At 47.1% G+C, this 58667-nt stretch overlaps 3 protein-coding genes across 7 annotated transcripts; all 3 read left to right on the forward strand.

Annotated features, from left to right (window-relative positions):
- The first annotated feature begins 9504 nt into the window (after positions 1-9504).
- Positions 9505-21744, forward strand: LOC114012623 (OX-2 membrane glycoprotein-like). Of its 3 annotated transcripts, none has more exons than XM_055801670.1 (5): positions 9506-9880; positions 10866-11015; positions 12635-12970; positions 17991-18302; positions 18845-21744. In XM_055801670.1, the coding sequence occupies exons 1-5, from the start codon at positions 9871-9873 to the stop codon at positions 19174-19176; spliced, it is 1140 nt and encodes a 379-aa protein (XP_055657645.1). In that variant the 5' UTR covers positions 9506-9870; the 3' UTR covers positions 19177-21744. The 3 variants fall into 3 exon arrangements, with proteins under 3 accessions (XP_027644818.2, XP_055657645.1, XP_027644820.2); XM_027789019.2 differs by having other exon boundaries at positions 9507-11015; positions 18845-18990; positions 19911-21744; XM_027789017.2 differs by having other exon boundaries at positions 9505-11015.
- Positions 21745-23095: 1351 nt separating this feature from the next.
- On the forward strand, positions 23096-28319 carry LOC114012622 (uncharacterized). 2 transcript variants are annotated; one of them, XM_027789014.2, is made up of 6 exons: positions 23096-24108; positions 24946-25284; positions 25575-25859; positions 26601-26703; positions 26921-27041; positions 27654-28319. In XM_027789014.2, exons 1-6 carry the CDS (start codon positions 23955-23957, stop codon positions 27918-27920), a joined length of 1269 nt encoding a protein of 422 aa, XP_027644815.2. In that variant the 5' UTR covers positions 23096-23954; the 3' UTR covers positions 27921-28319. The 2 variants fall into 2 exon arrangements, with proteins under 2 accessions (XP_027644815.2, XP_027644817.2); XM_027789016.2 differs by lacking the exon at positions 25575-25859.
- Positions 28320-36537: 8218 nt separating this feature from the next.
- On the forward strand, positions 36538-55868 carry LOC101924738 (OX-2 membrane glycoprotein). 2 transcript variants are annotated; one of them, XM_027789002.2, is made up of 6 exons: positions 36538-36747; positions 39960-40041; positions 40815-41141; positions 41816-42082; positions 43946-44059; positions 53283-55868. In XM_027789002.2, exons 2-5 carry the CDS (start codon positions 39960-39962, stop codon positions 44053-44055), a joined length of 786 nt encoding a protein of 261 aa, XP_027644803.1. In that variant the 5' UTR covers positions 36538-36747; the 3' UTR covers positions 44056-44059; positions 53283-55868. The 2 variants fall into 2 exon arrangements, with proteins under 2 accessions (XP_027644803.1, XP_027644802.1); XM_027789001.2 differs by lacking the exon at positions 36538-36747 and adding an exon at positions 38319-38463.
- Positions 55869-58667: the final 2799 nt, after the last annotated feature.

Here is a 58667-nt window from a genome sequence, read left to right on the forward strand (position 1 = left end):
GGGTGGGTGCTCCCCTGCTGCAGTTCGGGTGCTTGCAAGCCTGCGGGCCTGGCAGTGACGTGTGAAGGCCAAGTTCACCGTCACAGGAGGCGATGGCCGAGGCACGTGTGGTTTAGGAGGCTGGAGGGGACAACCGTCCCCTCACATTGCCTTCTTCAGGAACCAAAATAACCAAAGAGGCCCCAAATAAACCAGTGCAGTGGGGCAGCAAGAGGGCAGGTACCCACCACTGGGTGCAAGGAGGTTTCCCATGGCTGGTGGGCAAAATGCCTTCTGCAGCTGCTGCCCACCGGCTGTCCCACAGCAATGCCGGGTGATGGTGGAGGGGTCCCCCATGCCCGGACCCATGCCATGCCACACCACCCCGGGGTGCTCGAGCAGCCTCTTTACTTACTTTCCTTGTCGGAGTATCTTTTTCTTCTGAAGGGGATGCACACTTTCCACCTAGGGCACGGGAACAAGGGTGGGCGGGTTAGGTCTGGCACTGGTTAGTCCTCACTCCCCACCGCCATCCCCAAGCACCCGTGGTCACGCAGGGAGACCCCTCCACCAGCTTTTTGGATAAGTCACTTGATGCAGCTTCTCCGCCCTCTCAGCCCTTCTCCTGCCCTCCCCGGGAGGCACCGAGCCTGGAGCTGGGAGCTGCAGGAGCAGGGGCTGCCCCAGGGGAGGAGAGGCACAAATCACAGGTCCACGGACGGAGGGACAGCAGGGACAAGCCAGCAGCTGATGGCACGTATTAGGGCATTGAGCTGTTCCTGCCAAGTACAGCCTCTGCCCCTCCTGGGGAGCCTGGCAGCAACGCTTGTGGGCTTTTCTTGTCCCTATTAAATACCTCCAGGTGGGTGAGGGAGCAGGGAATACTGGGATGAGATAGGAGAGATTATTCCATCAATTTACCCTCCAGAGTGTCTCAGTGAAAATCAAAAGGAAGAGAAACAGGGCGGCTGTGTAACACGCACCCCAGACCCGCGGGTGGGTGCAAGGCTAACGGGCCCGCCAGGTCCTGACACGTCGGGTCTGCAGCCGTGGAAATAATCTTTGCAGTTTCAAGCAGGAACCTACACTTCCAGGTTTAAGAACTGAAATTTTCTGGTAAATTTAAGATCCTTTAAATTACATCTGAGTTGCTGTTTCCAAGCTTTTTGGTAAGAAGAGCCAGGCTCACTGGAGCGTGCGCTATTGCTTGTAATTTCAATTTTTTTGCCTGTAAAACACCTGTAGATGTAATTCACAAACATTTCACAATGTGGTACTGATATTTATATGTTAGATTTACATCTATAATAAAAACACCAAGGAACTGTAAAGCTACCAACTCGTATGAAGTTAGGAAGTGAGCCCAACTTGCCGGTGGAGGTGCGTTATGAATCGGTCTCTAATTGCATATTTGCATATGTTTTTCTTTCCCAGGACTGGAGGTAAATAGGTAATGCCACCGTTCTTTGTTGCTCTTGATACTTTCCTTTCTAAACGCGTGCTCCTAGGTCTTATTTCTTTTATTTGCTACCTAAGTTCGGCTATTGGTGTGAAATAATTTCTTTCTGCACATGCCCTGGTGTTCTTATCAGAGTGGCAGAAAGTCTGCAAATATTAGTCAACTGCCCGAACCCTGTTCATTTATCAGATTTAGAGATTTTAGATTGCTTTTATCACAGCTGAGTATAAGGACAATGCTAATCCAACCTCAGTCCAGGTGGCCTACCTGCTTTTCTGTGAATTGCATATAATATTTTGCCTATATTGACTCCTCTAGCTTAGCTGGAGATGCCAGTGTGAATATTTCTCACAATTTGATCCTAGAAGTCCTATGAGATACATTTAAAATAAAATATGTATGTATCTGATGTATATTTATAGCGCACGTAATTCACATTAGGAGTGTATGTACCTGTCAGGCATCATGATATAAGTATTTCTGGAATTTAATCACCTATTTATTTCACTTTTTCTTGTTTATAGTCAGCTGGCTTCTGATTTTTCAGTCCCTCGCTCAGAGGGAAAAGCCGTTGGGCTTGGATAGCTCTTCCCCTAGACTGTCAGAAGAGAAACAGCACGCGTTCCTGTGAGCGGCTGCACAGCCCTTAGGTAAATTCTTCCTGCTTAGTCAATAATGTGTAATCTTGTGGGAAAATATGTTGTGCGGTCTGAGAATTGAAAGCAGTTCTCAGCGTCTGCATCCGTAGGACCGACGCGCTGGCTCCTTCCAGGCAGGTACACAGCAGCTGGGGGGAGCCCGGCTTGTCTGTGGCTGGGGACGTCTGGCGGGGGGTGGGGGGGGTGGGGGTGGGGGTGTTGGACCTTGTTGGGGTTTTTTTGGAGGCAATTATAAGTACAGCTTTAGCAGCGCAAATGCCGGGAAATGGTTCTGACTAGCGGTCTCGAAAGAGGAGAAATGTGACTCAACTATTAAAATAAAAACAAGGTCAGAACTGATTTGCTTTGCTTCTCTGCTTTCGCTTTGCTGCTGGCAGAGCAGCCGTGCGGGATGCTGGGCAGGCTCCAGAGATGTCGTGCCTGGGAAGAGGTCAAGCCAAATGCAGAAGAGCCACTCCGAAGTAAGCTCTCCAAACAGAAGGGCTGAGTGGCAGACTTGGGGATGTAGAGGAAGGAGAAAAGAGGGTCAAGAAGTTAAATACAGAGGAGACGCCAGGATCTATGGATGAGTGGTGGGGTCTGACACGGTTCAGCTCCTGGTTGCGACATTTTCTCCCAGCAGCTGCAGCATGAAGCCACCTGCTGTTAAGAGCCTGGCTCTGTGTTAGATCTGCTTTACACACCTGCATCTAAGGCTGCCTCCAGTCCGATTTTACTTCAGACCCATCCGCCGAAGGGCCAAGACACAAGGCGGTGGGTGCCCTTTCTGCCCCCCAGGGGGGCTTCCTGGGCAGAGGTAGTGGGATGCTGCTGGTCAGGTCACACACATCCACCGAGCCACCTTTTCAAGGGGGCTGCCAGCCTTGCCTGCTGTCAGAATTACAGCACTCCCCTGACCCGCTGTGGGACACGACAGCACTTCAGGTGGCAGGACTTCAGTGGGGAGCAGCTGCAGCTGTTGCCTCTGTCTCACTTGGTCTCCCTCAACAAGAGGTTACTGCTCCAGAAACAGCTGGACCTCCCAAAACAGCCAGTTCTGACCTGGGTCCTGAAACCCACCACCTCTGACACAAAACTGCCAAACCCTCAAAAAAAATAAATAAATACAATTTTAAAAATCCATCCGACAAAGCAAAAAAGTGACATCCTTGCTCTGCTGCTGGCTGCTTGGCAAAGCAAGCCCAATGCCCCATCGCTTCGGTGTGCTGGAATTTCTGCTACACCTGTACTCGCCCCTGGGACCCCACCAGCCCTGGCTGACCCTCACCTGCACACAGCCCGATTCCCCTCAAGCTGATGAGCTTTGCCTGCCAGTCTCACCGGCGTGAGAATTCGGGGTTACTTCCTCCACCTGGCTGCCAGTTTTCCCTACCCTTGTAGCCACTGCCCCATCTGCAGGTGCCCATCTACTCTGATTTTTTTTTTCCCCAGACGTAGTTCAAGCTACCCAGGACAGATGCTGACAGCTGGACAGCGTGACCGCGTGAGCCTCGTTCCTTAGGAATTTGGGTTTAGAACAATACAAGCGGTGAATGCAGAACAAAATGCTTTGGGGAGGATTTTTGGAGGTGGGTAGTGCCTGGTCTCTAAACCCCAGGGGTGCTTTGGGGAACCGTAGCACGCTTGCAATGGATTTGATCCTGCCGCAGTACTAAGCACCTTCAGGAAGGCAGGATCGGGTTGGTGTGGATGGGCTGACTGCTGTGAGATATGTATAAACTTCTATGGCATAACCTGAGCTTTTCCTTCAGCCTGTCTGTCAGGCTGCCCTGTGCCGTGGGGCAGAGGACCCCTTCCCAGCCAGCCCTCCGTCTCTGTCTCTCACTCTGCTGAGCAGCAGCAGCTGGGGCTGGACCTCCACAGTGCCATAGCTTTGCAAGGATGCTGAATCACTGCACAGGAATGACAGTTTTTCTGGGAAAAGGAGCCCAAACCATGTCATTTCCCCATCCCTCTGAACTTTTGCAAGGTCTATGGTTTTTCAGAAAGACCCAGCTTTATCAGCAATTGGGTGGCTGTGGCTAAGGCACGAGATACTACACAAAACTCACGGCGAGCTGGCATTGCTGATCAACAGGAGCTGGAGCGAGGTGGGTTGCAGTTGCTCTCTGCCCTGCAAGGGCAGCTAGTCAAGGCTCTCCCCGTGTTACCTCTCCTGGCAATGGTTTGTTTGATTTTTTAAAACCAAGGAAAACAGGAGTGTGGAGCTGCACAAGCACGGACTGCGACATGGCACCGTGTTGCTGCCGTCTTTTATGGCAGTGGACCCTCCCCTCTGATGGGGGATACAGGCTTCGGGTCCCCACAACAGCTAGCAGGGAAAATCTGCTTTATGAAAACCTTGCTTGCAGGTTCCTGCTCCTCAAAAGCAGTCGGGAATGTTTTTAAAAGCAGAAGTCCCCTCTATGAGTGTGACACAGGCACTGGAAGCAGTGAGGGCTTGGTGAGCTTGGAGCCAAGAGCCTGGGGCTGAGAGCTGCTGGCACGTGAGCTCGCGGTGGCTCCTGGCTGCCGCAGGTGAGCACCCACCAGTTCCACATGGATTTTGTTGGCCTTGGCTCACACTGCTTCAGGCTCCGGGGACTTTTGCCCTTTCCCTAAAGCGGCCATGCCTTTGAGATTCGGCCACAGACCTGCAGGCAGGTGAGGGATGCACTCTGCAGAAACAAGCAGAACATTTAATTTTGGTGACCAACGCCTCATCTGAGCTCCTTAAGGCCAAGTAAGCCGTCAGGGTACAGTACTCAGAGGCTGCACGACTTTTTTCTTTCATCTACCAAGAAGACAACAGGAAAGAGAGGGAATTCCCCTCCCAAGTAAATCATCTGTCCACGCAGTGGTTTTTTGGTTGTTTTTCCTAGGAGAGGTGTTACTGAAAAGCCCTGATGCCTCTCCCTTGGAAGTACAAAGGCACAGATGGAGAGCCAGGGCAGTATTTAGCAGAAGCAAGGCTGTGATGCCAATACCCGGCAAAGCAACGGCGAGAGGGGCTGGGTGCCTGGGTGGGAGAGCCATCCACCACCCGCTGCTGCTCTCGACCTGCGTTGCCTTTCCAGGGGTCTTTTTCTTTGCCAGACCAGGCAAAACCCCACTGCGTACCCAAACAGGGCAAGGCTGGAGGGTGAGAGAGCGACCAGCAGCTGCAGCACCATGGTGGGGTCCCCCAGCCCCAGACGCCCCCGCAGCGGTGCCAGCTGTGGTGCCAGCTCTCACCTGCTTCTGTCTGGGGATTTGCTGCTCCCCTGTCCCGCTCTCGTAACATCTGGGCACGCGGAGTTAGGTGTCCTCCTTGAAAATCCCGCGTTGCTGTAAGACAGCACAAGTTGCTGCTTTCCCAGAGCAAACCTTCTGTTCGCGTTAGTGAAAGAAGTCATTGCTTAAGCCAGCCAGTTTTGTTGGGGGGGGTTATTCATTACTACAACTTAAAATTTTCCAGCTACGTGACTTTATTTCTTTGCATTGTAATGTGCTGCTTCAAGAGTCCAAGCTCTCCTGCACGTCCTGCTCGGATAGGATAAACTCAGAAATATCCAAGTGCTTTACTATATCTGGGTGACAAGGAAATTTCTAATCTAATTCCAGGTAAAAGTGAAATTTCTAATATAATTTCTATGTGTGACATTAAGGAGTACTGTATGGAACAACGGTGAATCCTGCTGGAAACCCTGCCCCAGGGGAGGGCAGCGATGGCAGCCTGTTGGCCGCAGCAGAGGGGCAGCCTGGCCAGTGCTGGGGGTCCCTGCACTGAGCATCTCCGGCACAGACGGCGCCGAGGGCAAGCTGCTTGTCCTCGGTGGCTCCTGCCGAGCATCCTCTGTCTTCACAGCTCCTTAGGAGACAAGCTATTCCTAAGCACTGTTCCATGTGGCTATAGTAGACTTATAAATCCCCTATAGAGCACTTTAATATACTGTATAATTTAATCTATTTCTATATAGCATATGTAAAAGCTTGCCTTTATGAAACACAGTGAAAACCAGTAAGAGGTAGCAAGGTGAATCTCTAAGTGTAGTTTTCCTGCCTGGAAACTCAGAGCCCGTGACAAGTCCTCGCTGCTCCTTGTGTTCCTCACCTGTAACACCCTCCCTCCCTGCAGCAGGATCTCACTGCTGGAAGCCTACAGATGAAGTCACCTCCCTAAAAAGTATCCTGAGGCAATACTCTTTGATCCACTAAGAACTATATTGTTCATATTCATTTGCTTGCTAAATTACCTTTGTTTAATCAAGAGGCTCCTCATGGTGCTTTACATGGTGTCTTAAGGCTGATGAATTGCAGGTATCATTTGTTCCTGTTTCTAATGAAATCACTCTCTCAGCCTGCTGGTTTAGTAATTAAATATATAATGTTATTGAACCTACCTTATTTTTGGGATGCTGTTTCCCATCCTTCCACTGGACCTCTGCACCGCTGGGTAGCCAATTTTGGCGTGGTTTTCCTTCTGGCTGAATCGTTGTCTGCACCGGCTGTGTTACAGAATGCAGCTCAGGGACCAAAGAGGCTCGTTATCTCTCGCACACTGTAAGCGTATGCAGCACCCAGATATTGTGCACCTCAAAAAAAACCCCAACCCCAAAGCCTGCCCCTTAGACAAGCACTGACAAGTGGGGGTGGGAGAGGAAGAGGGGAGGAATGGATGAGTAACGTGGCTTCCTGAGGCGCCAGGGCTGGCAAGGATGTGCGGGTGCTGGTGGCCTCCACAAAGTGGCTAGTGGGCTGCAGCGTGGACTGCCTCTAAGATCCCTTGATGGAAATATCAACTCAGGGTGTTAGCAGCAAGAGGAAACCACACGCCTGGCTATCATGCTCTTCTGAGAAATGGTGTGACATACTCAGAGGTAAAACTCAAACGTTTCAAACCATGACAAAGCCTTTCCTACTGAAGCTTTCCATGCAATCTGGTTTTGCTTCCTTCTCTCCTTTTTTGCCTTTTTTGTTTATCCCTTTTTCTTCTTTGTGAGCTACAAGGAAGAAGAAAAATAGAAGAACCAGAAATGCAATTTGCAGGGCTGATAGTTCAGGGAGTAAGTATGTTTTGATTCACACATTGTCATTACAGTACATTGCTGGAAAAGAAGGAAAAAAATAAAAGTCTCTATAAGATTTCAGGTGTCTGCAGCAATTTCAGCAAAACACAGAGGTAAGAAGCGCCGGGTGGGTAACCAGACAGTTTCACAACGTGCTGCCTCCCGCTCCCATATGCTCTGGCAGACAGATGTACACCTCGCAAGTGGTGGGTCCCAGCTAAGCAGCCCCACTCCAACACTTCTCTTTGGCACTCTGCTAGGCAATCCTGCACCAGATTTCAGTGCCAGCAGTTGTAGTTTGCAGTCCTTTACTGCAGCCTGCGGCAGTGGAGGGAAGGAGCCCCCTTTGGGAACAGATCAAGCATCTCCAAGTCAAACGCGACCAAGGATAAACAGCTGCAGACACGTGCAAACTGCACTTGTGCCATCTGATCTAAAACTTGTGCACAAACGGGATGCTTTGCCTGTAGCCCTGCCCAAATGAGCATCACCTGGTCCTGCAGCATCCCTTGGCTGCTGGTTGCTGCTCCTGCCACAGCCCACCCCGATGCAGCCACACAGGCTGAAGCGTACATCATCGGTGCAGCTACTGTCTTTATGCCAGTGTACTGCAGCTCTCCAAATCCAGCCAAAATGTATAGGGCTTTGCCATACACAGAAATATTGATGAACATGCCATGAAGTGTCAGGCCTGTTCGATTGTATTTCATAATCTGCTTCCCAGCAGTGGTACCCACTACTAGTACTGATAGACCTCTGAAAGCCACTACAGTTCTGCAGTGGATGAAACCATCTCCTTCTGTTTCATGTTCTCTTTGCAGGAGATGCCTTGAGAGGTGGCACTGACTGCTGCTGACAAGGTAGGCAGCTACCCAGCTGGCAGCCTAGGTCTGGATGGTTGAAACCCCAATGTTTTAGTCTGATGGTTGACAAAACAATGTTTTAGACATTTAGACATCTAAAACCATGTTTTAGACATAGACTCAGACAATTGCGCCTGAGTGGCTCCCACCAACAACCTTTTTCAGAAGTTCAGCTATGTGATTTATCAGTATCATTAGTTACTTGGGCTGTGTTGAAACGTTGCTATTTAGTGACTGTGCAATTAATGCTTGCATTGCTGGGAAACAGAGAGACTATTCTAGTGCAGCAGAAAAGACAGGAAGAATGTGACTCACCAGATTTTTCAAGCAGAACTGTCTTCTGCCAGATTTATACCCAGGTTTTCACTGGCTTTGGAAAGCGCCTGAAGCTCAGGCATGGTGTGCAGTTCTCAGAAATGAAGCTGCTGTGCAAGTGAAGCAGGAGAGCGTGGGATCGGACTGGCAAGCAAGGAGGAATCCTTGTAATCCTAAAAAAACCCAGAACACTGTGCAAAGATGAACAGATCAGGAACTGCCTGAATAGATGCATTTCAAGACGCACTCGCAAAACTGAAATAAGGAGCGAGGTTCATGAGCAGACCTCCCTTCCTGCCTGCCTTGTGTTGAAAGTAATGAATCACCTGCTGATGCTGGCTGGTCCCTGGAGGAAGGGGGGGTCAGAAAGAGATGCTGCAGCAGTTGGATGTGTATGCAGACACCCCCACACGAAGGCTGGGCTGGAGGTGCCTGCATGCCTGGGAGCCCTGTGGCATCAGGAGCCATCAGGGGAGAGGCTCCTGGAAGGAGCAGCCAGCATCCGTGGCTTGTAGCACCAGGTAGGGGATGCTGTAAAGAAAGTCACCACATTTCCCCACCTGCAATAGCCATCTCTATCCTCTGCCTGGGTGCTGCTGAGAGAGGAGGTTTGCTCTTTATTGGAAGGTGTTTGCAGTAACAGCACCCAGGTTTTCAGGTTTGTTTTGGGGTTTTTTTGTGGTTGGTGTTTTTTGGGGTTTTTTTTTTTTTGAAGATTAGAGTGATTCTGGCAGAAAACAAAATGGTTAAAACTGACAAGAAGAACTCCTATGAGCAGAAAAAGACATCAGCTGGGCTTGCTGTTCCTTTTTAAGTCAAGTGCAGTTCCTTTTGTGGTCACTAAGTGGTGAAGTTCAGCTACGAGGACTTCAACTGCGTCAGTAAGCTTAGGGAAAGTTCTGCTCATCTTTTGTTTCAAAATTGTGGCAGAGCTAAGGTGAGGGCACCAGCAAAGCCTGGAATGAATCTTTGCATAGGCCACTCGTGCCCTGCTAGGAGGCTTTGGTGCAAAAAGATGTAGTTTCAAGAAATCTTCAACACTTTTTTTCAGTTTGGGAAGTTCTGGGAGGCTGATAACAAGAAATTAAATATCTGCTTATGAATCTCCATTTCGAGGCTGGTAGTTTTCCCTCTGACTTGGTCCAGAGCCTGTCAGAGCTATTTACATTGCTTAATAGCTGTCAAATGGTCTAGCAAACCCCACAAGAATGGGTTTTCACTGATTTCTCATTTTGATGGGGCCAGAATGCCCTTCCAGAAACCTTGTAGGAAAATGCAACCATGAAAATAACTCAAAGAAAGGAAAATGAGATGTGCTACCTCAAAGGAAAAAGAGAGCAGTATGAAGCAATTGCCATTTGCAGAGTGATGGGAACAAATTATTGAACCTACTCAAAAGCACATTGGAAATGTTTCTTTAGAGGAATAATGATACTTGAGATGTATCTATTTTCAGATAATTAATTACAGCTCGGGAAGAGAGAAGGCACTGTGTATGTGAAGCACGTCTGAGAAATTCTGTTGGCGCACTGTGCCTTGGGCCCGTCGGCTTGCCTCAGCGTATTTGCATGATTCAAGGTTAATCTGCACAGCAATTCAACTCAAAGCAAAAACATTTTTCAATGCCATCATAGTCATGGGGAGTCGTAAGAACTTTCAGAACTGTCAGCCACCTAATCAGAAAGCAGAAACACGAAAGGCAAGTTCACCAGTACAAGTTTGATTAGCAAATGAGGTCTGGCTGGCTGGGGCTCCTGCTGCGCGGTGCGTGACCGACCCATGGGCTGGGGGTTTGCTTGGTTTCGACTGTGCGATCCTAGCCAGCAGAAAGAAACACAGGTGTACTAGTGACAGAGCAAAAAAGGCACCAAAACAATGACTCAAACCAGCTGTGAGAGCTATTTTGATGTGGTGGCAGGTGAGAGTGGAGAAGAAGGGGTGCAGCTGTGGGGTGGCAGTGCTGGCTTTCCAAGGGACAGGGCTGGGGAAGGAGCATGGACACGTGGAGATGGGGGAACCTCACCGGAGGAGAGGGGAGACCAAGGCTGTGTTTTATCCCTGTGGCAACATATGACCCAAGCCCTGGGTTGGGCGCTTGGCTTGCTCTGGTCTCTGTACCTGGAAATGGAGTTGCATTACAGCGGCAGCAGCACCTCCTGGGTCTGCACGGATTTGCACGTGGGGTGCAGACCCCTAACTGGGCCCTCTGGGTTACATTCTGGGGACATTTGTACTACTCATTGCAGCATGACTATTGACCGGAGTTCCTTTCCCTGAGCCCAGGGTGGCCTCTCCTTCTGTCCCCTGCAGATGCCAGGTGCTCAGCCAGCTTAGAAATCTGGGCTTGTATTTAGGCACTTGCAAAAGCTTAACCTTATGGGAAAGGCACCCGTGAAAAACCCAGCCTTGTAACCCGTTACCCCTGTCCGTGCAGCAGCCCGGCTGGGAAACCTTCGGTTTCTGGCTCTGACATTTGTTGTCATGTCTCCTGAAATTTCTATTATTCAGCTGGGTGCTGGAGGGGCAGGAGGTTTTTATGAGGTGCCTCTTACCGTACGTGCAGGCAGGGGGAATGTCCCTAGAGCAGGAGCGAAGCGTATAAAAAAGGGGAAGCCGCGCTCAATGGATCAGTCGCTCGCTTGTCTCACTGTGCGCACAGCTAAGATGACGGTCGCTTGTCTGCTCCTCTTCAGCATCTGGACCAGTGCATCAGGTAAGTCCCTTGTTTGTCTGTAACAGCCTTAGGGACCTGGGTGGCCCTGCCAGCTGCTGGGCGCTGCTGGGTGCTGCTGGGCGCTGCTGGGTGCTGCGCTCCCCACCTCACCCCCCCCCAGGGCAAGCCCAGCAGTGACAGGGGACTTGTGGCACCGCACTTGATAGTGAGGGGCTTCAGGCGTGTCACTGCCAGTTGCCTTGATGGCATCATCACCTTAATTTACCACCAGTGTATTTACACGCTGCAGACAGATGTATGGATTTACTACAGTTTGCGAATCATGAGCCAGGCAAACGTCCAAACAGTCCGAATGACCTGCGTGACTGAAGTTTGATTTAATCTGCTCTTGTGGCTGGGATTTGGGTCAGAGTATGGCACTGATTTGCTTAATCAGGACAGAATTATCTGTAGTGCTGGACATGGTGCTTAGAGGTACTCAGGGCACTAAAAGCATGGGGGTGTTACATTGGGTTTTGTAATTAAGGAACATGTAGAAAAGCCTGAATTTGTTCCAAATTAGCTTCTGCGGGCTTGCTTTGTGTTCTGCTTATGGCACTACCGAGCTCTGAAAAGCAAAATGACTGGCACAGCCTCATGGCTGGCTTCTTGGTGACCAGCCTGGCCGTGGCCATGGCCGTGGCGGGGGCAGCACCCCAGAGCGCTCTGTCGGGTGGGTTAGCCGAGTGTCCCTGGGCACTGCAGACAGCCTCATCCCTCTTTAAAGCCTGCAAAGAGATTTCCCTTGCTTGTAAATTGAATCATGTTTTCAGTGTGTAACTGTCCCTGCTGGTATTTCCCTTCTGCCAAAGTACAAAAATAAACTTTGAAAATTGCTATTGTGAGAGGACTGTGCAGCCGCGCCGTCACACCTGGAAGCATCCACTTTGCTTGCCTGTTCCTTTAATAGTTTTTCCACACGTGTCTGCGAATTGGAAGAGGAGACTGATTGGTTTTTTTCTTTCCCCCAGAGACCTTTAATATCATGGCATCTGCGCTATGAAATTTTCTGTCTGTGAGCCTTCAGAAGGGTCTCAGCTGCTTCCCAGCTGCATGGCCTCAAGCCTGAGCTGGCAGAGCAGCTGTGGTTTGCTTCTGGTCCTCCCTACTCTGCTTTTTCCTTCTGGTTTTCTGTTCTGTTGTCAGCCTCTGATAACCGTGGGCACAAAACGTGTAGTGATACAAGTAATAATTTTTATCAGCTTTACTGGTTCGCTTCTCCCTGTGCTGCAGGAGGGCTCAGAGAGCGGTAATACACCGATCGGCGTGGGGGTGATGGCACGGCTGAATATTTAGGGAACCTCTCCATAGGTGCCCCTGTGAGATAAGTCTTAGCAGACAGAAATCACCTGCTGCAGACACCAGAGCCACCTGTCTCGGCAGCTCGCTCTGCAGCACAGGTATCAAGCTGGTGAGATTCTTTGCGTGAGAGGTGTCAGGGCCAGCAAAACTCTCTTTCAAGCTGTGTTTTAATTTTTTCCCTGGATGGAAGAGCAGAGAGACCCTCCAGAGCTGTTCTGCTCAGGAGCGAGGGCAAGGGGTTGCGGGGGGGTTCTGCTGTGGGTGGGCTGCAGAAGGGTGGTGAGAAACGCTGAGTACAACAACTGCTTCTCCCCCAGGCTCCGTGCAGGTGATGCACAAAAAGGTCCAGGCGGTCCAGGCAGGTGGAAACGTTACTTTTGCATGCCGGTCGGTCACAGAAGAAGATGTGCTACAGGTGACCTGGCAGAAGGAGGTGGATGGGGCTGAAGACAACATAGCAACTTACAGTACCATGAACGGCCAAAAGATAGCAAAGGGCTATGTTGGCCACGTGAGCTTTGCCCGCAGTGAGCTACAAACCTCGGCCATCTCTCTTCATGGAGTCACCCTCCAAGATGAAGGATGCTACAAGTGCATCTTCAACATGTTCCCCTCAGGGCCTGCTACCGGCAGGATGTGTCTCAAGGTTTATGGTAAGGCATCATGACTGCGTATGGGCTGTCGTCTGGGGACCAAGTCATTTTCCCTGCAAAAATCCTTCCCTGACCACTGGTCATTGCTAAATTGCTGCGGGAAAAGTGGTTCCGTTTCCTTTCTGGCTCTCCCTCCCCCTCTGCTTTGACCTCTGATGGGAAACCAGCGTTCAACAGCTCTTTCATTTTCTTCTTCTTCTTCAAGTCAGCAGCGAGATCCCAAAGCTGCTGCGTAACTCACGACTTCCTCCAAGTATCCCTGGCCACGTGCTGTGCTGCCAGCCGGCCACCATGGCCCCTGCACCCCTCTGCTGCCTTCCGCTGCTGCTCCCCCCTCCCAGGCCTGGAAATCAGGCACTTTTCTTCTTACTCTGCCTTCAGTCTTAAGAAAAATCTAAAGTATTCCAAAGGCAGAGAGGCATATGCGTGACCAGAGTATCCAGTATCAAAATGAGCTAGAGTAAAAATGACGGTAGCTGGGCTGGGCTCAGAAAAGAGATGAAAAAACCAAAAAGTTGAAACAGGGCGCAGCTTGTGGCTTTGCCACGTGAATACCTGGGGCACGTCGGTCTCACTTCAAGAAGTGAGTTAAAGCAAATCATGAGTCAAGACGGTAATACCTGACAGCCCCACGTGAAATCATCAAACGGCAAGTATAGGCCGAAAGAGAGAAACAGATGACCTCAAAAGGAACCAGAGAGAAAAGCTACTTGTCTTTTGAGGAAGGGTCTTGTTTTCTGCCTGTGAGAAAGTTATACGTGCCCCGAGGACACCTGGCTCGCGACTTTCTCATCGGTGACTCTGCTGTGGGGACACTGGCCAAAGATCAGGTCCCACGTGGGAAATATCGGTGCCTGGGACCTGCCACTGGTGGTATGACCCCTGCGGGGTTTTTTATTTATCCCTAGCACCTTCTGCTGGCAAAGACACAGACACAGATTTCCACACGTATATCCACGTGCCAGGAGTACTCTGCGTGGAAAAAAAGATGGGGGAATGATGACTTGGCAACAGGGGAAAGGGGAGGGGGGCTGATGGGCAACGTGAGGGAAAACCAATCCTGGAACAAAAGTTGTTTTTCCTCTTTCTTGGGAAAGCTCCTAGAGCAGAAAAGAGAAATTAGGAGAAATTCACTCAATATTTCAGATGCGAAGAGGAAGGTGTTCCTAAAGAGACCCAGCCCTGAGTCATTCAGTGGGTAAACACTGGAAAATACGGAAATGCCTTGCAGAGGGATCCCATTCTTGTTTATCATATAAATCTAAACACAAACTTAGATTTGCTTGGTTGTTGTTTTTTTTAATTGGAGTGGGAGAAATATTTCCCAAATCCTCCAGCCTTGTGGCTATGATTCATCCTTCAGCAGAGCACTTCAACAGAAAACCTTCTCAGATGGAAACACATGAACTGAGAAGATTTTCACTTCTCGTCAGCCCACTGCTGCTGCCAGGGGCTGGCTCAGGGGGGTCGTTGTGGTCTCCCCAAAACGTGCTTTATCGAACATGTCCTGGAGGGTCACCATGAATAGCTAAGCGTTCGGCACTGTGCCAGAAGATTTTGGTTCACATATGGTGTATTTTATCAGAGCTAATTTATTGTGGTGCTACTTAAAAGCTGCAGTCTACTCCCTTATTCCCCCACTCAGAGCAATGGGAACCACTTGTGTGAACAAGCGCAGAGGACCCCCCAGGATGGTGTGTGAAGCCAGCAGGAATCTCCCAAGACTCAGGGATTCAGGGCAAGGTGAGCAAGCCGGAGTCACCAGATGAAAATGAAAGGCTGCCACATCTCTGCCCTCACAAGGGGACTGCCAGGGAGTTTACAGGCTGGTAATTGCCGGATGACCCCAGCCGTCACAAGGGGGGCTCTTCCAGGATGGGCACCGTCACGCCATGGTGAGGGGAAGTGAAGCCCTGTAAGAACTGGATCCAACACTGTGATGAAAGAGACGGGTATGACTGCAGGAATCTCAGACCTGCCTGGCTGAAAGCAGCAAACTCAAGAAGCAGCAGAAATTTCCTACCCTGTAGCAAAACCCATTTTGAAACAGAATAGCTTCAAGCGTGCTTGGCGGGTCTCTTTTGAACAGCCTGCTCCCCTTCCCCCTCTGTTTTGCTTTGGAAACGTTTTGCTGACCTTCATTGCCAAAGAGGACGAGAATGAAACCCAGGAAGGGGCTTGAGTGAGCACGTACGGAGGCAGGGGGATGCGCCTCTTGAGAATGGGCAAGATTTGCTGGGTCACAAAATTCCCCAGGGATTTGCTGGGCTGTCTTCAGAGACCTTCTGCCTTCACTGTAGACAGCTCCATTCACCTGGAAGTCTCGAGCACAGCGGAGAAATGCCATCATTGTTTCTCAGACAGGGAAACCTAGGCACGGCGTTGCTGGTTAACAGCCGTACGGTTGCAAAAGGCTTTCTGCCATCACAAGCCACATTGTAATTCCTGAAATTTTTAATCCATGTCTCTGAGACGACTGTCAAGCTTTTAAACATAAAAAGCTCATCGTGACCTGAAAACCCCCCTTTGATTACAGAAGGCCGTTAGAGATAATTAAAGCTGACGTACTTCACTAGGAAGTCCCTTTTTTGATTACTTGGGAACAATGCTTGGGAACAGCTCGAATTTGGGAACGTTTGCAGCACGGCTCTGCAAGAGCTACTAAAGCAAGTACTTGTGCACAGTATCTCTTGTGGGTACTTTTTCACTGGGAACAAATATTTTGATGAAAGGAGGAGCAGCAGCTAATTTCAATGTATGCATCAGGTATCAACGGTGGGCACACACTAACGAACAGTGTAGCAGGACTTCACTGCAAGAGCAAGTGCTTACAGGTTTTGACTGTGCCATCTGTTATAGACATTTGCTAAGGGGAAGCTCATCCCTGCAGGATTTTTTTCACAAAAATCATTCCTTGGTGTCCAACGTGAGAAGAGAGAGAACTGCTTAGTCAGAAGAAGAGCAGATGAGGAGCGCATGTGTTCCTGCCAAGGCACTGAGCAATTTTGCTCATCCCCTCTGGAAACATCTGTGATAGCTTTCCTTTACTGCTTTTGAATGTTGCAATCTAATATCTGAAGTTAATGCTGTAGGTGGAGATGTTATTTTTATGCATCCCGTGAGCAAAAGAAGAAGTTCATATATCAATCAAAACATAAACTGTTCGTGACACTTGTATTTTCATACATGGGAGATTTTGAGAAGTTCCAGCTGAAATCCCCCTACACACTTTTCTTGTTGCTCTCAGAGCAACACTAGTGGGTTTCGTCAGTTCTGTGGGGTTTGAATTTCTGTCTACAGGTGATGCACAAAATGAGAAATACCCACTTTTTTTTTTTTTTTTTAGGCAGGCACAACCATAGTAAATAAATGAGGTCTAGCCATTTAAAAAAAAAAAACCAAACCAAAACACACACACATGCACACAGGAAGATGGTATACAATGTTTTCCTTCCACCCTCTGGCAGTTATGGCTTGGAGGATCCAGACAACCTCATGAGATGCATCTGGAATTGTATCAGGAGGTTGTAGGCACCATTATGCATCTGGCACAAGCCTTTTCCCCGTTTCACAGGATCATTTGGTGTCTGCTACATCTCGTTCATATGCATATCTTTGTTTACCTCCCAAAAGGAAAAAGAATCATTTTTTCTTAAGAAGAATAAACAGATATTTTTGGTTTTTTAAAGGTAAGATCACTAAATGACAGTGATATGTTTGGTAGTGTTGAGACAAAAATTAATTTCTGCATAAATATTGCACTGATCGTTGTTATTTTTGCTATGTAAATAGAAAAATACACACGGAATACTACTAAATATAGCAAGAATACTTTTTTAATCAGAGGGCATTTGTATTAACTCAGAGTTGAATTAAACTAGAATTGCTACCGCACTGAAGTGGTTAAAAATGTAATATTCTCAGAAATGAGGACCTAGAAGTAGAGTGTGGTTTGGACCCCTGCGCCGCCAGCACATGCAGTGAGGCAGAAGGCAGGCTGCAGAGCTGCCACACGGAAACCTGTGGACCGCACTCCCACACGGAGCTATGCGCCTGTGTAGATCTTAGCCTGAGCAAACGGAGGCTGTTAGACCGGCTTTGAGCAGGGGCTTGGACCAGGTGACCTCCAGAGGTCCTTCCTGACATGAATTATGGTACGATGTTACGGCCCAGGAATAAACAGGTGATTTTCCACAGGGGATAGATGTGTCCTTACGCCTTCAGATCTCCCCTGTAGTTCTACCCAGGTTGAAAGCAGCCTCCTGCACTCCTCCCCTCCCTGTATTCCTTGCAAATACGGTTTCTATCAGCAGGAATCAACAAGCAAGGCTTCACGTGAGTGAGTAAGCGTGAATGGTGCCTGTAGTTCATCGTTCTTGCTGACTAAGACTAGGCGTGACAGCATCCGTAAATCTCTAGGGTGAGAGAGAGTTCAGAAGAAATGACCTTTACTGAAGGTTTTGAGGGATACCATGATGCCCCCAAAACACAACACCAGAGGGAAGAAAGTTGAACAAGCACAAAACCTCCACAGGTGAAATCTTGTGGCATAACCACATACAAATTCACTGTTACTGTGTTGCATAAATAGATGCATTAAGTCCTTTGGTCCACAAGTCAAAGAGCAATCAAGCTAATGCTGCAGAGGCATTTAAAGGAAAAGAACAAGAATTTTGGCTCACTGAAGCAGTTCAGCCCTTTCAGAGGGAGGACAACATGTGGTTTCACGGTTTCAGTACCTGTTGCTTTTTACTTGCCCATAGTCACCACTTCTCAACACCGCTGCCATTAATAACAGAATTGAAATATGGATGCTTCTACCCTCTTACCCTTTGTTTTTGCTAAGCTCTTCATTTCCAGACCACTGCCTAAACACTTCCATGTTTATTTGTCACTGCCAGGGCTTTGGGGGAGGGGGAGGCAAGATTAGATATCAAGGTTGTCCTCTGAGATAATGGCAAACGCTCTTTGCTCAAACATGAGCAGAAAGTAACAGATTTTGTCAATTTGTGTTTTACAGTCATCTCAGACCCCAAAGTGGAGGCGAAGCTTATATCCAGTCCAGACAAAGCTGAGGGCTCTGAGAAAGTGGTGAGGATGAGCTGCTCAGCAACAGGGAAACCAGCTCCAAAAATCACCTGGCGCCTTCCCAGCATCCTGCAGCAGAAACCAAGGGAATACCACGTCAGGCTCAGCAACCAGACCGTGACTGTCATCAGCAATTTCACTCATGCCCACTCCAAAATCCTCCAGGAGTACCCCATCGCCTGCATGATCCAACACCCTGGTTTAAACGTGACCCTGGTCCTGCCCACGGAGAGCCTGATGAAGGGTCAGTATATAGCTCTGCTCCTGCCCTGGAGTGGGGAGGAGACAATGAAACACCTCCTGGGGTAGATCAGGAAACCCCTCAGAGGGTTGGGAGCAGGTGGGGAAGGCACCTGGAAGAGCAAAGAGCAGCCGAGGCTGGGCTTGGGAGAGATGGAGGAGGTGCTGGGGAGCATCCAAGACACCCTGGGATATGGCACACAATGCCTTACCGCTCATCGGGTCTCCCACACACCACCATGTGCCCCAGCCTCCCTGCCTCTGCCAAGGACTCGCAGGGTGTCTGTGTCACACAGCCTGACACACCCCAAGACGCGCCAGCTTTGGGTGTCCCAGAGGAGCTGGGTGCCACATGCCTACCTGTGGAATCAGGCCCCAAGCACAGGTCTGCTGGCGGTGCCACTGGTGGCCATGCTGGTATGGGCTCCCAGTAGCCCCTCTCCACCCTGTCTCACCCCAGTGACTGGCGAAGGGATGTCTGGAATGGGTTGGGGATTGGTGTATTTTCTTTGTGCACAAACTGAGTACCCGTTGCTTTGCCCACAGGTCCGGACACCAGTGTGGCACTGGCCGTTGCCATTGTGGTGGGGCTGTTGGTCTCCCTGACTTCCCTCTTCATTCTCAGCTGCCTCCTCCACCGCTGCTTCAAGCACCTGTGTGACCCGGAGAGAAACCCAGACCAGCCGTGCTGGGTAGGTCTGCCTCTCCCTGGGGTGCTGCAGGGCTCGCCCCCACCGGTCACGGGGCTCGACACTGGGACCCGGCTCTGCCCTGCCACCCCAGGGCTGGCTGCAGGCTACCCAGCGCGGGCTGCGGCGGGGCTGGAGAAGGACGAAGGGATTAGCCCCCAGCCAGATGGCTGGGAAGGAGAAACCTGAACATAATTAGCCAGGTTCATAGGCGCCCAACATTGACGACAGCTAGAAAACGTTCACTTTCTCAATGGCAAGGCACGCTGCGGGAGAAGCGTTGCTCTGTTCCTATATTTATGCACAAAATAGCTGTGCAAGAAGTGGCCATGCCCTTGCACTGTTCTTCTGCAGCTTCCTAAAATAACTTCCCCCTGGCATGGCCAGCGCCGCTTGTGGAGGAAGCAGCTACAAGGACGCGTCTCAACCAAAAGGGGTTTTAGAGGAAGAGCGTGCCTCTGGAGGAAAGCCCAGGGTGCCGTGCTGTGCCAGGGGCTGAGATGCTGCTGGCTGTTCGCCGAGGCCATCCTGATGCAGGGGGTGCAGGACGCAAGCTCAGGGAGAGGGCAAACCCAGTGAGGTGGCATTGTTTCAGGAAAATCACAGCCCAGTTTTGCGCTGAAGGCACCTCAGCCTTCTCGCAAGATACACCTAGAGCATGCACCCTGACTTTTGATGAGTGTTTTGGAGAAAAAGAAGCAGGGGGAGGAAACGCGATACACGTCTCCCCTGGGCGCCATGCCTCTAGGTCCAAGCTGGAGCCTGCTGGGGGGTTTGCAAAGTGAAAACTTTAGTCACCCCTCACACAGAAAGATGCAAGGACCCATTTGCTAACATGGATAGCCCGGATCTTCACCCCTGCACTTCAAACATCCACATATTTTGAAGAAGGAAAAAAAAATCAACAACCTCTCTCCTGTTAGGTCCTTCCTGCCTGTACCAAGGCCAAGAAGTGTGGGCAGTACAGAGCTGCGGGTGGGCAGGCTCCCGCGGTGCCCCCCGGCCCCAGGACACCACTGAACACCTGAGCAGCTGCCCGCCTTTCACGTGTGAGAGAAAAACTCCTTGCAACAGCACCTCGGGCTTCCAAGCAAACCTGCTGTGACCTACTCGAAGATATATATGGAAAAGGACAATTTATATATAAAATATCTATTTATTTATTTATTTACACTATATTATTGCTTTTTATAGAAAAAAGCTGTATTTATTTGATACTCAAGCTGGCTGCATAATGAAACCCCTGTTTTGTGTTTTCTGGGGTTTTGAACATTATATTTATTCCTTTCTGGTATTTTAATGTTGCAAATTCAAAACTGGGTGAGGGGCTGTCTGAAACAGGGCAGCGTTTTGTTGAGGTGCTGGGCTGGGAGTTGTGGCTGACGGTGCCACAAGGGAGCCCTGCCAAGGAGCTGGGGTGCAGGAAACCCATGGAGCAGCCTAGCACCCTGCTCTGAGCTCCAGGTGTCAAACCTGTGCCCCAAAGGCCACGAGAGATCAGGCCAAGACCGCAGCCAGCCTGAACTTGTAACCCAGATGCCAGGAGCAACAGGCTTCAAGCCAGGAGTCATCAGGCATGAGGAAGTTGCTAACTCCAGCTTCCATCAGCTTTTCCTAGAAAGTAACACAAAAGCCAAGAGTAGGTACATGTTTCCTTCTCCCCTCTTCTACTGCAGTTTCCACAGCCTCCTTCTTAATTTCCCTGATCCATCACAGCTGCCTTGTGTCTCCAGGAATCCCACCTGCCTGCAGGAGGCAGTGGGGAAATAAAAGGGCAGTTGGAGGGGCAGCAGGCTGCCTGCTGGGTTTTGTGTATGTTGTGGTTTAGTGGCAGGTGGGTGCAGTGGGAAACAGGAGGCTGGAAAGAATGAGGGAGGTGGACACTCTCTATGGGCAGATACACCTGACCACAGGGTAACAAGTGTTACCTATTGTTAAAATTCATTGCTGATAACCTGTCAGTTCTCCTGTAATGCCCTGAATCCTGACCTACACCTGTGAAATCTTTCCTTGTAGACCTAGGGAAGTAGAAATGAGCCCACCCAGCTGGTGTGGTCGTGTGGGTAGCAGAAGGACAGCCAGTGCAGGCTGTTTACTCTTCTCTTGCCTTCCTGGAGCAAGTGCATGTCATCTGTTTTTTCCTCACTCCTCTATTTCAAATGTGCATCCCAGATGAAGCAGGCTTCAGGTTGCATTCAAAAAGCCAAGTAACCTGAAATGAAAGCAAGTGGGAGAGCTGAGAATTAATAAAGCCAGTCCTTGTCATAAAAGGCTTTTTTAGGCTCCCTAATGCTTAGTAATAGCACAGCTGGTGAGTGCAGGGAAAGGGGAACTGGCTGCAACTGTCACAATAGGGAATTTTTCCCCTGAGCCCCATAATTATCAAAGAAGGAAACCACGTTTTCTTCAAGCTTTCCTGTCATTGCAGCTTGATTTCCCCCTCTTCTGTGAAGGAAGGGGCTGGGGGAGAAGTAGGTTTTCCCCTGGGACAGTGTGGGGCAGGATGCAGGCAGGGCTCAGCCCCTGGCACTCAGCGTCAGCCCTTGCTGCTCAGAGGGGCCACACTTGTACTTCAGGGGGTTTTGGAGAGGGGTGGTTCTTTCTGAGTTTCAAAAATGCTTTCCACTACTGTTTAAACTGATGGCTCTTTTTATATGTATAAAAAAACAAAAAAAAAACAACAAAAAAAAACCCACCAAAAAAACACCAAACAAAAAACAACAACAAAAAAAGAGAAATTAGCCTCTTGCAGAAACAGGGAGCCTGGGCATGGGTAATGAAAAGAACTTCCAGAGAGAAGAGAGAAAGGCACCAGTTGGCAAGAAACCTCTATCAATCCAGGAAGGTTGCAGAGCTTACCTATTATTATTTTCTACAAACTGATCACCAGGAGTGAGGGAAAGCACGGGTTGGAGTCAGGCAAGTATCCGTTCACATGTGGGATTGTAATTTCTTTTACTGTTCAGCTGTATGTTGAAGTGTGACAAGCTCTCCAAGGTTTCTGCTTACGAGGACGTAGGGACTAGAGGCTGAGCGAAAGGGGAGGTGTGGCAGCTTACAAGCAAAATGCTGGGAGGACAGGAAGATGTTTTCCGATTGTCTTTGACAGATGGCAACGAGAACAGCAAATGACATCCGAAGGCAGAGCACCTGAAAGCAGCACGTCTTTGCCTGCGTGTCATGCAAAGCCACCCACGACATGTAACGCCGTGAAACGCTCCACCATGGTGCTGCGGAGTTTGGCTTCATGTAGCTACGCACCGAGCGTAAGCTACAGAGTGTGTGTAACTCGCTGCCTGTTGGCCGGAGCGCAAAGAGTAAGAAATCCATAGAAAGCACCTTTCAGGGAACAAAAGAGCACGTGACCGAGGGGATCAGGAGTTTTTACTGTGGGTGAATAACACCCTAACTGCTGTTCAGGGTCTCTGGGTGTGTGTGATTGTCTTGTGCTTCTCTGCCCAGTTACCTCTGTGAACAATTTAGCAGCAACTCTTTGGAGGTTTTGTTTCCAAGGGCTTTATGCAGTTATTCAGTATCGATTTTAAAAACCAGTATCTAAGCTCTGAAGTGTAGCAAATTTTGACAAGGTCCTGAGAAATAAAACTAAAGCCAGAAAGCAATTAGGGCTGAATGGACTGCTCCCTTTTCCTGTTCCAGGATGAGTGATACCAAGCAGGGTAACTTTGTAAGTAAACGGAAGCGGAGGATATTTTCAAAGCTTTGAAAGCATCATTCATCATCTTTCTGTTGCATAACCCTAGGGTAATGATTCATCTACCAGATACCACACCAGTAAATTTTCTTATGGACTCAGTCATGGAAGAAAATACAACCTTTTGGGTTTTGTTCAGTTTTCAGTACTGAGCACCTGCAAAACAGATGAAATACGAGAATCGCACTAATTGAGTTAATTTTGCTCTTTCATAAATGAGGCTACCAAACAAGGCCAATAAAAACCAAGGATATTTTTCTTTTGACTCTTAGTATACCAGAAATTACTCACATTTTGGAAGCCATACAAAGGGCCTCGTCATTTCTGCACTGCTTTTACTTTTGCTCATATAAAGCTGAGTGTGAAAGGAGCACTAAATTCTTTTCCAAGCTGTTTTGATCTGCTCGGCCTTGAAAGAAGCTACCTGAAATTTCTGGGAAGCCTCTGGGAATCCTCAGTCTAAGACCCATACACAATATAAACAGAGTTTTGACTTCCCTAATTCGTCAGAAGGTGCTGACCTTAGCCACTCTAAGAAAAAGGGCAGAAAAAGCAGCTTGTCTACCAAAAGAGCATTTGAAATCGTACATGAAAGACTAAAATGTGTTAAAAAGCTTGCAGGAAAAAAACCCTACACTTCTAGATTAAAAATTAGATTTTTATTTCAATGAGAATATCTTATTTAACATTATCCTTCACATAAATGACAGAATATACAGCATTGCTTTATAAACACCCAAGGTTCCTTTTTAGGCTTCAAGAAACTAACTTCCCTTGAACTTTCCTTGTCTACAGAAACGTAGCTATTCTCATAAGTGAGATTGTGGTGGGTTTTAGCTGCCCATCAGCTAAATAAAAGAAATAGCTTGCTTTGCCCCTCCTTTCTTCCCTCTCTGGCAGCCACCACCCGCACTTATGAGGAAGATCCCACAATTTACACCTTCTGAGGTGCAACTCCTTCTGATGGCACCCGCAGCAGAGCTCAGTAGCAGGGGGCTAACGAGGAGCAACACCAGGCTTTGCTGCTGGTGGGGGCAGGGGGCGGAATAAAAGGCTGTGCTGTTTATTTCTAGTTCTGCCAGCTGGTGCGGTTGGTAGGGAACAAAGCTGTGCCGTTAACCTGCTCCTGTTAATGATTGACGAGGAAGTGCAAGCAGGGCTCCTGGCTGGTGCTCCCGGGCACCACTGCCCTGCTGATTGGCCTCCAAGGAGTTTTTAAAAACTGGGCGCCAAATCTTTAGCCTTTGTCCTGGACATGCCAGCCAGCCTAGAGAGATCCAGGGGAAAAAAGGGAACAAGCTTCCCTGAGCAATTGCTCTGTCCTGTGATGCTTTTTCCCCTGCTTTGCTGGGCTGAAATCTACCTGCTGCTGCTCTGTGAGGGCTGCCAGCTGGACAAGCCTGCGATGGGTGAGTGGAGCATCCTTTCCCTGCACAAGGTTAACTCTGGAGCAGCACCAGCCTTTCTAGGCAAGAAGAGAGAGACCCAGATGCCACCCTGACTGAAAAATACTAATTGGTAACTGGAACAGGAGCCAGTAACCTGGGGGTTGGTCAGCAGTGAAATGAGGAGATGCAGGTCAGAGAGGGTGCAGGGCAGTTTCCCTTTGCACTCCAGCTCTTTATTCAGCCTGATATTCCCCTCCTTTGCAAGTGTTGCTAAGCTTCTCAGCACAAGGGATGGAGCAGGTCTGCACTTCCAGCGCACGTGTCTGGGCAGTGCACGCTTCTGTTGGGAGAGGCTGGGGCAGGGGGACATTCCTCCACAGCCGTTTGTGCTGCCTCCCAGCTGCGGGGTGCCCTGGGCTGCAGGTGCGGTGAGGGGGGAAGCAGGGATGCTCTCAGGAGCCAAGAGGTGCTTTTGCTGGGTGGGTGCTGCCTGTCAGGTCCGTAGCGGACACCTCTGAGCTCTTGCAGACAAAGGCGAGCTAAGAGGCACTGGGAAGAAGCAGGCAGAGGGGCCACGGGCTTGAGTTTGCTGTGCTTGCTAAGAAGCCTGCCGGCCCTTTGTTCCACTGCTGCCTTCCTCTTCATCGATGTGTACCATAGCCTAATGATGTGATGGCCACCCACGAGATCAGGGTGTCGGAGGTCTCCCAGTGTGCCACACGACCTCATGGTAACATTCCTTGCGCCAGTGTTCTGCAAGATGGGGACACTGTGACTGGATGCTTCAGGGCACCGTAGCCTTCCTTGAGTGAATCGCTTTTCATCTTGCTCTGATCTGGGGGTTTGCTTTGTTCTTAGGATTGATGGAACCTGTGAAATCTGATGGCATTATTGAAGCAGCCCTTGGTGGAGAGGCAAATTTCTCTTGCAACTTCTTACTCTCAATGGAAGTGTTACAAGTCACCTGGCAGAAGAGAATGGGGTCTTCCTTCCAGAACATAGCCACCTACAGCCCAAAGCACGGGCTGAGGCTGACAGAGCCATTTCAGAAGAAGGCACGTTTCATTACAGCAGCTGTGAAGGCCTCTGCTATCACACTCCAAAATCTCACATTTGAGGATGAGTCCTATTACAGATGCATTTTCAGTGTGTTCCCTCATGGCTCCTTCAGCAAAGAGATATGCCTCAACATCCAAAGTAAGTTTTCCACCAACACCTTCTCACTTTCTGGCACTCCGCACAGGCCTGATGTAGTCAGGAGGTAGGTGAGGCATTATCCCCTCCACCATGGTGAGACTTTCGATGCAGCAGCATCTCCTTGGTGGAGGGTCTCCAGAATTGCCACACTTTCCCTCAGAGGCCGTCAAGGTAAATAAGCCAGGAGATGCTTTTAGATAAGAACCTGCGTACAGAGAGGTGACTTGTCCAGCTTTGACCGTAAACTCAGCATAGAGTGTGATAAAAGTACTTTCTCTTTTTGCTCTCAGCAATTTCTGAGCTAACAGTGGAATATGATTTACACCTGCCCACCGAGGGTCTCTCCACTGCAGTCTGCTCAGCGACAGGAAAGCCTGCCCCCAGCATCACCTGGCTGAATGAGAGAGACCTGGATGGGTCCCCTGAAATACACCATGTCCAAAACTCAAACGGAACAGTAACGGTGGCAAACAGACTCACCTTCTCTTCCAACCACCTCCGTGCCTTGGCCTGCCTCCTTGAGCACCCACAGGGAAGGAAAATGAAGGCAGTTTACCTGGAAAAAAGAAGGGAAGGTAGGCTGAGTTTGTATGGAGAGGTGCAGCATGTAGTAGCAGGTGCTTAGGAAAAGATGTATAATTGTGGGAGTGCAGCTTGTACTTCACATAGGTCTCGCTAGACATTTTTCTGGGTGTTCAGACCTCATGCTAGATGAAGATTTCATAATCTGAAACCGTCCAGAAGATTCCTCCCTGTGGTACCTTTGTGTCTGTGCGGTGAGTGTGTGCATATATAAATATCTAATACATAGGTAGATTTGTGTGTACATATGTAGATATGTCTTTGTGTGTTTATATTTCTACATGATCACTGATATAGAGCAGACACTATCAGCTCTCCAGCGGTATTCACAGCTGGAGGCTACCAACGGAGCAAGTCCCTGACTGTCGAATGCTGGGGAACAACATTTCCCATGGAAGATGTTGCAGGAAGCTGTCTCAGGAAGGATGGGTGACTTTCCTCACGATAAAATTTGTTCATACAGAAACACAAACAGATTAGGAGTAAAAATGCTGGGGTTTTGTTCCCCCAAAACCAGGGAAACGTGAGACATTGTCAGTATTGATTTCAAAAATAAAATAATTCCTCACCCACTGCAGTGTTAAATTGTTACACTGTTCCTTTCTCTCCTACAAAGAATAAATGAGCACAAACTGGTGAATGTTTCACTTCAGTCCAGCCTCTGGAAAACGACGCAAGAAACGTGTTGACAACGCTCTAGGTTCTGTGTGAACTACAGTGCTTTCTTTTTGTAGGTGCTGAGACGAGCACAATCGTCATGGCAGTCTTAATAGCTGTGCTGTTCTTGGCAATCTTGATATATGGTGTCATGAGACTAATCAAGACTGAAAGGAAAAAGTAAGAATAATTTCCATTTTCTTGCAAATGACATGGTTTGACTGTGTTCAGCTTGCAATTTGTCTTTCTGTTTCCTGATGCTGTTTTTATGTACCTGCCGCCGGGAATTATCCAGGTAGGAACAGCATCTTTAAAATAGCCAGATTCACTCTGAATGCCAGGAGGTTTCTAAGCATTATGTGACTAGTTAATGGCTGTTTATTTGTTTGTTTTTCAGACTGAACGTACGTAATGTTTCCAGAACACCAAAAAATGAGAAGGGCTTACACCAAGACCTAAGCAATCAAGCAATGAGCCTGCGCACACTGAAGGACCAGAATGTTGCTTATCAAAGTGAGGTAATGCAGACTCCCAAGGCTTCCAGTAATTATTCACATCCTTCAAAAGCCTCAGCAACACTTTCCAGGAACATGAGAAAACCCTTCCATCGAGAGCTGGGGTCCACTCCTGCTGCCATGTCTTTGCTTCATGGGACAGCCACAGTGGAGAGATGACACCACCCATGCCCCACCTAACCTCTAGCAGTGCAGGGGGAGGCTGAAGGAGAAAAGTTAGTCAATGGTTAGGTGGAAAGGCATGGAAAAGGTACTGGAAATTCCCAGGAGGGCAGATGGGATGTCCCTTCTGGTCAAAGACGAGGGAGCACTGCAGAGCTTAGGCACTGTAATCGGCAGCCTCACACAGATGTTTCCCAAGAAAAGTCTGCCCTGCCCTGCCCTGCCAGTCACACAGGCATGAAGGAGCTCTGGGGGGTTGCTGCCATCCACAGACAAAACCAGTAAGTGACCACAGCTGGGACTCACCCCCACTTTCCTCTGACCTCCCACAGGTTTTCCTTGCAAGCTCTTGCTAGTCCTTTACTAGCCCTCTTGCCTTCTCGTCACTTCTCTCTGCCAGATAAGGTAGAGCTTTGTCACAGTTACCACACTGCTGTGCTGGGTCTTTTGCAGGAGCAGGCGCCAGGCTCCTCAGTTCACAAAATGCTGCAAGGTCTGAGGAGAAACCCGAGAGAGAAAAAAAGTTGCAGACGCTTGTTTTCAGAGGAAGCAGAGAACCTGAACACCAGCATCCACGTCATGGTTGGGAGCGGACTCATTGAGGACGTCAAGGAGCCCGGCTACATGCCTGTGAAGGTGGACAGAGAGGCAACAGCATGTGGGGCAGTCCAAAGAACACCCCGTGCCAGCTGCTCCTCAGCCCAGCGCAGGAAGGAGTGACATTAGCCTGTTAAAAGCCCACTTCCATGAGCCCAGAGGGGCCCAAGGGCAGGTGGGCACCCCACACTAAGGACTGGAAGGAAGGTGCACCTTGCCCCAGCCCCTTCCAGGGATGATCCAGGAGATCCTCAGCCCCAGAGCTGGGTGTGAAATCCATCCAGAGGAGCCAACACTGGAGTCCCTTTCAAACTGCGGGGCGTCACTGCCTAAAAGGGCACCGACACATGATGGGATGTAAGGGAAAAGCTTCTTTGGGTTGTGCAGGACTTATTACAGGATGCTTAGGAGAGGAACCAAAGGTGAGAAGGGGAGGAACTGAGGGGATCTAGGGATGCAAAAGCCTGGGAACATGGAGGGATAAAGGGCTTAAAGGGTCTGGTTGCATGCCCAGCACCTTGTCACCACTGTCTCTCCTGTCTTCTCATTAAACTCCATTTCTAACTCTGTTCCTGTGTGAGGCGCTTCCTAGCCAGTGTGCCTGTATGTATGGGGGCCCGGGGCCAGCAGCCAGCACCACGGGCTAGCGGGCACGCGTGCTTGGGTGCCAGCACCTAGGGAGGCCTGAGTGAGAGAAACCGAGTGCCAGCCACCGGCACGGAGCAGGGTCAGAGCCTGTGTGTCCCTGGTGCAGCACCTGGAGCGAGCGCGGTGAGCACCAGCAAGGATCAATCCAGACAAGCTGGTGAGTAGGTGACACCTCTAGGGATGCCTTTTGATGTTTTACAAGTAATAAGGCAGGAAGATCTGTGCTGAGGCTGCAGCAAGACCCATGGAATTGTATTGACAGCGGTATTTCAAAAGAAGCTATGTTTTTAAGGGCTCGAGCTGGAAAGCTTCCCCTCCAGCTCTGTATCGTTACACAAGGTGTATTAGAAATGTCCTTTCGATTATTTGCAAAGGTTCTTCTCACAGCCTGTGTCAGTGCAGCCTCAGCGCAGAGTGCCTTCTTGTGTAATGGCAGAGCAGCCTCTAGTGGGAGCCTGGGCATGGGTAATGAAAAGAACTTCCAGAGAGAAGAGAGAAAGGCACCAGTTGGCAAGAAACCTCTATCAATCCAGCAAGGTTGCAGAGCTTACCTATTATTATTTTCTACAAACTGATCACCGGGAGTGAGGGAAAGCACGGGTTGGAGTCAGGCAAGTATCCGTTCACATGTGGGATTGTAATTTCTTTTACTGTTCAGCTGTATGTTGAAGTGTGACAAGCTCTCCAAGGTTTCTGCTTACGAGGACGTAGGGACTAGAGGCTGAGCGAAAGGGGAGGTGTGGCAGCTTACAAGCAAAATGCTGGGAGGACAGGAAGATGTTTTCCGATTGTCTTTGACAGATGGCAACGAGAACAGCAAATGACATCCGAAGGCAGAGCACCTGAAAGCAGCACGTCTTTGCCTGCGTGTCATGCAAAGCCACCCACGACATGTAACGCCGTGAAACGCTCCACCATGGTGCTGCGGAGTTTGGCTTCATGTAGCTACGCACCGAGCGTAAGCTACAGAGTGTGTGTAACTCGCTGCCTGTTGGCCGGAGCGCAAAGAGTAAGAAATCCATAGAAAGCACCTTTCAGGGAACAAAAGAGCACGTGACTGAGGGGATCAGGAGTTTTTACTGTGGGTGAATAACACCCTAACTGCTGTTCAGGGTCTCTGGGTGTGTGTGATTGTCTTGTGCTTCTCTGCCCAGTTACCTCTGTGAACAATTTAGCAGCAACTCTTTGGAGGTTTTGTTTCCAAGGGCTTTATGCAGTTATTCAGTATCGATTTTAAAAACCAGTATCTAAGCTCTGAAGTGTAGCAAATTTTGACAAGGTCCTGAGAAATAAAACTAAAGCCAGAAAGCAATTAGGGCTGAATGGACTGCTCCCTTTTCCTGTTCCAGGATGAGTGATACCAAGCAGGGTAACTTTGTAAGTAAAGGGAAGCGGAGGATATTTTCAGAGCTGACTCTGCAGGAATGTTTTGAGCTACTATTGCCACCACCAAAAAACCCAACCAAACAAACCCCCCAAAACCAAACCCAAACTGCAAAAAGCCTAGTTTTTTGCCTGTCTATGGCTGGGCAGTTTTCGCTCTGACCCAGCCCTGCTTTCAGTCACCTCCTGTCACAGCAGCTTTTCCAGTCCAGGGCAACAGTGGTGGTGTTGATGCTGGGCATAACTTTTCCTAACAGATGGAAAGAGGGCAAGTGGGAATGCCACCCTCCTGCTCGCCCCTTCCTTGGGTAAAACTGGCTCTGGGTAACACGTTTCTCTCTGCAAAGCAAATGGCATTATTTAGCCTGCACCTCTCTGGTTTGGGATCCTTTTATCTGGGCCTCAGGACAGTGTCCTTTTAAACTATGTGTTTTATAGTTATATCTATTGGTATATAATAGAGGATGTTCAGGCTGTATAAACCGTTCACGTTCCTGTTTTGGCATGCCAGGCCGTTTCTGAGGTGCACCGTGTTGGTATTTTTCCTCTGCCTGGGTACCAGGTTCCTGGTTCTAAGAGAGCAGCGAGATGTAAAGGAATCTCCCCAGCAGCTCTGGCTGAAGATGTCACTTTGAAATGTAGCTGAAAGGCCATCTTTTAGATGTTTTATATATAAGATGCTGAGATAGGAAGAATATTTTTTTTCTGAAACCACTGCTGGCAGAGGCATGGGACTAAATTCACACAGTAAAAAGAAACTTTGATTTGGTGGTAGAAGATTGGGAGCATCATTCATCATTTTTTTGTTGCATGCCCCTGGGTGAAGGAGCTGTCTACTAGATATCACACCAGTACATTTTCTTACGAACTCCATCATCAAAGAACATAAAACCTCTTGGGTTTTTTTTTCATTTTTTGGCACTGAGCCCCTGCAAAACAGCTGAAACAAGAGACTTGCATTGAGTTCATTTTTTCTCTTTTATAAATGAGACTATCAAACAAGAATAACAAAAACCAAGCAAGAAACCCCCCCACACACACTTCTAGACTAAAACTTAGATTTTTTTTTTCAATAAGAATATTTTATTTGATATTCTCTTTCACATAAATTACAGAATATACAGGTTTGAATCGTAAACACCCAAGGTTCCTTTTTAGGCTTCAAGAAACCAACTTGCCTTGAACTCTCCTTGTCTACAGAAACGTAGCTATTCTCATAAGTGAGGTTGTGGTGGGTTTTAGCTGCCCATCAGCAGAGTAAAAAGAAACAGCTTTGTTTGCTGCAGCTTTACCTCTTAATACTAGAACGTATACACTACGAGGAGAAAAGGGGGAATGTCCTAGTGTGGTTTTCTAAAAGTTTTTTGCGTATCTACTTCAGAAGAGTTTCAGAATAATTTTAAGGGTATTAAATGTAGGTTGCCTCCTATCTAGAAAGGATTTATTAACAAAAGCAAGGTGTCAGTTCTCTACTCCATGCTTCAGAAGGGCAGTGAAGCTGGCCAAGGCTCTGGAGCACAAACTTTATGAGGAGCAGCTGGGGGAGCTGGGTTCATTACTCTGGAGAAAAGGAGGCTCAGGGGGACCTTATCGCTCTCTACAACTGCCTGAAAGAGTGTGGTAGGCAGGTGGGGGTCTGTCTCTTCTCCCAGAAAACAAGTGGTAAGACAAGAAGAAACAGCCTCATATTACACCAGGGGAGGTTTAGATTGGATATCAGGGGAAAAAATTTCACTGAAAGGCTGATCAAGCACTGGAACAGGCTGCCTAGGGAGGTGGTGGCTTTACCATCCCTGGAGGTGGTCAAAAAATGTCTAGATGCAGTGCTTAGGGACACAGCTTAGCGAAGGACTTGGCAGTCCTCGGTTAACAGTTGATGATCTCAAAGGTCTTCTCCAACCCAAATGTATTCTGTGATCTATCTATGTGTAGAACTTCAACATTTCTTTCTGAAAATCAGTATTGTAAAACTGTCTGACCACATCAAGATGATGAATCAGAAACCGTTCCTTGGAGTCTAGTTTAGGATGCATGGGGAAACCAAGATGTTGCTGCATCACCAACAGAAGTGCTGAGCTTCCAGCAGGCTCCCCTGGGTTGGAAACCTTCTGACGAGATGCAAGAGAAGGGGGCCGAACCCTGGTCACAGGTAATAATGCCCCAGCCCAAAGGGGCATGATGCACCAGGCTCTCCAGCGGGCTGTGGCCCAGCAGAAGGAGCTTGCAGCCACTGTGCAGTTTTAATGGCTCTAGTGTCCGGTTTGTGACTCTGTACCATTCTGCTGTGGAACTGGCAGACACGGATTTGGAGGCCAATTTGGAAAAACTGAGGCCAGCAGCTGCTGGGAAACAGTACCAGGCATTGCTAGTGGGACATGTTTTTTCTGAAAGGTGAATGAGAGAGTCTGGGGACCCTCTGCTTGATTCTCTCCAGCTTCCTGCACTCTTTTAGCACTTTTCTTCTTCTTCTGCTCTTTTTCTAATTCACAGGATCCAGACCTGATGTTGTACTATCAACCAATGCGATACCCCTGATACAAACAACAGAAAGTTTGTCCTTTGCTTTGCTGGTACTTGACCCAGCCACATAGTTTGTCTCTTCTAGCCTGTTCGAGGTTGTTTCCTCTCCCTGATGTTATTCCATCTCATCAAACCCTTGAAAATGCTGTCCTCTTGCCTCCATCACCCCTTCCTTGCTGGGCACCCATACAAAAATATGATTAAATGCACACCAGGTACTCAGAAAACAAGTAGGCAGAAAAAGTCTCAATTGTTCCAGAATGTCTCACTTGAGAGCTTTTTTAAAAACAGTTCAGTACTGGATTTCTACAGGGCAGATGACCTGTTTTTCACTGCTTTTCAGCTAGGAGTTTGAAAGTGCTCTTTGATTCTTCCTGACGAAATGGAATTAATTGTTTCTTTCAGTCGTAGTAATTGTGTTGTTTCCTTTCAGAAGGAAAAATTTCCAGGTTTAGAAGCAAAACAAAACAAAAATCTGAGACCAAAGCTGCCCCCAGGCCAGCCTCACTCACAAGACCCAGATAATAGGCCCAGGTTTGCTTTTAAGTGTGCCTGTCCCAAGAGCTGAAAGAGGCTTTCTATGATGGCAGAAATGAATATAAAAATTTGTAATGACTGTCTTACTTTTATGAAATATCCTTCTTTTCTGACTATCAACCTGATTTTTCTCCCAGTTAGTTATTCCTAGGAAACTAGAATTTGCACTGTCTGGGATGTGAATACAGCAGTCTGTGTAATATGCAGCACTCTTCTGAGAGGGTCCGCAATCAGTGGTATCCACAGTCCCTGGCTGACAGGACGTTCAGTGCTCACACAGAGAAAAGGCACATAAATGAAGATCAGTGAGAAAGACATGAACAGTCATCAACACAAAAAGACCACTGGGAAACAAAAGAAGGGAAGAGAATGTGAGCTTAGATGTGGATGTCTTAAATGTACCAGAGATGCACGGCTGTGTGATGCCCAGCAACCCCCACTCCTGCTAAGTTCATCTAACACCAAACCTCCTTTTACAGCAAAGTTTAAATTCAGGTGTCTTCTGTTTTTCACAGCTATTCCAGAGGTGGAAAGCAAAGCAAAATGTAGAACGTATCCAGCCTTTCTTGCTACGTAAAGGGACCCCAGAACTTTTTATCCCCACCCACACGTTTAACTGTCTTTGCTGTGAAATGCAGTGCAGTTTGTGCTGGAGAAATCAGCAGAATCTCCAACTGTAAATCATTTAGCATTTGCTTATTTTATAGAAGTAAGTTTGAGAGAGAGAGAAGATGTGGTTTGTCCATGGTCATATGTTTGAATCACTAGTAAAAGGACAGCTGGTGGCAGATCCTCTGGACCAGGCTGGACCTCCTAGTAGACCTATTTGAACATTCATACTTGAGGAAGCATTGCTTGAATATGATGATTAAGGGGTATATGCTAATTTATATGAGCAGAAGCAGAAGAGAGTTGAATCAGCAGAGCCTAACAGTCCTGAAGTAAGCCTCCAGCAGGTAACACGCCCTGTAAAACTTAGTGGGTTTGGTGTTAATGGAATCTGTCTCACTGACTCCAGCCATTCTCTAATGCTTTTTTTTTTTTTTCTTTCCTTGTGAATTGATGGCAATTTGCATCAGCTGTATCATACTCTCTTCCTCAAACAGGTACAAGTTTCACTGGTTACTGGCTCAAATGGTTCTGCTTAAAAGGGGTCATTAGTCCAGAGGCCAAGGGCAGAACCAAGAAATATATTAACAGCAGAGCACGTCTACCCATAAGGCAGAGAAAAGAACAGAGTAAACCTCACTGGTGACAGAAGGGATTTCACATTGCCTCTTCCACCAGCATGCAGGGTGTACTGCAGGTGAAGAAATAAAAGGAGAGGAACAAAGAGCTCTCTGGATTTTAGGACAAGAGGTGTCTACATACCCCTTCTCACTAACTTCAAAGGCTTTGACACACCAGAGAATCGGTGTCAGCTCAACCACCGCCAGCTCCAGAGAAGGTGATGTACAAAGAACTTTGCAAACCTCGGCAGAGATTGCTGAACTGAGCCAGGTCCTTGTCAAAAGAAACGGTTTACACGAGAGCACAGAATAGGGCAGAAAGGATTTTTTTTTGTGTCTTGTTCTTCTATGAATATAAAAAGATTCTGCGTTTTCTGCCATTGCTGGTCTGTCTGGAGTACTTTACATTTGCCTCTGTCTGCCCTCAGGTTACCTCTGGTCTTCATCTACTACTTCAGAACTATTCTTTCCTTGCTCAGCTCTGGTTTCCTCCCTCTCTTCCAAAGAAGAAGCTCTCTTACTTTCCAGACCCTGTCATAATTTTCTTCTTTCTTCTCTAAGTTTCCCCAGCCCAATGAAGGAGCAGCAAAATTTGGATAATACCACCTCAGTAGATGTGAGTTACGGGGTGAGCTAATATAAAATATCATTCAAGTCCCTCAAACGTCCCCCTTATTTTCACGAAATAAGAGCAGGAGGATGTCCCTGGGACTTCCCTGCTTTCGTCGCTTTGATGGCACAGAGCACTTCTGGATAAATTTATTTTAAGCAATGTAGTCTGTAGTTATCTGGAATTCCCTCTGAAATACCCCCAGCTATAGTGGGGACAGGTGAACACAGACTTGCTAAGACATTTTTCTCATAAAAAGAAGAACATGTTTGAAGGCGTAGGTACATCAGCCTCAAACAAGTAGTAGATAGTCACTTGAGACCTGACCTGCTTTAGAGGGAATCCGTTCTCTACTCAAAACAAAAAGAAGGCAGCTGGCAGAGGGAAATTCAAGTGACTCGAGACTTACTCGTCAGTCTTAGGAGATAGAAGAAAATGTTGAAAAAAGGTTGTGGTGGAGCTTGGGCCTTGGGGAATGATATCTGTGTATTGTATCAAAGGACGGGAAGGGTGGTGGTGGTTAATGAGGTTGTGTTGGAAAGTGTGGCATGATGTAACTGGTATGGAATAAGGGGTGGATACTGTCCTGCTTTCAGCTGGGATAGAGTTAATTTTCTTCTTAGTAGCTGGTGCAGTGCTGTGTTTTGGATTTGGTGCGAGACCAATGCTGATAACACACTGATGGTTTTGGCTGTTGCTAGGTAATGTTTGTGCGAAGTCAAAGATTTTTCGGCTTCTCAGGCCCTGCCAGCAGAAGGCCTGGGGGACAGGGGCGGATGGGAGCAAAAGAAGTCAGGAGGGGACACAGCCAGGACGCCTGACCTGAACTAGCCAGAGGGATGTTCCATAGCACATGATGTCATGCTGAGTATATATGAGCTGGGGGAAGAAGAGGACAGGGGGACACGTTCAGTGTTCCGGTGTTTGTCTTCCCAAGTAACTGCAACGTGTGCTGGAGCCCAGCTGTCCCGGGGATGGCTGAGCCCCTGCCTGCCCTTGGGGAGCAGCGAATGAATCCCTTGGTTTGCTTTGCTCACATGGACGGCTTTTGGTTTACCTATTAAACTGCCTTTGTCTCAGCCCAGGAGTTTTCTCACATTTACTCTTCTGATTCTCTCCCCCATCTCACCTGGAGGAGTGAAAGAGTGTATGCATGGGGCTTGGTTGCTGGCCGAGATTAAGCCAGGACAGCTGTCTCCCAGGACAGCTGTGTCAGCTGGAAGAGCCACTGCCCTGACCCAGCCTCCAGCAACAGATTAGACCCGATCTGGTGGGGGCTTTCTCTTTTCACGGGTCAGAAGGCACTGCTTTGTGCACTGAGTACTGAGAGCAGTGGAGCAGGCATGGTTAACACACAGGTGATCCTGGGGTGACTCAAGAATGATGCAAACACCAGCCTGTTCCTTAGGACACTTTAGTAGCAGTTCTCCAAATATTCCCACACATCTGTGTCTTAAATAAAACCAGAAATCTTTTTTTATGTGGGCTCTCAGCCACTATGTGGACATCTTTCTCAATTAATTTTGGCAGGGGCTTGGAACTGTGCCAAGCCTGATATTTTTTCCCATGGGCAGCGGTACTTTGAATCAGGAGACCTTCTAGTGCCTTGCAAGGGCAGTTGACAGGAAAGACATATGAACATATCCATGCATGTTTGTGTGTGAAAGCTGAAGAAACAGCAAACAGTAGATGGAATGTCCTGCACAGACTGCAAAGGATGCTGTTTCTAATTAATCAAATTGAGAAATGGGTTGTGCTTGTTAAGCCTGGGACAAGCCTGATAAAACTGCAACAGAGACAATTTGTCAGTGGAAGATCTTGTAGCCTAACAATAGGAAGATGGCAGCGAGATTACCCTCTGTCGCTCATGCTGCCCCTTTTCCTCGCAGCCCAACAGGAAGGTAGCAGCAACAGCAGAGACCGCTCCCAGTGATGTAAGAGACATATCCCCAAACCAGTTCCTCGTCACCAATGAGCAGGAACCCAGAAGACCCTGGCCAGACTGCTTGAAAACCTCCAGCCTGTGAGTATGAAACTCTGCAGAAAATCAGCTTGCCTAGAGATTTTGTATAATAAGATGTCCTTCTCCTTCCATAAGATCTTCCACTGTTGTTTTGTTGGGTTTTTTTACACTAATTCCCTACAGCCTAACATCAGCAAAATACAGGTTGGTTGTTTCTCTGGGCTGAGGATCAAGAAAGGAGGCAGAGCCTTGGTCTGGTAGTCAAAATCTTATTGTTGACTGTTGCCAGGCTACTGACCTGCAGTTAATTATTACAGTTGGTAGTTAAGAATTTTCTTAATTAACTAATTAAGAAAAAAAGTTACCAGGTTTAGCAAAACCTTGGGCCATTTGTTATGCAACTTCCAGTGAAGCATTACAATAAATGAATTTGAGAAATTGATCTGGTCTGAAAAAAAAGAAAAACACAACCCCAACTTTCTGGAATGGTAAATATTTAAAATCCAGTATCTGAACAGTGAAATTCTCAGCTTTTGGCTGTTATAAATGTGTTATTATTAATTATAATTACATTACGTTCCTGCTGTTGGCTTCTAGTTTTAGTGTTATGATAGACAGAAGTCTTTCAATAAAAAATCATTCTTGATGTGCTTGTCACGACCCTTGAACTGAAACCAGGGAAGGGCACGCTTTGAACAGAAACGCAATGTGCTCTGTCACGCCGGAGTGCAACCCGAGGTTCCTGAGGAAGAAGCTCAGGTTTGTGCTGTTCCTTTTCAAAAAATCAAGTTTCTGTCCTGGGGAGCTGTAGGAGCCAACTCTGCACCGAGTTGTTTCAGCCTTACGGAAACCTCGCCGTTTTTCAGGGTTTAATATTCTTGCTTTAAGCAAGCGGTGGGGTTTTTTGTTTGTTTTATTTTGGGGGTTTTTTCATTCTTCCAAGATGAATTTCTTAATTTGGTCATGCCTGAGGGAAAGAGGGGGGGTGTGAGGAAACCCTTTGCAGGCAATTCCGGGGGCGAGGAAGGGCTGGGAGGCCATGAAACGCACTCGCCGCGTTACTGCGGGACGAGCAGCCGGCGCCACGGGCTGAGCGGATCGTACCCGCTTGACCCGAGGCCGTCCCTGGAGGCGCTTCCACAGCGCGTGTGTGCGGCGCTGAGGGACGTGGTTAACGGCGCGCTCGGCAGTGCTGCCGTGACGGCGGGACTTGATCTGAAAGGCCTTTTACAAGCTACACGGTTCCGCAGCGCGGCTGGCTGAGGGCAGGCGGGGCCGCGTTGTTTCCTCCCTCCCGGCTTGCAGGGACTCGGCTGCGAACACCCGCAGGCCGCCTTCCCCGCTGCTCCCGGCCGCCTTACAGCTCGGAGGGGCCGCGGGGCGGGGAAGCGGGGAGGGCGGGAAGCAGCAGTAACCGCAGCAGGGCTGAGGCGAGGCGGGGCCGGGCCGGCTGCCTCCCAGCGCTGAGACCTGCCCGGAGGCAGGCTCGCCCCCGGGGAGCTCTGTCCGGCGCCCGGGAGGACGCGGAGGAGCGGCGGCTCCTCGCACGGTGCGGCCGCCCCTCACCCTCCTCCCGCCTTTTCCTGCCGGCGGGGGGCGGCCCCGCGCGGCGGCGGGGCCCTGGGGCTGCGGCGGCGTCGAGTGGCACCGGGTCGGCCTCGCAGCCGGTCGCCAGAAGTATAAAAAGGTTTTTAAAGCTGGCGAAGTTTCACAGGGGGTCGCAGAAGACTCGTGAGCCCCGCGCAGGGTGCCGTCGGTGGCCCGGGGACCTCTGAGGTGAGGTTTGGGGACTGGCACGACGAAGGGTTTGCGCTTACTTGCCCTAGTATTACACGCTGCTGTTAGCTTGTTTGGGGGTTTTTTCTTCTTTTTTCTCCACCCCCGTTCTCCTCTGTTTTCTCCCGTAATACCGTAAATTGGGCTTGTGACTTAGAGACTTATTTAATACTCTGCTCCCTCATTGTGCAAAGTCTTGTAGCCACGCTGGGTGCGAGTGATGGCTTGGTAAGGGCTTTAGTGGGTATTAAAGCGGAGAGAGAGAAGCTGCTAGCGAAAACTCTGTTTTCCTGCAGGTGTGGTGTATCTTTCACTGGTTTATAAACAATTCTACGCCTCAGAATTTCTCTCTCGCTTGTGATGCTGCCCCTTGATTCTTAGATGTTTTTAGGAACGTCTACTTGCATTTCTTAGAGCTGTGCTTAAGTGTCTGGCTGCACTGTGTTGTCTGGCAAATTCGTTATTTGTTGGGCTTGTTGCAGAGGAAATCTTGTCTCCCGATTAAGTCTTGTTTCAGGATTTTACACATAGGAACTTGGTCTGTATGCATGCTCGTTAATGGTAGAGTTGTATCAGGAGTTGTTTTAGCACAGCGCGTTTAAAAGTTAAAGGCAGGCTACTGGTTGTGTGTGTGCGCATTGTGTGCATGAGTCTGCCGGGAGTTTGTTTCTTAAAAAGATCTTTTTATCCTTCTGATTCACTTACTTACTCATCAGCCCTCCTTTTTTAAACTATATGGTATTGTAGAAAATGCTTTACAGTTGGGTCTTTCTTCTATTTTTTCCGTGTTGTGAAAATCCCTGTGAAGTTGGGCTTTGCTTATATTCTTGACAGAAAACACTCTTGAGACACATCAGCTAGTTTTGCAGACACTGGCAAAAAAACTCGGGTGTAGGGCATATGTGTTACAGAGATAGTTTACACGAAATAATGTTTCCACTTAAATACAACACCAGCTTCAGCTCCAGGCAGGTCCACAATTCAGTTGTATTGTGGCAATGTTAACTGATTGACAGAATGGAAAGCAGGTCAAAAGCAGTTCACTAGGGAAAACAGCAACACAACCTTATTTTTGCCCCTTTCCCACATTGGAAATATATTTGTATGCGGCAGGTGCGGTATGCCCCAGAAGTTCCCCAATACGTGCAATTTTGGACAGGTGGGGAGTCCTGAAGTCTTCAGAGAAGTTGCTTTTAATTTATCCCTGGCTCTCACAAGCTAACCCTGTCTCCTAGTGCCACAGCTAGTCCTGGACAACCAGTACTTCGTGCTTCTGGTGGATTAATGCATTTGAAACTTCCATCGTGAAATCTTTTTTCAGCCCTGACTGGAGCACTTGTGTTGTATAATGAGATCTCTCAAAACTCACCCCCAGCCCCCAAAATTAGGTTTTTCCCATGTGACAAAGCTACTGTTGATGCTTGTACCCCGGAGATGTGATATCGCCTGAAAATGTTCTGTCATTGAGTCACCCATCTCTTCTTATCTGTCTTCAGATGAAACGGATGTTCCTTTCCAAAATGACTTTCCAAGCTCTGGTTTTGTGTCTGGCTTTTGCAGGACTTGGAGAGGCAAATGGTAAGTTGCATTTCCTGAAATCTGCCTGAAAATGGTTGGGGAACTGGTTACAGGTTCCTGAGACTTCAGCAGTCATAGTAAGAGGCAAAAATAAGTGAAATACAGATTGCTGGTGCCATTAGACGTACATTAGATAGCTGAAGCACAGACATGGAGCTGGCAGATGTGACACAAGACCTCGTGGAGCAGCATTTAGAGGTGGGAGGGACTTGCAGCATCCCCTGTCTACAATGGCACTGTTGTTCACCTGTGTTCACAACTTCCCATAGTGGATCCTCTCCTCAGGGGGAAAAAACCCTCTGTTTTTCTTTCCCTCCCTCTCAAATGCACTGCAAACTCTGAAGCTATGTAGTCCAGAAATTCTCTTCAGCCCGTTTTGCTGCTCAGTTCTCTGAGAATGGTTTAGTGTATGCTTCCCCTGTGCAGTCAGGCTTCCTCTGTTTTTTAGGAAACAAAACCTGAGTCTTTGCTGAGAATGGGAAGTCATGAGCTGATTTAGTAAAACTGAAGTGGACAGCCTGCAAGGATGGGTACAGAAATAGGGTATGTCTCTTTCTTTTAAACAGAAGAAAGCCAGAGCCTCAACCAATGTAAATCAACATTGGTATCTAGGAGCATGCGGAAGGACTCTTTGGTGAGGGAGGACTGGAGAAACAGTATTTAATTGATGGAGTTATTGTGCCCGGTGGTAATCCAGGCCTTAGAATCAGCTTTAGACTTCTGAATATGCCATGATGTCTGCCCGTTTCACTAACTACTTCATGTCATTGCAGTGGTTCCTCAGGCTGAACACAGATATGTGAAGGCGGGCGACAACGTGACTCTTGGCTGTTCCTTGACAGGACCCCAAGATGTTCTGCAAGTGACATGGCAAAAGGTCTCTGAAAAATCCCGCGATAACGTAGCTACATACAGTACCATAAAAGGATTGAAGATTCTCCAACCCTATCAGGACCGAATGAACTTCACGAGTCTGGTACTCAATGAGACAAACATCACTTTTTGGGATGCTAGAATGGATGATTCAGGGTGTTACGTGTGTATCTTCAATATTTTTCCTGACGGCTCCTTCTCGGGACATACCTGCCTGACTGTCTTTGGTGAGGTTCTCTGCAGGGATACGTCTCTAGTGGATAAACAGGTGTTTTCTCACCCACAGCATTTCCTTGAGGACTCAGGAACTGCAGTGGTAGGAGCATCCCTCAGTGGAATGTGGTGTAGATGCAGAGCATTACTGCTGTGAGCAGGGTGCTGTGGGTTCATGTTCAAGCCTGTTGTGGTGCTTTTGGCTCTGGCTTGTCCTGGTTTGTTTTTCCTGTGAGCAGAAGCTAAAAAGCGAGGAGTGGGACCTTTGTAAGTCCCCAAGCAATCCCAGCTGGAACTTGGGCAAACCAGCATTGCTTGTCGCAGTTTCCTGTTGGTGCCAGGTACAACCCCAGTGCTATCAGCGGCAGTGCCAAATTCCACCATTGATAGGAAATTAGCAGACAGGAGAACAACGTGGACCAAGAAATGGTCTTGCTTTAGCAGATTATTTTAAAACCTGGGATTTCAGGTTGAGTGAAACCTTTGGGGTATATGACTCTAGCTTAAGGGAAGGAGTATTGAAACATGGTGGGGACCTGACCCAATGAACTGTTCTTGTGTTCCTGTGCCGTGGGGCTCAGTGTGGATTCAGTAAGTTTTGCTCTGGTTGACAATGGTTAAACTGCTATTACTGCTTATGACCAGGTGCTCATTGTGGTGATGGATTGTCTTATTTGTGTGTTGGAAGGTCTCAATGCATCTGTCCATTACAACATTTCCGAAGGTCATTTGATAGCCATCTGTAATGCTGTTGGCCTCCCAGAGCCCACCATCACCTGGAACAACTTGTTCAATTCTACTCCTGCACAGGAGACAGTCAGGCACACCAATGGGATTGTGTCCATCACCAGTAAACTGGAAATCCACGATGCTCAGAGCATTGATGCAAAGAACTTGACCTGCACAGTAAGCAACACGAAGGAAAAAATGGAATTGCCTGTGAAAATACAAGGAGGTAGGTGAATGATACAAGTGACTTGGTAGCATTCTCTTTGCCTCTGTGTTTTGCAATAGCATGTTTGGATAGCAGTCTGCTGGGAAGAGGAGGGAGTGAAACACAGACGTGCCAAGTAAGAAGAAAGATCATACTTTGGGTTTGTTGCCGTCATTGAGGCAGTAACATATTGAGGCCCTCTGCAAGAGGAGTAAAAAGCCAAACTAGTCCACTAGGGAGCTGTGGGTTTTAGAGGCACCACGCGTTTTGCAACAAGTTGAACTTCAGTTCTCACACAGGCCTTCATAGTTTCTTTGACAGTCCAAAGGCAGATAGAAGTATTTGTCACCTGATACCGATCTAGATGAAGTAAAAACTCTGTGGGTCGCTGAATGAACACTGAAATGGAATTTTTGAAATTAATAACAAACTATCTCTGAGCAACAATTAATCAAATGTTTTAGTTAAACTTACTACATATTTTGGTACAGCTAACCTGTGTATTGTGTTTTAGTTTCTCTAACTGTTTCCCTAAGACACACATGCATTGCAGTAATGGTCAAGGAGGAGGAGTATTTCCAGGCAGATGGGAAGGTGATCAGTTGAAGATACGTTGGTTTTATGCAGAAATATTAAATACATCAGTGTATCATCTGAATACCTTGTAGTGCTAATTTATTTCTTCTTCCAACATTCTATTCTGCTGGAAAGACTTTCACCCCAATTCTACAGATGAGAAATAGAAACATTAAAAGCTTAAGTACTATTCTGAGTTCATACAGGAACATTAGCTTAGGTGATTTAAAATTCACCTGTCTCTAAAGCCAGAGCCTTAAAAGGAAGACGGCTTGGAAATTAGGAAAACAGCAAAAGCAGACTGGGATTGTGGGTTAATTTCCAAATTACGTGCTCAAGCAGTGGTTGTTACAGGTATAGTAGTGAAGAGTAAGATCTGACTTCTAATATCTTGCCTCTAAAAGTTCAAAAGCAAATTGGTTCTTGATTCTGAGTGAAAATAATTGAAAAAGCCTAATAAATCTTTTTGTCCTTTCTCAAATACAAAATTCTTTTTTTTTTTGACCTTTTGAAAGGGAAATGTATATCGGAAAGGAAGGAACTAAGACTGTTGTTATTCCTTGCTAGGAGAATGGAAAAATCAGCTAATAGCTTGGTGTTTTAACAATTTTGTATTTTAGAGAAAGAGAAATTCAAGTTAGTAGTTCAACCTAGCTTCACTAAAAGCATGATACAGTTTTGGCTTGATTCAAATAAATTTTAATTCAGAAAGTTTTCTAGCGAACATCAGTGAGTGTTGAAAGCCTTCGTGTTATCATTTTGATTAATGAATGTCAAATGAGGTGACTGATGTCTAACCACGGAGAGACATTTATGCTCAGATGTTGGGTAGAGCTACTTGCAGGCATCAGAAAATTGGTTGTCTTGTTTTCTGAAAGTTAACTTAGTCTTTGGGAGAGTGGTAAGTGTTTAACAGTGGAAGGAATAACTTCTAATTTACAAACAAAACCTTCAAATTCTGAACGAACAAAAATCTCTTCAGAAAGTGTCAAGACTTGTGTAAAGTTCTGCTTATGTACACATACCATCTACTGTATCAGTTGTGGGAATGACAGTTTTCTTTGCCATGGATGAACATGAGCACAGCTTTTCTTCCCAAAACACTTTCTGTGGGCAGGTAGGTTTGTCTTTGAAGATACACATGTTCATTCTCTCTTCTGAGCAACTGCTGCTTTCATGTAGCTCAGCAATGACTTCCACAATTTCAACAAGGAGCCATTGTTATTAATCGGACATCCTCTTGGCTCTTTTTGCTCTTTTTCCTATAAACTAGCTTAGTTTGGTGTATTTTTTTTTTTCCTTTCACAGAAGGATCCTGGTTGCTATGGCTGACAGTTACTGTGGGGATTTTAATTGTCCTCGTAGTTCTGATTTTGGTCATGCTGTGCTGGAGGAAGAGGATATGCAGGAGGGGTTGAAGTGGTGAGTCACTGATGCATGGAAACCAATCGTTCTCATAAAGCCCGTACCGTAAGGTCTGGTCGGTTTGCAGAGAAGAATGAGACTTTATTGAGATCCCATTAACAGGTATGAGGCTTTCATATTTGAGAAGTAAACTTTATAATAATTATTTACAGTTATTAGAGGTTTCCTCAGTTAGATGGAAGTAATGCAAGACTACACATTGTGAGGTCTTCACTGAGAAGGAGAAATGAATGCTTTTAAAACCTCAAATATAACTTCTTTAATTGTAAAATGTTTGTGAACTTTCCATTGATCCTATAACCAATTCAGAAGAGAAAATTTCTGGTTGAATTTTTGGACCAACCTGGAAGTCAAAGAGCAAGGAGTTGGGTTTTTTTTAAGACTCAGAAGAAAATGGTGAAATGCTCAAAAGGAAGATGTATCTTTATTCTAGAACAACTATTCCAAACACAGATGAGTTTGTACTAAGCAGACCTTGAAGGAGAGACCTTGAGGCAGAGTTGACCTGGCAGAGGTCTGGGATCACCCAGTAGCATGGATCAGAGAGTGACCAGGCAAAGAGAGCTCTAAAAAGTGCAGATGGTGCCTTGCAGAGTTTTGAAGCCCCTTTGTTGCATGCCAGATGGGGAGAACCACGCTGGGATGCTGTGTCTGCACTGGTGCCTGAAGCAGGAGCGGGGTCAGTCAGTGAAACATTGCTTGACAAGACTAGGTGGTTCATGTTTAGCCTAGGCTGAGGGTGTTAGCATACCTCCTGGTGTGATTCTGGCCCTTGGATATTGGTGGCTCCCCAGGCAATGCCCGCATGTGGTTCCAGCAATAGCTTCTAATGGGACTGTCCCCAGCAGGCAGTACAGTTGGCTTCACAGCAGGTTTCCTGTGCCCTTCGCCACTGCTAGGTATCAGGCTTGGAACCCTCAAGCAATTTCATGCATCCTTGTGCCATGTCGTGGGTCATGCAAGACATGATTTCTTGCTGTGGAGACACCGCTGGATGCACAACAGTAGAATCTGCACATAATTTTGGAAATGTCTAACAGACCCTCACCCCTCTGCCTCGTAAGAAAAGTATAAGACACAGAAAAGCATAATATGTTTAAACTGAAAGCACTGCGCTTTCTTCCTTAGCTAATGGCTCAGAGCTTGAAGCCTCCCTGTGTCAGCAAGAGAAGTGGGGTCTCACACCCCACTCCCTGGGAAGACATCTGGATTCCTGGCCCCATGTGCGTGCTGGCATGTCACAGAGTTGAGACTTCATGTAAATACCTGTTCGTTGAGGCAGAGGGGGTAAATTAGATGAGCAGGGTTTAGCAGTGGGTGTAGGTTTGTTGTATCAGAGTTTATCAATAAAAGCAGGATTTGAGGGACTTGAGTTGGTTGTGTTCCTTTCCATTTATCGTGGGGTCTGTGATGTGAGGATGTGACTTCTGCAGGGAGCTTGTTAGTCATTCAGTCTCTGTTCTTTTAATAATGTAGTCTAATTTTTGTCAGTCTTGGCCTGTATCTTTCATATTTCTTTTCATTCTGCATTAGATAACAAGCAGAGCCTTTCCAGCCTTGTCAAGATGCCTGGTTTTTAAAGTAAAATAACAGCTGTTTATTTGAGTGGCTGGGGACCCTTCTCCATCAAAGTTTTTTCTCTTCTGCTTCTGCTGTTGAGAATGTGGTTGGTTTTTGCTTTGCTTTTATTTTTGTTGTTTCCTCCTTCTCTATGGTAGATGCTTGGCAATCGGGTGAAGAGCTGAGTTCAGAGTTGATGTCCCATCCCTCAGGCATTTGCCTTGTCTACCAGTTACAGAGCACACATATGTTTCTTGCTGAAAACATCCCAGGTGAAGGGTCTTCACATTTTGCAAAAAGGTGCTTGTTTGTAAACAAACTGAGCTGCCTTTGTGGCGAGAGCTGATGCACAGGCTTTAGAAAACTCAAGCTTCATTCTCTGCCAAGCAGATGCAAACCTGGCCATGCTTATAGCTCGATTTAAGAGTAGGCTGCAATGAATTGCCAAACCCATGCTGGAGGTTTCTCAGTGTTACTGTTCGAGTAAAAAGTTACTGTTTCCTACCTGCCTCAACTAACAGCTTACCTGTAGACCACACCAACATGAAGCGGTCTGGTTAACAAGTCAGGTGCCTGGATTGAGGCACAATAAAGGCTCCTCGTCTGAATAAATACCTGTGACTTACCTATTGCATACATGTCTCAGCCTGAATGCTTTCCACAGCATCAGCTGTTTATTTCAAGGCTTGTAGGATACTTGTATTTCAGCCTGGCCGGTTAAAAAGCTTTACAGTCAGTTCTCAGGACCTAGCAGTCTGCAGGGGGATAAGATTCCACATAAACAGTTTTCTGGAGGCTTGTTGTGGTCTGTGGTGAAGGGCTGTTTCACAAATGGATATAAAGGCCAGCATGGTTTTGTTTCTTTTTTTTAATTTTTTAAAGCACTGGTACATTGATCTCTTTTGGATAGCTTATGCATGTTTTGCCATGTGGAAGCTTTAGAAATGCTCAAATAGTATATTTGTATTTAAAAAGCTATAACAACAGGATAAAAAGTTATTGGAGTTTGTTATTGAATAAATACAATGCAACCTAAGAAAACTGAGCAGATTAGGTGAACTTGGAAGAAGAAAGCTTGAAGAAGAGACGTGGAAAAAGGCACTAGTTCAGATCAAAAAAATCCCTTCTGCAGAAAGCACCAACATAGCAAAGGATTTTTCCTGTTTGGAAATTTATACATTTGAGTTTTCCTTCAAGTGGAAATTTTACAGAACTTAGATTAAGCAGCATTAAATTATTTGTTTCAAGATGTGTGTCTGAATACAGCCAACTAACTGTATTTCAAAGAGATGCCAAATCTCAGCGTAACTCAGTGTTTCAAAGGTGCTATAAAACAGATTGAAAATACCTCTTTGTTACCAGCTAGAGATATCTTAATACCCTGAACAGGAATTAAAGATGCCCTGATTATTATTTTTTCAAGTTTGGAAGTTGCTACAAATAATATAGTTTCAGGTTTGTTAAGCTGCAAATAGCAACTTGGTTGATCCGCTATAATAAATAGGTATCAGAAACCCAAATTTTGGTGGCCAAAAATGTCCTGAAAATGGAAGTTTTGTGCAGAAAACTGTACTTATTTGGGAAACTTTGCAAGAGCAAGTACTTGTACACACATCCCATTACTTTGTTTATAGTAAAGATAGGAGTTGTCGAAAGAGCCATTACAGCAGTATCCTCTAGTGTTTATTCAGTTTGGGGAAGGCTGTGTTTCTAAACTTTGGCTTAAAAATTATGGCAATTCTTACTTCATGTGTATAACTTGGCATGTTTCTTCAAGGGGATTTGCTTTGATGTACAGCTGTTTTTTCTAATATTGAGAGACTAAGTAGTTGAGAAAAACATAGCAGTAGCTCAGTTTTAGGAGGCTTTTCAGAATAATTTTTCCTGAAGTGACAGCTGAATACCAGCCATTCAGATGATAAACTCAAGGACATAACTCCCTCTTCCATGAGGCAGATGGATATAATGCACCCTGATCCCAGAGGAACGGGTCTATGGCCATCGTGTCGCAGCTGGGAAGGCTTATTTTAGAATCATTTTGGTTTCCTTTCAAGTGTGGCTTTATTGTGAGTAGATTATATTTGTTCTGTTTTGAATTCCCCAGAATAGCAAAACTGCACATTTTTGTAAGGAAAAGTTGTTTTGCTTCCAACAGCCTCACTCCTTTACTCCTTAACACTACACAAAAAAAACCCAACCACCAAAAAATAAACAAAAAAAACCCCAAACCCACAGCATAAAAACATTGTAACCAGACCTAATCAGAGCTAATGAGGGGAGAAATAAATAAAAAAACCCCCAACCCACTACCAAAAAAAAACCCCACTCAAAACATACAAAAATGTCAGTGGAGGGGTAATTCTGCTGTCAGGCTGCCCGTCCAGTTCCTGCAAGCATAAATATTTTGCAACCCAAGTGAGGATGTTTTCTGGATGTAATCACACGTTGCTTCCAGACAACTCCAGTTCCCTAATAAGTCAGTTAACTTTCTGTTTACAAAATAATGCCTAGCAGTACCCTCCTGACCGTGCCATATTTAGACTATGGGCACTCTTTCCGAGCTTTCCATGATTTAGTACTGCCTGTTTTCATTGCAAAGGACAGGGATGGCTGGTGCTTAGTTCTTTTTGACGTCGTGTTTTCCCCCAGCATATTTTGCTGCGGAAAGCACGCTCCTCGTCCTGCTTTACGTTTCAGAGAAGAGCCGGGAGAAGGAATGGCAGAGACAGAAGGAGGGGAAGGTGCGTGGGTAAATTCAGGTCTCCTGGGGCATGGCTGGGTTTTTTGTCTGGAAGGATGAAATAAATGCTGTTTGCTGCCGATAGGATGAAGGTAACAGTGTAGGAAATATCTCAAAGCTTGTCCTATCCATCTGAAGGGGAGTTATCGAAGTATAGACTATTAACCCCTTTCTTTGCAGAGGCGGTGGCCTTTATTTTGGATGATGAACACAATTTCTATGTGTCATATCTGCAGTTCTAGTTCATCATGCAGAAATTTTTCAGTCCTTCATTTTCTTTTTCATTTCAACAACAGGGCTTTGTATAAAACCAAAAAATAAAATGGCTGGGAGCTGAAAAGGGAAAACCCCATAGCGCTTCTGTGTTAAATGAACAGTTGCCTCACTGTTTCAGTTTCTTGTTTACTCCCTTGTAAGAATTATTCCTGTGCTAAATCTGGAAATGTTTTCCCTTTGCAAAATACCTTGGTTGTATGCAGAGTTATTAGATTAGGAGATGGAAATCTTTTTCTTACTCTTCTACACAAAAAGTAAGGATGACATATATTTTATTGGTTTTTTTTCAAAGCCACATAAAAGTAGTGTCATAAATTGGGTCTCAAACATCAGAATGACATTCTGAAATATCAAACTATTTATGTATTCAATAAGTAACCTTATTTGTATATTACCAACCAGGAAAGCTGGTTTGCTGTTCAGATTTTATAAATCCATTTAAGGTCTTGTATGTTCCTTATCTCACGGTCATATTCTGAGTTCTGCACTGTATGTGGTTTCCAGAATGAAAAAAAGGTTGGCTTAGTAGTAGGTATGTAGCAGGTTTTTGTAAAGAAAATAATGTACTCTTATATTCAGATCTTTAACTCTGAAATATTGTTTGAACAGGTGTTGATGGTCTTAGTTTAATGAAAAAAAAGAACAGTGTAATAACTTCTCTGATTCATTTGGTATTGTATTAGTAGGAAATGGAAAATGCCTTTTTTCTTCCTTTGCTTTTTTTTTTCCCTTTCCATAAATCATTCTTATTATATGCAAATAGATTAATACTAAATTCTGAAATTTTTTCATGCCGTATTCTGTGTCTCTTGTTTAGAAATGCATTCTTTTTTTTTTTTTTCTACTTTTTAAATACACAGTAAGGCTTTGCACTCCACTGCCAATTTCTACATTCAAAAAGGGACATTAACAATTGTCCAGTTACTTTCAAAGTACCTTCACAAATTTTCAGGAGATGCAGGCAAGTGAATCTCAAGCCACGCTTGTGTTGAGGCAGAGGGGCAGGTTATGGGCTGCGCTGCGTAGCGGTAGCTCAGGTGGCTGCAGCCATGAAGGGCTGGCTGATGGTGCAGCCAACACGCTTGTTGCTGCAGCATTTACCTGAAGGCAGGAATGGCTTGTAAGCAGATCTTCCCAAAGTTCTACCGTACATGGTATGGCAGGGTGTGCAGACTTCATCCTGATGTGTGTGTAGATCTCCTCCAGGTTTCTGAGGAGGACTGGCTGCTGTTTAAAGCAATAGGAAAGTGCAGGGCAGGATAACCAGTGAGCAGGCTGAAGGCATGCCACCGTGTGCCCCCAGGGAGGGCTCCGAATGCTGGCAGGGCAAAGGCTAGGGATGTCTCTTTGGCAGTTGTTTCTAGACAGCTTAACCAGCGCTGTAGAGTGATTTAGAATACTTTTAGGGTGGAAAGACAGTATTTGGGAAGGGGGAGAAAAAAATCTAGCTGTTGCCTTTTATAGAGTACTGTAAGCTGGGTTGATTTTTAAGTCTTGGTGACTGAAATTGCTAGGCCAGAAGCTTTAATTTAAATCTTGCAGTGTTATTCTCTCCTTCTCCGTCTTCATTAGTTTACTTAAAAATAAATGTTTGGTTTTGTGGTTGTACTGTAATAACGGCAGGTTTTCCTTCAGTGATCACAAACCAAAATTCACATGAAAATAGGTATGTCGTGTACAATAAGCTACCTGAGGTTAGACTTTTTTCAGTTATGTTCTCCCCTCTACACTGGTGATGTCTTTTGGAAGCTACTGACGAGCAGGGTCCCTTGGCTTCCTCCCAAGGTGAAATGGTTTGTAAGTCAGCTCCTGCCCTTCTGCTGACAGTAAATGGCTTTGAATGGGGTGTTGGCAAGCTGGGTAGTTTATGCTCACCCAAGCAGAAAACGCTGTTGCATGGTGTGTAGCACGGCATTTTCATAACTGTTGCTTTCAGGCTTTCTCATAAATATGCTTCTATCCTGGTTTCAGCTGGGATAGTGTTCATTGTCGTCTTAGTAGCTGGTGCAGTGCTGTGTTTTGGATTTGGTGCGAGACCAATGCTGATAACACACTGATGGTTTTGGCTGTTGCTAGGTAATGTTTGTGCGAAGTCAAAGATTTTTCGGCTTCTCAGGCCCTGCCAGCAGAAGGCCTGGGGGACAGGGGCGGATGGGAGCAAAAGAAGTCAGGAGGGGACACAGCCAGGACGCCTGACCTGAACTAGCCAGAGGGATGTTCCATAGCACATGATGTCATGCTGAGTATATATGAGCTGGGGGAAGAAGAGGACAGGGGGACACGTTCAGTGTTCCGGTGTTTGTCTTCCCAAGTAACTGCAATGTGTGCTGGAGCCCAGCTGTCCCGGGGATGGCTGAGCCCCTGCCTGCCCTTGGGGAGCAGCGAATGAATCCCTTGGTTTGCTTTGCTCACATGGACGGCTTTTGGTTTACCTATTAAACTGCCTTTGTCTCAGCCCAGGAGTTTTCTCACATTTACTCATCCAGTCCTCTCCCTCATCCCACCCCAGGGGAGCGAGAGAGTGTACGCATGGGGCTTGGTTGCCAGACGGGGTTAAACCGTGACTGTCCTTTTTGGCACCCAGTGTGGAGCTCAAAGGGTTTGAGATAGCAACAGATTTGTTTGGACTATGCTAGGTCAGATTTATAGCAGTTATCTCTGTTTAGCTGTTAATCAGCAGGTTTCTGTGCTTGCTGCTGTTTGCTTGCCTTACTGTACATTAGAGTCTAGAGCTCATTAGTGGCTGGCTGCCTTTTCTTTGCTTTCCCTGCTTGCTGTACTGCTGATCATCTTACTGTGCTGTGCCTGGGAACATTCTGATAACAGCATTGATGCTATGTCTGGGCTGGCAGATGGCCAGGGCATGGCTGCTGTTTCTGTGCTGCTCTACTGGACAGGCTGGAACTCCAGTGTGAACTTGAGTCAAAGGGGCTGTGACCTGTGGATGAGTCCGTGTAGGAGCAGGACACCCCGAAGCATCTGTGGCTGTCAATAAGTCCATGCTGGAGCATGGCTGAATTAATCCTGAAGAGTCTGTGGTTGTATCTGTGCCACAGCAGGTATGCCTCTGAAGGGACTGTGGCCCAAGGACAAGTCCACACTGGAAAAGGTGCACCTTGAAACTTCTGTGGCCATGCGTGATGTCATGCTGGAGCACCTCAGAGCTTGTGGTCGTGGATAAGCTCATGACAGAGCAGATACACCCCTGGAGGGACTGCAGCCAGGGGTGAGGCCACACTGGCGCAAGTCTATGGTCATGGCCCATGGATAAGGCCACGCTGGAGAGCAGGCGAACCTCACAGTGACTGTGTCTGTGGGTGAGTCTGTGCCACAGCAGGCATACCCCTGGAGAGGCTGAGGTTCAGCTTGGAGCAGGCACAACCCTAAGGGACTGCAGTCTGTGGATTAGTCCAACCCAGAGCAGGGGCAAGGGAGGGAGTTCCTTGCAATATTAATCCCTATAACCTGGTCCAAAGGGACCAGGGGTGGAGATTGTAATGGAATACCTTTAAATTGTTGTAACCCATGGTTTGAGCTTAATGTTACAGGAATTACTATAGCAGGACCACCTGAACCATTGGAGGACAAGCCTTACAAGAAGTGCAAGTGCAGCAGTGACCTGACCTGAGCTGGTTTTGGTGCCCAATAACCCCATAAAACATACAACTTGTTCTGTCCTGAGTGACCACCACAACAGATGGACCCCAAAGTCATGAACTAAATGAAGTCAAGGACATATTGTGGACATTTTTATAGACATTTTTACAGGAGTGGTCCGTAAACTAGGGGAGTGATATCTGTGCATTGTATCAAAGGACGGGAAGGGTGGTGGTGGTTAATGAGGTTGTGTTGGAAAGTGTGGCATGATGTAACTGGTATGGAATAAGGGGTGGATACTGTCCTGCTTTCAGCTGGGATGGAGTACTCTTCTGATTCCCTCCCCTATCCCAGTGCGGGAGGAGTGAGCAAGTGGCTGTATGGTGCTCGGTTGCTGGACGGGGTTAAACCACAACAGCTTCCAAAGGAATTTCTGTTGCTTAAGAAGAAAAGGGGCGAAGGGAAAAAAAAAATCCCACCAGTTTTAAGACTGTTCCTCCTCAAAGCATAACAAAATACAAAGGGAGCTGATCCCTTTTGAGGGGTTTGGGGGAGTTGTTGTCAGTGTGGGATGAGCTGGATGGAGCGATCGCTGACAGCTGGGAGCGGTGCTGCCTGTGGCTCTGCAGGCGTCTCCTGTGGTGCTTGGGGCAAGTGTGCTGGGCTCGGGTATTCTGGGTTTAGGAATGGATCCTTCTATGTAACGACACTTTGTGTGGCAAGCGTGCATCTATGCTGTTAAAAAATAAGGTAGCTTCTGAAATTTAGGGTAAGGTATCATCTGTAGTGAGCAAAGGAAGCAAGGGGGAGCACAGGCTGAAGCCTGTTTTGGTGTGGTTTAGGAAGATGTACTAATTGTATAACAGGGAGGGTCCTATGGTTGTTCATCAAATGGCAGTTTTGTGACTGTTCCTTCCCACTTTCCCCACTGTGCATTTCTCACCTGCCCTCCCCAACCCCGACAGCAACCACACAGCTCAGCAAGACCTGTGGTGGCAGCACAATGGCCACAATTCATGCTTTTTCCTGTTTCGTTTTGTTTTCTAGGATCCTAGAGGATTTCCATTCACTTATGAGATCATTACAGCCCAGCAGCCAGAAGTCAAGATTACAAGCAGTGCCTTGGCTGGGAAGAAACAGCAATAAAAAGGAAAAACATCACATACACTACCCTATCTAGATGCTGAGCTGATCGCTGAAAAGATTAGCGTTAACGTTTGTTTTCCGGTCTAAATGATTAATCGTAAAACGTTGGACCAGAGGGATCACTTAGTCCGCTCCTCTGCTGCCAGACAAAATCTGCTTTGCTCGTACCACTCTTGGGTACTGCTAGCGTGCAAAAGGTGTTTGCCTTCTTCCGGTTGAGTTTTCAAAAAATATCTGTGGATGGAGGATCTGCAGGCTCTCTGGGGATCCTCTTCCAGTGCCTAATTGTTCTTGCAGAAGAGAGGGGTTTAATTTTTTCCAAGATCCGTCTGCAATTTCACTTGCAGCAACTGTGCATTCATCCGTTCTCTTCCTGTCATCTGCTTTTCCTTCTTTATCCAGCTTATCCAACTCCTTTTCCTCAGTGAATGTGTGAATGTGCCAGCAAGTCTTGCTTAACTCTCTTTGGAGAGACCAGGTGGACTCAAAACCACAGGGCTCAGACCACACCAAATGTGCCAAAATTAGTGGGGAGGAACAACAGGGCGCCAAGCAGGTGACAGATGGAAGGCAGCAGCAGCCACAGCTGGGAAAGAAGAGTTGCAAGTAATTTATTTTATTTGGGTTTTCTTTCTAACCCAAGTGTGTGTGGTTTTTTAAATGTTTAAGTGTGGAGGAGATGGAAACACAGCCCAGTAATGGAAGTATTGACATCCCCATCTTTCCTTCCTGTTACGCTGACATTCTCTCTGTTTTTTTCTGAAGCAACTCCTAATACCTCAGCCTACTCCTTGCTTAGCTGTCAAAATGCACAGACGAGGTTTGTCAGTAATTCTCATGGTCATCTTATGCCCTGTTCAGAATAGTCTCCCCGTCTTCATCCTTTTTTTGTTGTGCCTTTAAACACAGACAAATCGCTCTGCTGGCCAAAAGCCATTATTCTGTACTTGGACCTTGTTGTTACACGCTGAGCTAACTATCGTGTGTCACTATGTGGCTGTAACGGTGTCAGTGGGAGTCTTACAGAGGCTGGATTTATTGCTTTGCCATGGTTTTGGTAGCAGGTAAGGACACTGCCCTATTACGAGCTGGGACCTAACTCTGCTCCTGCCCCAAGTAGGGCTGGAGCTCCTCTCCCCCCCCACTGCTCCCAGTTGCTCCTCGCTGCCTGCCCAAGCCCGCTGAGCTGGCTGTTCCCAGGCTGAGTGCTCCAGCTGCTGACCCCCTGCTTGCTGTGTGGCAGCGGGCTCCCGGTGAGAGCAGAGCGCTCCGGGCATTGCCTTGTTGTGGCCGGGATAGAGTTAATCTGCTTCATAGAAGCTAGCATGAGGCTACTTTATTATTCTGTCCCCCATCCCACGTGGGGGGAGTGAGCAAGCAGCTGTATGGGGCCTGATTGCCGGCTGGGGTTAAACCCCAACGGCCTCCCAGTGTCTCGACAGGGCCCTGTGCTGGCTTCACGGGTTAAGGCTGCTGAAAACAAGCCTACCTCTGGGCGTACTGACTTTGTGGCCCGTTTCACTGACAATAGATGGATGGCAGGACTGCAGGTGGTCCTCTGGTGATTTTTGTTCTGCTGACAAGTGCTAATATTTAAGGTGTTTCTCAGTCTCCCTTCTGTCTGAGTATTTGTCATTGTATTGGGATCACTACCAGTATCCTTTTGTCTTTTGGGTTTGGTTAGCATTTGCTTTTGCATCTGAAATATTCTGTCTTACTGAGTGCAGCATTTTTGACTGTGCATTTTATGTCTTATGTTTACCGAGAGTACAAACTGTCAATCTGAAAAATCAACAGAGAAGATTTAGCAGGTGCAAGACTAATGACTTACTGTTCAGAACCAGTATTTTGTTGTAACAGGAGCGGCAGCCTCCCTGGAGTCTGGCAAAAAGGAGGGGGAGGTGTGTGTATATATGTCTGCATGTATTACTGAGGATGTGGAAGGTGACATTCGCTGTTCCTCTTGTAGGTGCAGTATGAATTATTTATTTATATATTTCACTTTTTCTAATTAAAGAAAATAAAATTCTGATCCAGCCAAAACACCAGCTGCTCCATTTCCCCCCACCTTGCTTGTTTGTGATACTAGAAATGCTTCATTGCAAGTTGGGTTTTTTAATACTTACACTTTGCTTCCTTTCTGTACAGGCAGTGGGACTTCAGGGAGGTTTTAAGGTGCTTTGGTTTTGGGGTGGCTTTGGTTTTTTTGTCTCTTTTTTTTTTTTTTTTTTTTAAATATTGAGCAAAACAACCTTTGAGATTAAATTTACAGAAGTATTTTTAACCCGAAGTTTACTTCAGATTTGAAAATAAGTTCAGTCGGTCAAAAACCTGTATTTTATGTTTTTAGAGGTAGCTTGTGTGTGTCACGTTCATTGCTTAATTATTCTTTATCTGAAGTTACGTGCTGTACTAATGTATTGACTGGCCTGTTTTCTGTATTTGCCTTTGCTGAAAAGAAGCCAAATAAAGCAAATTTTAACATAAGGCCATGTGATTCCTTTCATTTGTAGCACACTGCTTGTGAGCCTTTATAAGTCAATGAGAGAAGCATCACGCGTGAGCTCTAAGTACATGAATAATTCCTCAGGGAAAGGCAGCGGTGACCTTTAAGACATACAACCTTTTGAGGTGAATTGTGAAACCACAGTAATTTTTGTTTATAAGCCCATCAGCTTGCCCTTTTCTTTTTAAAAGACGTGATAGTGAGAAACTTGGATCTAGTTAAAAGGACACGGGAACACTGCCATCTCCCTGCGGGAGCTGAGTGTCATGGGATTATGTCCTGGGTCTCGCAATACCTCTTGAAAAAGTGAAAAGCAGCAGTTAGTTGGTTGTCTGAGCTCTACCAGTGAATAGAATAGAATAGACGGTGATTTCTAGAGGTTTGTGAGGTTGCAATCTCTTGATTTTTCAGGGAAGGAAATGGTTGCTACTAATGCTTTCTGAAGAACTTCCTACTAGGTGCTGGCCAGGCGCGCAAGTCTCATTGCTGACGTACCTCACCCTGAGTGATGGGAGTTAGTAGTTTCTTCTCCTGGGAATTTAGTGCTCCGAGATCAGCCAGGTCACCTCTCCAAGCACAAAGGTAAGGTAGTGATCCAGCAGCACTGCTGCCCTGAGTGCGGTGCGGGGCAAGCTGTGGTTTTCCCAGGCAGAAGAGCAACTTCTTCCACAGCGAAGAGCCGAAGGGCTGCGTGCCGTGGCCCAGGAGCTCCGGGCGTAGCTTGGCCCATCAGCGGTGAGGTGAGTTGTGCTGGCAGAGCAGGGCAGGAACCAAGGAGTGGTTCCAGGGCTGAGGCGGTTCAGGCAGGGCTGGCTGACCTTGGAGAGAGTAGATTGGCCACCCATAGCTTCACGAAAGGTAAACAAACCCAGACCAGCAGTTTTCCTCACCTCAAAGTTGCTGTGAAACTTGTGAAAGGTTGCTTTTTTGGCTGAAAGCCTGCTGCTCAGAACCTGTCAAGATGTTTGCTTTAGTTTTCGAGTCACAGTAAATTGTTTAGTTCCTGCAGCTGTGTCCTCTCTTTGTGTGCCTTTGTCCCTAGCATGCTAAAGATGCCATTATTTTTAGTTTTGAATTGTGCTGACCATGGGGCAGGGAAGATGAAGTGTCTGCTGGAGATAACTTCCATGCACGGCTGTGGTGATGGAAAGAGAGCATCTCCAAAACCCCAGCAGGCAGAGCTGGGTTTCCAGGAAAGATTGAGTTTGCCAAAAAGAATAAATCTCCTCTGATGGCAGTATGAGGGTTACTTTTTCTTTTTGCCTCAGGTGTTTTCTCATTGCCTTGCCACACTGAGCACCCAGCCCGAGGTCAGGGCAGCTGCTCCAGCTGCTTCTGAAGAAGTGGTGAATGCACACTTGGGGTTTTTCCTGTATCCTTTCCTCATCCTTCACCAATCTGTGAATTTTCCCTCCGCACAATATATTTCCAGTCTCCAAGTCTGACAAGTAGACTTTCTAGATGCTTTGGGGTGACTTTTCACCTGTCGTGTCATCCCATGTACCTGCCTGCTTCACTCCTATGTCACCCTGGCTGCTGCCCTGCTAACTGAAACGCTGTTTGCGTGGAAGGCATGGTGGCAGCTGCTCTCAAAGTCTGCTGCATAACAAAATGTCAAGGAAGGAAGTGCAGGATAATTTTAGAAGCTGAGAGGATGTACTGGAGGGGATTGTCTGGATTTTTTTTTTAATTTTTTTTTTTCTCTAAGATGGACTGAAGTTAGAATCAGCACTGGACAAGAAATTGTGTGTTGTTGACCAATATTTATCACCATCACCCAGAAAGGTTTAAAGAGCTTTTGGAAGTACTTAAATGTGTTTCCCTGAGACCATGCGCAGTGAGCAACATTCACGTCCTGTAGGTACCACCTGCTGCCTCCAATCCGGGACCTTGTGCTCTTTTTCACTCTGATGAATCCGGTGTTTCTATTTCCGTGGCCCTAATCTGACATGCAGCTGGAGACCACCAGAGCCTTCTGCAGGTCTGTTTCTGTATAGTCAGCCACCTAATGATGCACTAATCATTTTGTGTGCCAGAAGAAACTCACTTCGAAGTGTTGCCAGCACATTCGAAAGCTCATCAGCACTAGTGCTGGGGTGGTGAGCGTGCCTTCTGACATTCGGCAGCTCTCCCCTTGTCATCTTCAAAAATTCTGGCCTGACGGAGTCTGAGGCAGGCTCTCTGCCCTGCCTTTAGTAGGAAAACGTGGGCAGTGAGTTTCTTGGTCAGCCCCCCAGCTGCTCACATCCTTGTATTGAAAGAAAAGAGGCAATCTGCAGCTTCCATGTGCCAAAAAGATCTGTGTCTCCCGCGGGGACCCAGCGTCGTTGTGCCACAGGATACATAGGGGTGGCTCAAAGGACACGAGAACAACAGGAGCTCGGTGCTCTGCGACACTCCGTCTGGACAGACAGGACTGGGCAGCTAAGAACAAGATTGCAGCCCTGGCCTTCCTAATCTGGGTTTCCTTAAGGAAACAGAGGAGATGGATTTCCTTACTAATTGCAGTATAGTAAATCACTTCTGGAGAACAATGTGGCTGTGTGTAGTAGGCTGACGAAAGGAAGCAGGGTGTTTCCCACTGCTTATTGAAACAGGGTTCAAACATGGCACTTGGCAGATAAAGCAGGTATCAGATTACCTGTACTGGCAATAATTAAAAAACTATTAATGTATTTTGGTAGTGTACTGTGAGAGAATAACTAATTTATATTTTATTTCACCCACTCTTAAAGTGCTTCTGATTTCAGCTTCTTTCTTCCCCATCATGTCCTTCCCTT

This window comes from Falco peregrinus, chromosome 4, assembly GCF_023634155.1.
Source record: "Falco peregrinus isolate bFalPer1 chromosome 4, bFalPer1.pri, whole genome shotgun sequence".
Taxonomy (NCBI): Eukaryota; Metazoa; Chordata; class Aves; order Falconiformes; family Falconidae; genus Falco; species Falco peregrinus.

Coding starts and splice junctions, on each gene's coding strand:
- LOC101924738 (XM_027789002.2), top strand. CDS start 39,960: ATGAAACGGATGTTCCTTTCCAAAATGACTTTCCAAGCTCTGGTTTTG. Junction 41,142..41,815: donor TACCTGCCTGACTGTCTTTG/GTGAGGTTCTCT, acceptor GTGTGTTGGAAG/GTCTCAATGCATCTGTCCAT. Junction 42,083..43,945: donor GCCTGTGAAAATACAAGGAG/GTAGGTGAATGA, acceptor TTCCTTTCACAG/AAGGATCCTGGTTGCTATGG.
- LOC114012623 (XM_027789017.2), top strand. CDS start 10,784: ATGTCTCCTGAAATTTCTATTATTCAGCTGGGTGCTGGAGGGGCAGGA. Junction 12,971..17,990: donor GATGTGTCTCAAGGTTTATG/GTAAGGCATCAT, acceptor TGTGTTTTACAG/TCATCTCAGACCCCAAAGTG. Junction 18,303..18,844: donor CACGGAGAGCCTGATGAAGG/GTCAGTATATAG, acceptor CTTTGCCCACAG/GTCCGGACACCAGTGTGGCA.
- LOC114012622 (XM_027789014.2), top strand. CDS start 23,955: ATGCCAGCCAGCCTAGAGAGATCCAGGGGAAAAAAGGGAACAAGCTTC. Junction 25,285..25,574: donor GATATGCCTCAACATCCAAA/GTAAGTTTTCCA, acceptor TTTTGCTCTCAG/CAATTTCTGAGCTAACAGTG. Junction 26,704..26,920: donor ATCAAGACTGAAAGGAAAAA/GTAAGAATAATT, acceptor TTTGTTTTTCAG/ACTGAACGTACGTAATGTTT.